The sequence below is a fragment of the Palaemon carinicauda genome, chromosome 25, assembly GCF_036898095.1.
Source record: "Palaemon carinicauda isolate YSFRI2023 chromosome 25, ASM3689809v2, whole genome shotgun sequence".
Taxonomy (NCBI): Eukaryota; Metazoa; Arthropoda; class Malacostraca; order Decapoda; family Palaemonidae; genus Palaemon; species Palaemon carinicauda.
In genome coordinates, this window is record NC_090749.1 from 79,011,904 (window position 1) to 79,083,992 (window position 72,089).

General features: G+C 44.1%; 1 long non-coding RNA gene across 1 annotated transcript; it reads left to right on the forward strand.

The window, feature by feature from the left end:
* The first annotated feature begins 1,547 nt into the window (after positions 1-1,547).
* On the forward strand, positions 1,548-59,049 carry LOC137619242 (uncharacterized). Its single transcript, XR_011039870.1, has 3 exons — positions 1,548-1,662; positions 2,023-2,069; positions 57,085-59,049. It is a non-coding gene; the product is annotated as an uncharacterized lncRNA (long non-coding RNA).
* The last annotated feature ends 13,040 nt before the right edge of the window (positions 59,050-72,089 follow it).

The window sequence follows — 72,089 nt, forward strand, 5'->3', positions numbered from 1 at the left end:
GACGTTTCATCGCTCCTTATTTTGGGGCGTGGAGGATGTCGGGAATTTCGACCTGATCAATCAAAATTCCCGCCATTTGACTCCGCCTACGACTACGTCAAATTGGAGGGAGAGGAGAAAACTCGCGGGCGAATGAATGTAGTTCAAGACGGGAATGTTTAGAACCAAAAAGAGAAACCGCCTGGTAGGAAGGAGCTGAGACTAATGAAATCAATTACCAGTAATTTAAGATTAGGAAAAATAACGTCATTCTATTGTAACATGATAAAAAAATCCAATCTAGAAATTTAGGTTCAGGACAAATCGCGCCAAAAAAGTGACGTCGGAAGTTGCAAGGCTTGCTCGCCCTCTTTGATCCGACGTCCCCAATCAGAGTAAGTCCCATCTAATTGTTCTCTCTCCCCACCCCTAGTGTACCCAGGTCGGTTTCCGTGTAGGTCTTGATAGAGTTGTTGTAAAGTTTTTATCTGTTAATATTTTTGTCGATCCTTGTGCCAGGGGATCAGTGTTATTGTGTAAAGCACGTCTAAGGGTCTCGATAAGGGTTTTATCGAGATAACTTTATAAATGTTCAATTAATTTTGTTGATATCTTGAGTCCGAAGTGGACATAGTTTTTTTTCGGTTACATGTTCTTGTATGTCAAGTAAAGGTTCATGTTTCTTTCGTATTAGATTATTATTTTTATAATAAAACCATTTAAAATATAGCCATATTCTTTTTACTCCCCGATGGTTTTGTGAAGTTTGTCCCTAAGACATTGTGATTTGCCCAGTACATCGGGCTATTTTGTATAAACCGGTGAAATTTCGCCACAATACTAATCCTTACTAATCAAAGCAAGTTTTTTTTTTTTTTTTTTTTCCTCTTTGCAATTACCGGACACATAGTTCCGGAGATCAATGCTCAGGTACAGGTTCTAGTCAACCTCAGCTCTCAATATATTAGTAGTTCTTGCAAATCAATCAATGAAAAGAATCAAAGGATACGGGGAGGGGGGATTTTCCTTTAATTTCTGAATTAATGATAACGTTTTTAGTTTTCATCGATTATTCTTTAAGTGTTTTCGTTCCAGTTGCGAACTCCTTACAGCGCAGGAAGAGAAAAGTTTCTTATAGAATTAGCTAATTTACTAGTCGAGTTTTATTTATAATTAAGAGATAATGTTTTAATTTGAATAAAAAAATAGTTTTATATAATAAATAAAATATTTAAGCATTTATGATCTTTAAATATATGCAAAATCTTTGAAAAAGGTAGCTGGAATAAATATACGGCCAGACCAGACACCTCCAAATGTTTGTTGAAAAAATGTCTGTGTTGTTGTTGCGAACTCCTTTGAGTGCAGGAAGAGAAAAGTTTCTTATAGAAGTATTTGATTTACTAGTCTAGTTTTATTTATCATCAAAATAAAAAGTTTTTATTTGAATATCAAGATTATAAGTTATAATAAATAAGATATTTAAGTATTTTTTTTCATTTGATTAGATGAGTAATCTCTGGAAAAAAAATAGAGAAAATAAGTATACAGTTAGACCAAACGCCTCCAAATGTTTGTTGAAAAAATGTCTGTGTTGTTGTTGAGCCGATCGACGAGGTTACGATAGCAAATCACCAGCCCAACGTTGTCACCGAAATTTACTTCACGAGGCTCATAATCAATGTAAGTATTCAATCGGCCTTTTATCTGTTACAATAATGATAGGGATTTCTATAGGAGTTTGTAGAGGTGTCTTTCAGCCCACAACGCTTCCCCGTCGATGGTAGCTCAACTCTCTCACACCATCGTACACTTGCATGACTTGAACTTATAAGTATGCTCGTCTTATGTAGATCTAAAATATTGTTTAACCATGGAATGCTATATAGGCTCAGCCTATTCGTAACTATACTCAGAACCCGTAACCTAGATTGCTGTAGGCTAAATTACCTGGCTCTTCAACCACCTCCTCCCTTAACTTTGCTTACCAATGTTAGGTTCCATTATTTAAGGAAAACTATTCAAAATATCTTTTCTTTACAGACAAACAAAGCATTTCTAGGAGAGAATACTTGTAGGACAGTCAATTGGTAAGTACAAGAATATGTAAATAGAAATGCCGAAAGTCATATTAACATGGGTCAAAACAATATATATATATATATATATATATATATATATATATATATATATATATATATATATATATATATATATATATATATATATATATATACCTAAGCTCTGATCACATCACTAAATGACACACTGATGTAGGTACATTTAGCACAGGGGCCATCCTATGTGTACAGATATGTCTTCGATAGATGGAGTGGTTGCTCGAGCAAGCCTATGTCCGCCAATCTACAAAACCTCCAGATTTTCTAACCATAAACACTATCTATCAAAATATTTAGATGCTTCAATGAGAAATTGGATTTGGGTGCTTTTTGCTTTGATCTGGATTATAAAATCCTTAATTTGAATGGCAAATCGTGATGACAATGTTAAATGTTGATGACTTGAAGCATTGACATGTAAATATTTACGACAGTTGTTTAGAGCAGAATGAGGTTAACTTCTTACTTTAGAAAGAACTGTTGTGCGCAAATATTGTTCATCTAAGAGATAAATGCATGCTTAGGTATTTCAGTTTATATTTACCTATGCACCGCTCAGAGTTACTGTGATATTTGCTGATTAAGAAGAAGCCACCCTTGGTCAGGTTAAGTAAGGTTAGGGCTTAATTTGGATTAAAATAGTTTTGTAACTGATCAGAACTAGCAGATGAGTTTGACTATAGTCTTTTTGTATCAGAGAATTTGGTCATATCATAGCAGTTTTTTATTTTTTTGGTGAAAATGTGTGATATTTTTTTCTATTGTTTTTTTCTGTTGTTCTTTGTTTTCTGTAAATTGTATTAAGATATTCAATTAGTTAAGTAAATGTTCATCAAAGTATGTTTCTGTTCTATTTGCAGGGTGCAAATATTTCCTCTCCATAATACAATTGTGTAACATACATAGGGCTTATGTCACTTATAGGAACATAGTAATTTAATTAGTTATTAGTTTCCATCTTTTGCACTTACTAATTTGGACATGAAAGAAAGCAATAAAAAGGATTAAGAAATATGTGATAAATATCTTGTATATATATGTATATATACTCTATAAATAAATATATATATATATATATATATATATATATATATATATATATATATATATATATATATATATATATATATATATATATATATATATATATATATATGTGTGTGTATATACAGTATATATATATGTATGTATATATATATATATATATATATATATATATATTTTTCAATATTAAACTTACCCGATAATCATGTAGCTGTCAACTCCGTTGCCCGACAGAATTCTATGGAGGGATACGCCAGCTATCACAATACTAGAAGGGGGTGTACTAACCAGCGCCACCTGTGGCCAGGTACTCAAGTACTTCTTGTTGACACCTCCTCAATTATTCCTCTGTCGTGCTTCCGGCAAGACGTTCTGGGATACGCTTATGTTCTTGGAGTATTTTCACGACTTTGGTGAAGTATTTCTCTTTGATTTCGGCTGTCGCTTTACTGGAAACTTCTATATTAGCTTAGTTAGCTTTTGGAATTAATTTGATTAATTATGGTGACGAAGAGAGTATGAACTCTCTTTCACCTTTAAATGGCCGACCCTTCCCTTAGACGGAAGTGTTGGTGTCTAAGAGAGTATAGACTCTCTTTCTTAATTTTGCTTAACAAAAGTTATAGATTTATTTTATATCTCTCCGCCTCTTATAGGCCTCTTCGATTAACTTCCTTTTTTTTATAAACTTATTTAAATTAATTTTTATATTTGTTTATATTCGACCTTCCTAATAGTAGGCGGTCTTTTCTTGGTACCGAAGTTAATTAACATTGAGCCCGTCATTTCGGTTTTACCTGTTAACATATTATGCTATTTTAATGTCTTTGAAAGAAAAGTTGAACTAACGTTTTGTTTTGTCTCTGCAGTTGTTGACGTTCAGAACGTTCAACTTGCACTCTATCGTTACGATAGAGAGAGAATTTTCACGGTTTCACATTGCAGTAAGAGTAACCGTGTCTAGCGTTTTGTTCATTCTTTCTTAACTTCATGGTTTTAATCCTAATAAAGGAACTTTTCATTTTGGGAAATATTTCAGTTTTTTCCTTTAACAATAATATGTTTTAACGATATATATGATTGGGCTCTTCTCTCACGTTCTAAGTCAAGAGAGAGAGAGAGAGAGAGAGAGAGATAGAGACGGAGGGAGAAAGAGGATAAACATTTCATTCAAGCCTGCCAGGCGTACGAGTAACGTTATCGTTTTTGCTCTTCTCCCTAGTCTCTTTAGGGGAAGAAAGTAAACGTTTCTAGAGTGATCTAGTGTTTAGTCTCTTTCCAGCCACTGAATTATTTATCTTTCATTAGATTTTTCTGTTACATTGTAATTCTGTTTTCGCAATTACTAACTTTTGAGAAAGGATAGAATTGCGTGTTTCAGGTACAAACCACTTAAAGTTTCGAGTTCAGTGAAATAAGTGCAAACAGAAAATCAAAGTGATAAGTGATTAGCGCAAAGTGTGTCAGTGTGCGTGAGGGTACTTCTGTGCGCGCCAGTCGTTCTCCCAGTCCGGGACCTCTTGCAAGCTCCCAAGCCCAGGGGAGAAGCAATGTCGAAGGACAAAAGGGTTCAGCAGGCCTTGATCGGCGCACAGAAGTATCCTCGGTGGTTGTGGGCGTGTCTTACCGAGACCGTCACTCCCACCCGCAGACGATTGAGCCCTTATTTTGCTCGTCTGCAGAAGAAATTTAGGGGAGAAAACGCTGGTCTCAGGTCTCAAGACCTCTTAAACATAAAGTCCAGACCTATGCCAGACGTACGAAGTTAGAGTTCAACAACCCGGATGCAGTCATTGGGTTAGCTCTGACTCTCCTCAGTCATCAGTTGAATGCACTCCGCCTAAGAGGAGTAAGGTTCTGCCGCAACAGATCTCTGCTGTTAAGCCTTTACCTCAGCAGACCTTAGTGTCTGCCGACCCCAAGTTGACTCTACTGCAGTCCATGCAGTCACAACTTTCGGTCTTGATGCGTGAGTGTCGGGCTGAGAGTGTTGCGCCTCCGCCTCCGCCTACACTCCCTCCGCCTGCGCTCGCTCCGCCTGATCGCAGTACCACCTGCCAGGCGTACGATGTTGAGCCACGTTCTGAGTTGGCTGTTCCCAGTGGTGCTCAGCCTCCGCCTTCTTTAAGGCAACCTTTACAATGGGATCAGGAGGATTATACCTCTCTTCCTCCGCCTCCACTTGCTGCTCCACCAGTGATGCAACACTCGGTTGAGGTACAACAACCTCTCCCGTCCTTGAGTCAGTCTCCTCAGCTCTCGCTGCAGCGAGCTCAACCCTCCACAAGGCAAGCACCACTACACCTTAGCCTTGCGCCTCAGGAGCCTCAGCTTGCGAGACATTTACCTTGTTCTGCGCAGCCTCTACCTCATCGCGCTCCGCTCACACCACAGGAACAGGAACTTGCTACTCCGCTTCCGCCAACCGCTCAGCAAGCGCAACCCTTGGGTTCAGCCACTCATGCCAGGAGTCAGCCTCCTCCACCCATGCGCCTACCTTCTGCTACTTCCTTTGATCAGCCTTTGCAGACTGAGCCTCAGGTTTTCCCTCAACAGAGTCTTGAAGAGGAAACCACAACTATTGTTGTTCCAGCTCGTTCTGACTCTGCTGTTCAGCATACCTTACCTCCATTTTCAAACCTTATGATAATGGAGGTTATTTGTATTACTTATAAAAATATATTTGTATTCCTTGCAATATATTTTTAACAATATCGCAGAATATGGCAAAAAATATGAATCATGAGTTATGAATGTAAGGTAAATATTATGTTGATATTTAAACCCATGCAAGCATGCATCAAGCACTCTAGCACTGGTCATGGAATTTCTGAGAAATGTTAAACGCCATGCACACGCTCTGCTTACCTTACAGCATGCTCTACTTACAGCATGCTCTGCTTACAGCATGCTCTGCATACTACATGCTCTGCATACAGCATGCTCTGCATTCAGCATGCTCTGCATACAACATGCTCTACATACAGCATGCTCTGCATACAGCATGCTCTGCATACAACATGCTCTGCATACAACATGCTCTGCATACAGCATGCTCTGCATTCAGCATGCTCTGCATACAACATGCTCTGTATACAGCATGCTCTGCATTCAGCATGCTCTGCATACAACATGCTCTACATTCAGCATGCTCTGCATACAGCATACTCTGCATACAACATGCTCTGCATACCTTACCGCATGCTTCTCAGTCACACATCTTTGGTTGTTGCCAACTCACTAGACTGTCAAGCAGTTTCATAACGTTGCCTTCTAGTCTGCTGCTTTTGCACCAGTGAACCCTCACTGAGAGAACTTAGCTTTTCTAGGATATGGTCCCTGTAGATGAGAAAGTTCTTTTCTCCCTCCTTCTGATATTCCCTTGAGGACTCTGTCATTTGGAGGGAGCCTGTAGCTGCATAGCCTCCTATGGACTTTTATTTAAGCGTAACATGCTTCCAGGGAAGGTAATGGTTCCACTTCAGTCGCTAATCCCGTCTGTTACCACACCTGCTCCCATAGACCTTGAGCTGTGTTGCAAGACATGCAGTCCAAGCTTAGTCCTTGTTAGAGGATTTTTTTGTTTACGGAGTCAATGTGTCACGGGGAAGACGTTCAACAACCAACAGAAGTGACAATTGTGACGCAGTGCGGCAACCTCAGCAACCCGATAAGGAGTTGTCTGTACGACCCAGACAGTCTAGACAGATTCGGGTTGTCACTGTACTTCCTCGCTTGCCCATGATTGACAGTTCACAGACTGTGCAGCAGTACCATGATCTTGTGTCCGGCTCCGTCAGACGACTGGCTTTTAAGAGCTCCCACAAGTCGTCGCTGTCTGGAGATTTTCTAATGGACTATGGATCTGACCAAGGAACTGGGCCTCCTGGTCAATTTTGAGGAGTCTCAGCTCGTTCCATCCCAGACCATTGTCTCCTTGGGTATGGATCTTCAGAGTCGAGCTTTTCGGACTTTTCCGTCGGCCCCAAGGATCTTCCAAGCCCTAGAATGCATCCAGAGCATGCTGAGAAGGAACCGATGCTCAGTCAGGTAGTGGATGAGTCTAACAGGGACACTTTCATCGCTGGCCCTGTTCATCGTGTTAGGGAGACTCCACCTCCCCCCCCTTCAGTATCATCTAGCTGCTCACTGGATAAAGGACATGACGCTAGAGACGGTCTCAGTTCCTGTTTCCGAAGAGAGGAGGTCTTCTCTCGCGTGGTGTAAGAACAGCTTTCTTCTCAAGGAAGTCTACCTTTGGCTGTTCAGAAACACGACCGCCGTCTCCTCTCGGACGCATCAGACACGGGCTGGGGTGCGACTTTGGATGGACAAGAATGCTCGGGAACATGGAATCAGAAGCAAAGGACACTTCACATCAATTGCAAGGAGTTGTTGGCGGTTATTCTGGCCTTGATAAACTTCAAGTTCCTCCAGCTTAACAAAGTGGTGGAGGTGGACTCTGACAACACCACAGCCCTGGCTTACATCTTCAAGCAGGGAGGGACTCTTTCGTGGAAGTTGTTCTAGATCGCAAGGGACCTACTCATCTGGTCTAAAGATCGAAAGCTAACTGGTAACGAGGTTCATTCAGGGCGGTATGAATGTCATGGCAGATCACCTCAGACGGAAGGGTCAGGTCATCCCCACAGAGTGGACCCTTCTCAAGAATGTTTGCAACAGACTTTGGGCCCTGTGGGGTCATCCAACCATAGATCTGTTCACTACCTCGATAACCTAGAGACTCCTGTTGTATTGTTCTCCGATTCCAGACCCAGCAGCAGTTCACGTGGATGCTTTTCTGCTGGATTGGTTCCATCTCGACCTGTATGCATTCCCGCCGTTCAAGATTGTCAACAGGGTACTTCAGAAGCTCTCCTCTCACAAAGGGACACGGCTGACGTTGGTTGGCTCCGCTCTGGTCCGCGAGAGAATGGTTCTTAGAGATACTGCAATGGCTGGTCGACATTCCCAGGACTCTTCCTCTAGGAGTGAACCTTCTAAGTCTAGCTCACGTAAAGAAGGTACACCCAATCCTCCACGCTCTTCGTCTGACTGCCTTCAGACTTTCGAAAGACTCTCAAGAGCTAGGGGCTTTTCGAGGGAGGCAGCCAGAGCGATTGCCAAAGCAAGGAGAACATCCACTCTCAGAATCTATCAGTCTCAAGGGGAAGTCTTCCGTAGCTGGTACAAGACCAATGCAGTTTTCCTCAACCAGTACCACTGTAACCCAGATTGCTGACTTCCTGTTATATCTAAGGAAAGTAAGATCCCTTTCAGCTCCTACGATCAAGGGTTATAGAAGTATGTTGGCAGCGGTTTTCCGCCACAGAGGCTTGGATCTTTCCACCAACAAAGATCTACAGGATCTCCCTAGGTCTTTTGAGACCTCAAAGGAACGTCGGTTGTCCACTCCAGGCTGGAATCTAGACGTGGTCCTAAGGTTCCTTATGTCATCAAGATTTGAACCTCTCCAATCAGCCTCTTTTTAGGACCTCACATTAAAAACTCTTTTCCTCGTGTGCTTGACAACAGCTAAAAGAGTAAGTGAGATCCACGCCTTCAGCAGGATCATTGTTTTCACATCTGAAACGGCTACATGTTCCTTGCAGCTCGGTTTTTGCTAAACGAGCTTCCTTCACGTCCTTGGCCTAAGTCGTTCGAGATCCCAAGCCTGTCCAACTTGGTGGGGAATGATCTGAAGAGAGTAATTTGCCCAGTTAGAGCTCTTAGGTACTATCTAAAAAGGTCTTAACCTTTACAAGGACAATCAGAAGCCTTATAGTGTGCTATCAAGAAACCTTCTTTTCCAAGTTCTAAGAACTCAGTTTCTTACTATTCAGGCTTCTGATTAGAGAAACACATTCTCATCTGAAGGAAGAAGACCTTGCTTTGCTGAAGGTAAGGACACATGAAGTGGGAGCTGTGGCTACTTCAGTGGCCTTCAAACAGAACCATTCTCTGCAGAGTGTTATGGATGCAACCTATTGGAGAAGCAAGTCAGTGTTCGCATCATTCTATCTCAAAGATGTCCAGTCTCTCTACGAGTACTGCTACACCCTGGGACCATTCGTGGCAACGAATGCAGTAGTAGGCGAGGGCTCAGCCACTACATTCCCATAATCCCATAACCTTTTAACCTTTCTCTTGAATACTTTTTATGGGTTGTACGGTCGGCTAAGAAGCCTTCCACATCCTTGTTGATTTGGCGGGTGGTCAATTCTTTCTTGAGAAGCGCCGAGGTTAAAGGTTGTGATGAGGTCCTTTAGTATGGGTTGCAGCCCTGTATACTTTAGCACCTTTGAGTTGATTCAGCCTCCCAAGAGGAACGCTGCGCTCAGTAAGGAAGACGATCTTATTAAAGGCAGAGTAACGGTTCAAGTCGACTTCCTTACCAGGTACTTATTATTTCATTGTTATTGTGGATAACTGATTATATGAAATACGGGATACTTAGCTATCCTTTAGTCTTGTACACTGGTTTTTCACCCACCCCCCTGGGTGTGAATCAGCTACATGATTATCGGGTAAGTTTAATATTGAAAAATGTTATTTTTATTAGTAAAATAAATTTTTGAATATACTTACCCGATAATCATGATTTAATCGACCCTCCCTTCCTCCCCATAGAGAACCAGTGGACCGAGGAATAATTGAGGTGTCAACAAGAAGTACTTGAGTACCTGGCCACAGGTGGCGCTGGTTAGTACACCCCCTTCTAGTATTGTGATAGCTGGCGTATCCCTCCATAGAATTCTGTCGGGCAACGGAGTTGACAGCTACATGATTATCGGGTAAGTATATTCAAAAATTTATTTTACTAATAAAAATAACATATTTGGGCTCAGGCCATGTCGTCGTGATGGAAGTTCCTTTAGGGTAGCTTCCTAGGGTATATTTGATTACGGTGATATTACCAGAGAATTTTACCTTATGGTATCCAGAATTCTAACTCCTGGAGCGAATATCCCTTAATAATTCTTAACAGGATATCGCATAACATCAGAGGACGTATTCTTGACACGCCACATAGCTATCTTCACCCCGAATAGCGTTAACGCTTCGAGGGGGAAAAGTGGCAAGAAAACGAAAAACGAAAACAAGAGGAGAGCCGTTATTAAGGTACCTCTCCTTCTAATTTCGAGTGTGTATATGACGTCATCGACGGCGCCATCTTTATTCCTTATTGCTTAGCTCTACTACTCGGTGTTTCCCTTGTGATTTTCTCGTAATTTTGGATTATATTCAACATTATGATGCTTTCTCCAGCCTCCTCTTCCTCTGAAAAGTTGAGTATTATCTTTACTGTGTATAAATGTAAGCTCTTGTTTTTTTAAATCAAAAGTGATATTAACATAAACAAGTGCTATTGGCTACTGGAAGCGTCCTGGACGCTGTCGCTCGCTATGCATGAGTCATTTAGTTAGCCAGAGCGATGTTCCCGGTCATTATGCTTTAATAAATCTAGCTATTTAGCTTTCCTACTGGAAATTCTTTATATGATGCCATTAGTAAATTTCAGTATTAGAATAGTACTTACCTGGCAGTTATATATATATAGCTGAGTCTCCGACTCCGGCAGAATTTAATCGAAAATTGCGGCAACCGCTTTGTGGTGGTTGTGTGGTTAGATGGTTAACAACCCTTACAGAGTGGTACTGGGAATCATTCCCGTTTCCTGTTCCTCAGATTATCTCTGCCGGCCGGATCGACAACATCGCTGGTCCGCCATTTAGAGTTTTTTCGGATCGCTTTCCCTTCATCGCCTTTTTGGACTTCGTTTTTGGTGAAGTACACTGTGTTGGGATTTGGCAATCATGTTTGTTTTTGTTTTTTGTCTTTTTTCCTTTCTTATCACGAGCGAAAAAATTCATTTTCGTATTTGTGCGAATGATATTTGCAAGGTGAGGTTACCGAAAGTGTTGGTTGACCCTCACACTATCTGTATGGGTTGCAGGGGGTTTGAATGTGCTCTAGATGATAGGTGCAAGGAATGCGAGGTTTTAAATTATTATAATTGGTTAGCTATGAAGCACTATGTGCGCAAACTTGAAGTTGATATAGTTAGGAGAGCTAAATCAAAGTCAAAGTCTGCTAGTGAGCCTAGCTTAGATTTATCTATTGACCCTTTAATTGTAACCTCTTTGGAAGTTATTCCTTCCCCGAATGAAGTAACTCCTGCCCCTTCTACAGGATCTGTGCCTACGGATGACCCTGGTTTTGCTAAATTAGCTGCTGAATTAGAGGCCATTAAAGCACAATTGGAGGTCTTTAAAGGTAAGGGTGTAAGTGAAATTAGTGCTTGTGAAAGTGCAGTGGAGGTGGCGGCTGATCGAATCTGTCATACCCCTAGACCTCTACCAAGCTCCCAGGACCAAGGGAGAAGGTACGTCAAAAGCCGAAAGGGGATGAGAGGTGCTTATTCTTGGTCAGTCGTCGCCTCAGACAGTCCTGTTGCGACCTCCCTGGCTGCTCTTGACCGCCGTAGAAAAGGCGTGTCGGATACGTTTGTGTCTTCGCCTGATCCTTCTCCCAGACGTAATTGGCGTTACGAATCAAGACCAATGAAGAGAGGGTGGAACCGGGATGTACAGTCTCGCTCTCCCTCTCCCGGTTCGAGTAGCCGAGATGCTGATCCTTCGGAAGACGATTTTGATGTTGTTCCTGTTAAGAGGGCGAAACAGAGAGTCCTTAGCCCAGTTAATCCTGCTAAACTCCCTGCTTCTTCTGCCAGCGCTCCCAGTCAAGCCGTACGACAACTGCCTTCTTCGGCACCGCGAGAGCCAGCGGAGGTTGCTAAAGCTTTCATGGTTGTTATGCAGGAACAACTTTCATCGTTAGTTCAAGCTTTCAGCCACCCTTCACAGTCCGTCAGACGTAAGGATGTCTCTTTACCTGTTAAGAGATCTTCTTCTAAGAGAGAACATAGTATCTCTCCCAAGAAACCTCTGCGCACTTCGTCGGCTGTACGACAACGCACACCCTCTTCATTGGCACGCTGCCAGGAATTTCTTTCCCCCCTCTTTCGGCGCCAGGACAATACTGCCTCTCGTTCTCGGCGCCAGGACGATTCCGTTTCTCATTTGAAACTCCAGGACGTTACCGCCTCGTTTCTTAGGAAACAGGACGAATGCAGTCTGCATTTTCAGGACGAAGGCAGCCTGCATCTTCAGGACGATTCCGTTTCTCGTCATCGTGACGATACCGCTTCTCGTCATCGTGACGATACCGCTTCTCGTCATCGTGACGATACCGCTTCTCGTCATCGTGACGATACCGCTTCTCGTCATCGTGACGATACCTCTTCTCGTCATCATGACGATACCACTTCTCGCCGACTGGATGTTAGCGGCGCTCGGCGCCAGGATTCAAACAGCTCTCGGTGCCAGATTGCTTGCCGCCCAACTCTTCAAGATGTTATCCTTGAGCAGGACCTCGAAGATATTTCGGAAGAGGAAGAAAAACCTGCCGACTCTTCTAGTGATTATAAGGTTCTTTCTCGCTCTCTTTTGGAACTTTATGGGGGGAATTTCAACCTTCGGCCCCTCGTTCTCCTCAGTCTCAATTTACCAGGAAGAAAGCTACTAAGTCTTCGGCCTTCATCAAAATGAAACTTTCAATTTCGGCCAGGAAAGCTCTCGCTAAGGTGGATGATTGAATGAAGGAACTGAGACAGGCTGTCAAGACCACCTTTTCTTTTCCACCATCTCGGCTCGCTTCCAAGGCCGGTATGTGGTATGAGACAGGGGAACCTTTGGGGTTAGGAGTGCCTGCCTCCTCCCAAGGTGACTTCTCTGCTCTTGTGGACTCTGCAAGAAGGCATGCTTTAAACTCTGCCAAGGTGATGTGGTCCATGTCGGAGCTTGATCACCTCGTCAAGGGAATTATCAGGGTTTTTCGAGGTTTTCAGCTTCCTGGACTGGTCTCTCGGGACTCTGGCCAGGAAGTCTGAACTCCTGGAGGGCACGAAGGACCTGACGAGTATCATGTCTTGCATGGACAAAGCTCTAAGGGATGATGGAGCGAATGAATTGGCTTCCCTTTTCTCAGCAGGGGTCTCAAAAAAGAGGGCCCTTTTGTGCTCCTTCACCTCTAGATCTGTGACTGTTGCCCAGAAGTCGGAGCTGCTTTACGCCCTTTTTTCGCGTCATCTCTTTCCTGAAGCTCTGGTCAGAGATATCTCCCTTTCTTTGGCACAGAAGGCTACTCAGGACCTTTTGTCTCGGTCTGCTAGGAAGACCGTACCTGTTGCTCCTGCTCCTCTGAAGAAGGAAGAGAAGAAGTTTCAACAGCCCTTTCAGGGCAGGACCTCCTCGAGAGCAGATTTTAGGGGGAGAAGACAAGAGTCAGGGCCAAGGACCAGCAGAAGTGCCCCGGTCCAAAAAATGAGAAGGAAGTCCTCCAGGCACCAGTAGGGGCAAGACTGTCTCGTTTTTGGCAGTCTTGGAAAAGGAGAGGGGCGGACACCTGGTCCCTCTCGGTCGTCAAGGAAGGTTACAAGATCCCCTTTTTAAAGAAACCACCTCTCTCAGACACTCCCCTAGCCTTAGTGGCTCAGTACACCGACGCGGGGAAACGAGAGGCTCTTCTGGAGCTAGTTGACCAGATGTTGGTCAAGGGAGCAATAGAGCCGGTTCAAGACCTCGCCTCCCCAGGCTTTTACAATCTCCTGTTTCTGGTTCCTAAGAACTCGGGTGGATGGAGACCAGTCCTAGATGTCAGCTCTCTGAACGCCTTCTCTGAACGCCTTCGTGGAGAAAACAAAGTTCTCCTTGGAGACGACTCAGTCAGTGCTGGCTGCAGTTCGTCCAGGCGACTGGATGGTATCTCTCAACCTGCAGGACGCTTATTTTCACGTCCCCATTCATCCGTCTTCGAGGAGATATCTGAGATTTGTGTTCCAGGGCAAGTGCTTCCAATTCAGGGCACTTAGCTTTGGTCTCAGCACAGCTCCCCAAGTTTTCACCAGACTAATGGCGAATGTGGCAGGCTGGTTACACCAGGAGGGAATAAGGGTATCCTTCTATCTAGACGACTGGCTGATCCGATCACAGTCGAAAGAAAAATGTCTGGAGGACCTAATGAAGACGTATACGATGACTCAGGACCTGGGACTCGTCGTCAACTGGGGGAAGTCTCAGACTGAGCCGAATCAGACTATTCTCTATTTGGGGATAGTTCTGAATTCAGTTCTTTTTCAGGCTTCTCCCTCCCAGGAGAGGCAGACCAGGTGCCTGGACAAAGTCAAAGACTTTTTAAGGAAGCAGGAATGCTCAGCGAAGGAGTGGATGAGTCTGCTGGGAATTCTATCCTCCCTGGAGCAGTTTGTCCTGTTGGGGAGACTGCACCTAAGGCCTCTGCAACACTTCCTCGCAAAGGTTTGGAACAGAAAGATCCAGGAGGACTTTTTCTTTTCCCATTCCGACAAAGATCAAGGATCTTTTGATGTGGTGGCTGGACCCAGATCTGTTGGGAAAAGGGATCTCCTTGTTCAAGAATAAGCCCGACCTAGTGTTATTCTCAGACGCGTCCGAGTCAGGCTGGGGAGCAACACTAGGGAGCAAAGAGGTCTCAGGTATTTGGGAAGGGAGTCAGATCAGTTGGCATATCAACAGGAAGGAATTGATGGCCATTTTGCTAGGGCTAAAGGCCTTCAAAACCTCGGCGTCAGGAAAGACTGTGGAGATCAATTCCGACAACACCACAGCTCTCGCGTACATAAGGAAGCAAGGGGGAACGAGATTCAGCTGTTGACAAGGTTTGTTCAAGGGCAGAGAAACATCAGGGCAGACATGCTCAGCAGGAGGGGACAAGTCCTTCCCACAGAGTGGACTCTCAACCCGCATGTCTGTCGAAGCCTCTGGAAGTTGTGGGGCAGACCTGTAATAGACCTTTTTGCCTCCAGTCTAAGCAAGAGGATCCCCAACTACTGCTCCCTAGTCCCGGACGAGGAAGCTGTTGCAGTGGACGCCTTCTTGATGGATTGGAAAGGGCTGGACATGTATGCCTTTCCCCCGTTCAAGATCATCAATCTGGTTGTCAGGAAATTTGCTCTCCTCGATTTGGGACGAATGATCCTAGTGGCTCCATTCTGGCCTGCGAGGGAATGGTTCACCGAAGTGGTAGGCTTGCTGATGGACGTTCCAAGAAGACTCCCGGCAAGTCCAGATCTTCTCAGACAACCCCACTTTGAGAGATTTCATCAAAACCCCCTCGCTCTCAATCTGATTGCCTTCAGACTGTCGAGAAGCTCGTTAGATCTCTAGGCTTTTCGGCACAAGCGGCGAAAGCTATTGCCAGAGCAAGGAGGATCTCTTCACAAACGGTCTACCAGTCAAAGTGGGAGACCTTTAGAGCTTGGTGCAGGAGGCACAAGGTTTCCTCGTCCTCTACCTCTCTAAGCCAGATTGCAGACTTTGTTTTGTACCACAGGCAGGATGCTAAGTTGGCTGTATCTACCATTAAAGGATACAGGAGCATGCTCTCAAGCGTCTTTAGGCATAGAGGCTTAGAGTTATCTCAGAATAAGGACTTGCAGGACCTCATTAGGTCTATTGAGACAACGAAGCAGGTGCAGTTAAGACCCCCTTCTTGGAACCTGGATGTGGTGTTTAAGTTTTTGTGCTCCAGGAAGTTTGAGCCTGTCTCGCAAGCCTCTCTGAGAGATGTGACTAAGAAAACCCTCTTCCTTTTGACTCTTAGCGACTGCCAGGAGGATCAGCAAGGTCCAGGCAATCGAGAAGTGTGTAGGCTTCACCCAAAATGGAGCTGTTTGTGCCTTAAGGTTCGACTTTCTCGCCAAGAATGAGAACCCTTCGAAACCCTGGCCCAGGACTTTTGAAGTCCCTAACCTCACGAATCTAGTGGGTCAGTAACAGGAAAGCCTCCTCTGCCCAGTGAAGGCTCTTAAGGCTTATTTGGCCCACACTAAGAACATGAGGGGTGCTTCCAAATCCTTATGGTGCTCGGTGAAGGATCCTTAAAAGCCCCTGTCAAAGAACGCTTTGTCCTTTTCCTGAGGGAAACTATTAGGGAAGCTCACCTCTTTTGTGAGGAAGAAAACTTCGCCCTGTTGAAAGTACGGGCTCACGAAGTAAGAGCCATTGCTACCTCACTGGCATACCGGAAAAATATGTCAGTCAGTCAGATCATGGTCGCAACGTTCTGGAGGAGCAACTCTGTCTTCGCTTCTCATTACCTCAGAAAGGTAAGAGTGGACTATGACAAGTGTTATACCTTGGACCCATACGTAGCTGTGGCTTCTGTATTAGGCAAAGGAGTTACTACCCCCACTCAACCTTAGTTTGTGTACTTGTATATGGGTTTGTGTTTTTTATGGTTGTCTGAGGTCCTCGTCTTGTGTTACGGTTCCCTCAGTCCAGATAGATAGCTTATATCTATTTCTGCAAGATTAGATGGTTAGTTTTAGTAAGGTTGCAATTCTTTTTTTATTTTATGGGGCGAAGGTAGTTTCTGAAGTCTAGTCAAGTTGTTGGTCCTACCCCTTTGACAGACTCGATTGAGTTGTTTGCAGCATAGCAGGTCTACTCCTGTCTGACCACTCCTAAGGGAAAGCCACTTTAGAGGCAGTTACCTTTGAAGTCAGCTACCTTAGCAGGTAAGGAATCAAGGTGTTTTTTCTCCTACAACTCTTTTGTTGTTTCCCCAACTATGTTTTTCTGTCTGTTTCCCTCCTCCAAATGTGTGAATCAGCTATATATATATAACTGTCAGGTAAGTACTATTCATAAAAATTGAGTTTTTATGATAAAACAAAGTTTTATGAATACTTACCTGGCAGTTATATATATATTTTAAAGCCCACCCACCTCCCCTCAGGAGACAGGTTGGGCAAAGATAATCTGAGGAACAGAAAATGGGAATGATTCCAAGTACCACCCTGTAAGGGTTGTTAACCATCTAACCACACAACCACCACAAGGCGGTTGCCGCGATTTTCGATTAAATTCTGCCGGAGTCGGAGACTCAGCTATATATATATAACTGCCAGGTAAGTATTCATAAAACTTTGTTTTATCATAGAAACTCCATTTTTGGCGATTTAGATAACCGATCCTGGCTTACGCTAGGCTTAGTAGCCTAGGCGTGTGGGTTTATTACTTTCATGCATGATATAATAGATTTCCGAGTGTAATAACTTTATTGAAGCTATAGGCATAATTTATACATGTACGATATTGTTGAATATTCCTCTTCCAAGATTGTATACGAGAGAGTTTTGGTGATTTAGGTAATCGATTCTCACCGCGCCTAGGCTAGTAGCCTATGGGGCTTTAGTATACTTTCGCACACTTCCCCGGTTGTTCTTTTCTCCTCTGGAGGTCTAAGATCAATCCCTTTTCCCTCTGAGTTAAGCCTAGGCTTAACCCTAGTGGTTTTAACTGGATAGTATTCGGGTAAAACTATACTAAGGTGTTTCTGTCCTGGTCCTGTAACCAGAGTGACTGGTTTTTCGGCTCGGTCAGAACACAGAGTATTCAGTCTGGGGTCTGTGACTTCCTGGCTTAGAGAATAAGATTCCTTTGCTAGGTTAGGTGCAGACATAGGAGGCTTAGCCTCCCTAGACCACATCTGAAGGTTTCTGTACGAGATGATTCCTTCTATCTGTGGTCTAGCAGACTTGTCCTGTGTTGCTATTCTCGGGCTGGAGAATGAAACTTTCCATTGCCTAGCTAAATAACAGCACCAAACTTCGTTCTTGTATTAAGGGAGGTGGCAAGTGCTGCCAACCTCTCTCCTTATTAGACGACCCTAGGCTAGGATGAGCTTTCTTGGCCACTGGGGTAAGTCTCATACTAGAATGAAGTTTGTAGGACCCTTTTCCCCTCCCCCTCTGTCCTTTGGTGATGGCCTAGCCATTACAAACTATTGGCCATCATTCTACATCTGTACCTAGTGTAGGTTAGGATTTGGGACTGGCCCAGTCTTCTGCCGGCCGGCAGAAGCCTACTCTCTGTCGAGTGAACTTCAGACCTCCCTTGGTCTACCATCCATATCTGCTGGTAGAGCCCGGCATGCTGTGGATGGAATGAAGCCTGAATGTTACATTCTCCCCTTCCATATGTTCACTCTTTCTGGATGGAAGGCAGTAAGGCAGTGCTGCCTTACAACCTTTCATACATGCTGTTTCTCTTGTTAGTGTATTGTACCTCCTAACCCAGCTGCCGGCTTAGTGGCCGGCAGCTGGGTGGGTGGAAGTTCTCTGGTTCTTGAATAACTGCTGGCCAGCACAGGTATCGCCTGCCATGGCCGGCCGGCAACGGCAGCACACCATAAGATCTGCCGGCTACTACGATTAGTGGCCGGCAGCCGGGGTGTAGCCGGGTGCCGACATATTTTCAGCTGCCGGCCGGCACTCAGAAACCAGCGATGTACCGCCCAGTATTTCAAAGGTAGTATATCTTTGAACTATACCCAGGTACTTGCCGGCCGGCAATGATATACAGTAGCCAGTATTTTTGCAGTACAGTATAGTACATGTTGCATCAAGAAAACTACAGTATAGATTATACTGTAGCACTAAGATTTTTCCAACATACTTTGTGTTGTCTTGTACAGCTTTTTGGTGAGACCGTACAGTATAAAGGAAGTGAGTTCTTTCTTTATTAAAATTAATATCCCTTTTATTAAAACTTTTATATTCTGGTGTGAGCTACACCTAATTTTCCTTATAGGAAAATATTCTGAAGGTTTTTGTAGAATGAGAATTAACCTTAGTTTTAATATCTTGGGAGGTTACAGCAATTGGCTGAGCAGGAAATACAAGTATGTGTCTTTCCTTCTTTCCTTTCTAGCTTAACTGTCGTAAGCTATGTATATTAATAATAAGATTAATCTAGTGATATGTTTTCACTTGATACTCATAGATTCTCTTCTCTTTACAGGAGGACCATCCGAAGTGCGGGAGCATGTTTTGCAAAGTCCGCAGTAAGAACTTCTGCGGACATGAGTTGTGCTGGAGGCACGCACCCTGCACAGTCTCCAAAGGTGATCGCCGGCATTGGGACCCTCAGGTATGTACTGTTTGTTCTAACCTGATTACCGAGGCATTTGACACCCCTAAGTCGGCGGAGTCAAGGGATGCAGCTAGGGAAAAGTTGCGAACCTGGGTGAGAGGTTTTCAAAAGAACACTGCCGGGCCCTATCTTCCAAGTGAGAAGATGAGGGCCTACCTTTTTCCTAAGGCATCTGCGGATGCAGTTATTCCTCAGCCTCATGCAGAGATCCCAGTTGTTCAGATTCCGGTAGATTTGGAAGTCTCGGATGCCCTACAAGACATCCAACTGGACGATAGAATGTCTGAAGTGTCGGAGTACACTGAAAAAGACCTTCTTGCGGAAGGTCAGGAAGAGGAGCAGACCCAGGCTCCTGAAACTGAGGAGGAAGAGATCGACGAGGTGTCGGTTTCATCGGTTCCGGCCCCAGAACCAGTTCCCTCAACATCGTCTGCTATCCCAGATGAACTGGGAAGGACTCTTTCTTCTGTTGCTGAAATGATTCAACAAATGCAAAAGAAGAACGATGAAAAGGAAGCTGCGATGAAGCTGGAGATGCGCAGATTCGCAGCATCACGTGGGCCCCAGAAGAAGCTCAACGTGAAGGATCTTCCTTTGTGCTTGGATGCCAATCCTTGGCGGTATGCCGAACACATGCCAATGACAACCAGGAATATTGTCATGTCAGAGAAGTTGGGTTCAGTCCCCTTCGAAGAAGTGGAATTTTGGCCCAACAAGGAGTCTTACCCGGACTGCTATGTCCGTCTTAGGAAGGAGCCAGCCTCAAAGGAGGAGACTGAGCCGAAAGAGGTCATAGTCTTTGACCATAGTAAGGCACAGGCTTTAATATTCAGCTCAAAGAAAGAGAGGGGCTTCTCGAACTCAAAAGTACCTGCGTTGAGTAAGAAGCACCCCTCCTCTGTGACTTCTCTAACTAGAGCCTTTCCCTTTATGGAGAAGGGATATAAGGCAGCCTTGAAGGCGGTTGAGGCAGGGAAACCATGTCCCACTTTGGAAGAGTGCAAGCCGTTGTCTCTGACCTTACCTATGGACCAAAAAGACTGGAAGGACGTCCACCTTACCTTCTCAGTCGGGAAGTTGGAAGCAGATATTGCCGGACATCAGTTTGGTGAAGACCTTCCAAAGCTGTCAGATTTTCTCTTGCGTAGGGAGCAAGAGACAAAAGGAAAGGCTTGCTGCATTGATGTCCTTACAGACTACTCTGGAAACTATGGCAAGTGACCCCAAGATCCAAGAAATGTTCATGTGCTGGCCGCAGTAGCAAAAGACCTATCCAGTTTTATTAAAGCTAGGAGAGCTTGTAGGGAGTTTGTGTTTGCCTCAGCTGCGGTGAGGCACGAACCTAGAAAACTGATTTCCTCCAGTATTTGGAGTAAGGACCTCTTCCCAAGTGAAGTGGTCAAAGAAGTAGTAGACAAGGCCGCCACGGAGAATAGGAACCTTCTCCAGAAGTGGGGCCTATCTCTTAAGAGAAAGTCTTCCCCAGATGAGGGTCCCCAACCTAAGAGGAAGACGAAGAAGCCTAGGCTATCCTCTCGGCCGGCTAAGCCTTATAGACAGCAACAGCAGCAACTCTCTGTGACTGCGGTGCCTCAGATGGTGGCACAGCCTCCAACCACGTACCAGTTGGTACCTCAGGCAGTAGCAACACAGTCGCCTGCATTCAACCCAGCCTTCGAAAGGCAGTCAATGACCTTTCGTCCAAAAACTAGAGGAGCAGCCAGAGGTTCCTCTAGACGCCCTTCAAGAGGAAGGGGATTCAGAGGAGGACGCAGTCAAGGAGGCAAGGCCTCAGGTCCATAACAAAAGTGAGATACTCCCGGTAGAAGGGAGACTATATCTTTTTCGGGATCGTTGGGCCTTCGATCCCTGGGCCCACAGCCTAATCAAGAATGGACTGGGTTGGAGCTGGAACAGCACTCCACCTCCGTTCCCACAATTCTTCCAACACTCTACCCCTGTCCTGGAAGAATATGTTCGAGAACTCTTGGAGAAAAGAGTAATTAGGAGAGTAAAGTCCATCAAGTTCCAAGGAAGGCTGTTTTGTGTTCCGAAGAAGGACTCAGAAAAACTCACGTCATTCTGGACTTGTCGCCATTCATCAAGTTCATAGTGAACTACAAGTTCAGGATGTTGACACTTCAACACATTAGGACCCTATTGCCCAAACGGGCTTCCACCGTCTCGATAGATTTGTCAGACGCTTATTGGCACGTTCCAATCAATCGTCACCTCTCCTCCTACCTAGGGTTCAAGCTACAATGAAGACTTTATCCCTTCAGAGACGTGCCCTTTTGGCTAAACATAGCCCCAAGGATTTTCACAAAGCTTGCGAACGCAGCCGTTCATCAATTACGCCTAAAAGGTGTCCAAGTAGTGGCCTACCTGGACGATTGGCTGGTGTGGGCAGCATCCAGGACGGAATGCATGCAAGCTTCCAAGAAAGTGATCCAGTTCCTGGAACATCTAGGATTCAAGATCAGTATCAAAAAGTCTCAACTATCTCCAGCTCAAAAGTTTCAGTGGTTGGGAATCCACTGGGATTTACAGTCACATCAACTTTCCATCCCTCTAAAGAAGAGGAAAGAGATAGCAGGATCTGGCAAGAGACTGTTGGAATCCAAACAGATATCAAGACGCGAACAAGAGAGAGTGCTGGGCTCTCTACAGTTTGCTTCAGTGACAGATCCAGTGCTCAGAGCACAGCTAAAGGATGCAACAGGAGTTTGGAGAAGATATGCATCAAACGCTCGAAGAGATCTGAAGAGACCATTACCGACTCGATTGCGAACCCTTCTCAAGCCGTGGTCCAAAGCCAAGCAACTGAAGAAATCGATACTTCTTCAACCACCTCCCCCTTCAATTACCAACCATACAGATGCTTCAAAGGAAGGATGGGGAGGTCACTCTCACCAAAAGAAAGTCCAAGGAGCTTGGTCCAGTCTATTCAAGGCATTTCGCATGAACTTTCTAGAAGCCATGGCAGTACTTCTTACACCGAAGAAGTTATCTCCTCGCCACTCGACCCACATAAGATTGGTCCTAGACAGCGAGGTGATAGTGAAATGCTTGAATCGCCAAGGGTCGAGATCATCTCAAATCAACCAAGTGATGTTAACCATCCTCTGTCTGGCGGAAAAGAAGAGATGGCACTTGTCAGCAGTTCACCTTCAAGGGTTCCGCAACATGACGGTGGACGCTCTATCCAGGTTCACACCGGTAGAGTCAGAATGGTCCCTAGACGTAGGATCGTTCTCCTTCATCTTGAGTCAAGTCCCGGGACTGCAGATAGACCTCTTTGCGACGAGCGACAACAAGAAGATACTGTACATCATTACGTGGCCCCCATACGAGGATCCTCTAGCGGAAGCAGTGGACGCAATGTCCCTCGACTGGAACAGATGGTCCAGGATTTACCTGTTCCCTCCGCCCAAAGACTGAAGTTTGTGCCGCTGCCGGATCCAGTTCTGACTCAGCGAGTGCAGAAGTCGACTGTCTTCGCTTCATCACAGAAAACCCGGAACCTGCATCTCATGATTTTCTCTCCTTAGCGGTGAGGAAAAGATTCGGGATCTCAAGAGACAGTATAGACTTTTTGGAGGAATGTAAGTCCAAATCTACCAGAGGACAATATGAGTCGTCATGGAAGAAGTGGGTGTCCTTTGTCAAGGCGAAGAAACCAAAAGAAATCTCGACAGACTTTTGTTTATCGTTCTTCATCCACCTTCATGAACAAGGTTTAGCAGCCAACACAATATCGACATGCAAGTCTGCCTTGACAAGACCTATACTATATGCCTTCCAGGTCGACTTTTCTAACAAAATCCCGAAGACCTGTGCTGGACTCAGACCATCAGCGCCTCCGAGATAAGGTTCTCCACTTTGCTTCGAGAATGAACAACGATGAGTGCGCTTTAAAGGATTTGACCCAAAAAGTTATATTTCTGTTTGCACTCGCTTCAGGGGCCAGAGTTAGTGAAATAGTGGTCCTTTCGAGAGAGGATGATCATATTCAGTTCTTGGAAGGGGGAGAACTGAATCTTTTTCCGGACCCAACGTTTCTTGCCAAGAACGAGCTACCCACCAAAAGGTGGGGTCCCTGGAGAATCTGCCCACTGAAGGAAGATGTCTCTCTGTGTCCAGTAGAGTGCCTAAAGGTCTATCTTCGTAGAACTTCAGACTTTAGGGGAGAAACCTCAGGTTCAAATTTATCTCTGAAGCAACTAAGGGCGAAGCTCACCTATTTTATTTGCAGAGCTTATCCAAACAGTACACCCGCAGGTCATGGTCGTTGAAAAATTGCCTCTTCCCTAAATTTCTTCAATAATATGAATATTGAACACCTTCGCTCATACACTGGCTGGAAGTCATCCAGAGTATTTTTTAGGCATTACGCGAAGTTGGTGGAGGAACTTAAGAGGTCTGTGGTGGCAGAAGGTAGTGTCCTTAAACCTGTTGCTTAGATCTGCGAGGAACAGTGAAATTAATTGGGACGGTTAATTCAAGGGTTTGTGTGTGGTCCCGGACTCGTACTACAGACTAAGTGAAAGGCCACTAAGGTGTCCTTATGAACTGTTCCATAGACAAAGGTGAAGTAAGCATAATGCATAACACATGTGCCAGGAGTTTTTTATGCTAGTGTGAATGAACAGTATTACAGATATTAACAAAATTATTAACAATTTGGTTGTTAAGTGGCATGTATATGTTTCCTTTTCAGATGAAAGAATATTTTCTGATATTACTGTTACCTTTATGCTTCAATGTATTTCATCCACATTTTATAAATTTCTATAAATGTTGATTGACCTATATATTTATTATTCATCAATAAACTAGTTCTTAATGAACTTTGCGTCTTATTCGCCCACGGTCATTTCACAAAAATGTACTGAGCATTGCAATGAAAGCTATGGATAATTTTAATATAGAAAATCTTATAAGATTGTTCCTTAGTATAGACAAACATTCATTGGTTTAACCAATCCTCATGTAGGATAGACTATTGTACTCTGAAAGCGATGATTATTGATATGCAATATTTGTTCCTAAACAGATACAAACCTTTATCTGGTGCACAAATCAGAATAGGCATACCGGGGAGGTGTCAGTATTTCATACCGACATTGGTGAATCTTATACAAACTTTGCTTTATAAGGTATCGGGTGAGACCGCTATACCGGCTTGTCTGTTAGTCATCCATAGGTAATATGTACTCCTCGAGACTTTTTCCAGAGTCTAGTATGACTCTTCCCTTTAGGGGGCAGGAAGCACAAACATAGTTTATGCTTAGAAGTAATGATGTATGACGGTAACATCATAGGTCACTAGGTCTATGTACAGTAGACTAGGAAAAGTTTTCTTGAGGATATGGCACGAAATGAGAATCCACAGATACAGTAATGCTCTGGTAAACTTCCATCACAACGACATGGCCTGAGTCCAAAAAACGGATTTTGAGCGAAGCGAAATATCTATTTCTGGGTCGACCTGTGGCGGCCGGTGAAAAGGGTCCTTCTTTACACTTTTCTGATATAAACCTTCCAAATATACCAGAGAAAGATAAAAGCATGGAATGCAGAGGTTACTACCCTCGCGCGAGCACCTTGTGGGTGTCGTGTATAAAGCAGGGGCGCGTGAAAGCCACTATTCACAGGCTGTCTTCCATTTAGCTAATTCCTTCGTCAGAAGGGATGGGCCGATACAGAGGCACCAGCTACGCTACCAGAACCACGCCACCGATGCCCGACGCGAGCGCCATCTGAACAACATCCTTCTGTTTTGGACTTGCTAGCTTGATCTTAGATTTTTGTGTTCTCGGTGTTTTCACGTTTCGTGGATTAATTTCATCATGGCCGAAGCTCCAACTTCACCCACACCAATGTTAAGTACCATAGTTTGTTTTGACAGCTTTTTGCAGTACCGGGCAGTTGTTTTCTTCCCAGTATAGTGTTGTTTTTATTTCGACTGGCTTGGCCTTCCGCGGTGTCGGCAGCCATTATTGTTTTAATTTGTCTCGCTGGGAACTCATGTTAGTCGTGCCCATTTGGTACTCTGTCTGTTAGGTTCTTGGTTAAGTCACTGGCCTTACGCCTTTTTGAACCATTATTATTATTATTATTTCCTATGGTACTTTTTGCTAGCAAGTCCAGTCTCGAACAAGAATAGCGTTCTGGCTTTATTATAGTTTAGTACCTGCCCTGAGAGGCGTTCGTCAGTGGACTATATCCTTTTAAAATTTGTTAAAGCAGACATTATTCTTCGTTCGTAGCCTTGTATTAGACGTTACAATTTTATTATTATACTTATATCATATTATAGTGTGCTTAATTAGGTTCTTTATAGTGTAACCACGAGAGCGAGAGTATGGAGTTCTCGTTTTCTGTCGCTCAGTCACGAGTTACCCTTTCTCTCGTTTTCTTTCTTAACCTCGAGTATGAGAGGTGGATTTCCCGTTTTCTGTTTTATACGATCACGGGTTCTCCTTCCCCCCTCTCCCTCTACGGGTATATGATATCTTACGATTTATTTTATTGTGGTTACTGTTAATATAGCTAGCGTTATTAATAGGTCCTGTTCGTGTGTGAGTCATTGTTTTGGGCCATCCTTAAGACACCCCCTGTTCCCCTTGTAGTTCCGTCCTCTCCCCGTTACGGCTTGGGAGTAGGATCTGAACATTCATCCACTCCGCCGTGAGTTCTACTCCGCCATGAGGGATACAGTACTCATTGAGATTGGAATCATAGTTATATATCATTTGGAGTGCAACCCTCTGGCAAGGCCTCATCCCCCCGGTGGTCCCTTGCACCCAGTCTCCGGCCACGGCCATATCCACACAAAATATTCATTATTAATCACAACTTATTTATTCCGGACCTTTCACTGGAGATCACCAATACGCTTAGCAATGATGTTAGCCTTAGCTTTTAGCTACTGCTTGTGTTTTATAATTTATTTGATTACGGGCCTGTCACTGAATCCTCGACCCTGTCGAAGGTTCCGCAGATTGCATTAATTTATTCTATTCTTATTTTAATAATATTTATAGTGATACGGACCCATTTTAGATTGCTCCGGCACACTCCGGTGCAGAAAACATTTTATATTTAAAATATTTTATATGGAGCTCCGGCTCTCAGTCATTGAACTATCCTATGCACACATACTTCATTCTATCTAGGCTCTGTTAGTAGATCTTAATCCCTTACCTGAGTCTCAAGGAACATCCAGACTTATGTCTCCTTTCTTTTACAGAAGGTCCGCTGCGCTGCCAAGGGCTGCCCCGCCTCTTTCAACGATCCCGTTGGACATGACCTCTGCCGATCGCATGCGCATTGCGCTATCTCCTTTATTCGGGAGCCGGGACAAGCCCCATATATGGTGTGGTTCCCGGAATCGTGCACGCTCTGTTACGAGTTGTCCTCCTTACTCCTGAACGATGACGTAAGTTGGTTTTCGTTTTGTTCCTTTTATCCTTTGGAGATGATTTAATTTGTTCCTTAATTATGTATACATTGCTTATTTCAGAGAACGATCCTTCTCATTCTTCACTAATCCCCTCAACTCTTTCAGGCCGATGATGAATCTCTTCGGTCGGCAAGAGCTGCTCTTCGTCCTTGGGTGTCGGGCTTCGGCAGGAATGCTCCGTCTGGCGCACCCTATCTCCTCGACGGAGACATGTCGTCCAGACTTATGTCTCCTTTCTTTTACAGAAGGTCCGCTGCGCTGCCAAGGGCTGCCCCGCCTCTTTCAACGATCCCGTTGGACATGACCTCTGCCGATCGCATGCGCATTGCGCTATCTCCTTTATTCGGGAGCCGGGACAAGCCCCATATATGGTGTGGTTCCCGGAATCGTGCACGCTCTGTTACGAGTTGTCCTCCTTACTCCTGAACGATGACGTAAGTTGGTTTTCGTTTTGTTCCTTTTATCCTTTGGAGATGATTTAATTTGTTCCTTAATTATGTATACATTGCTTATTTCGGAGAACGATCCTTCTCCTTCTTCACTAATCCCCTCAACTCTTTCAGTCCGATGATGAATCTCTTCGGTCGGCAAGAGCTGCTCTTCGTCCTTGGGTGTCGGGCTTCGGCAGGAATGCTCCGTCTGGCGCACCCTATCTCCTCGACGGAGACATGGCCTCCCGACTCTTCCCAGGCTCTACCACTGCAGCAGTCACTCCGGAGGTGGCTGCCCCTTTAATTGAAGTGGTCAGAGCAACCATTTCCACGGAAGACGAATCTCTTTTACCGGTGGACGTGTCAGATCTGGATCTAGACATTGAGCCCATGGACGAGCAGGTAGGTGGTGTCGAGTTGGTGGAAACCTTTTTATCTCTTACTCCTTCTTCTACCTCTTCCTTTCTCGGCTTTGATAAGCCTACGGCTTCTCCTCGGGATCCCTCCGTCCCCGTACGACCCAAGGTGAAGCCACTACGTACCTATAAGTCTTCAGCTTTGCCAGTGTTTACGTCACCGGTCCCCGGACCCTCGACTGCTCCTGATGTTCCTATTGCTTCCCATAAAACCGTGACTTCTAAGAAGTCGAAGTCCGCCAAGTTCAAGGCTTCGTCGGCGGGTGGTTCTCAGGTACCCTCCTTCCCCGTCGACCTGATCAGGGATATAGTCAAGGAGCAAATTCAGCAACATTCTGGGGCTATGACGAAGCTAAAAGATATGGTGGCTAATCTGATCCGCTGCGGAACTCAGATTCCTCCACCTTCAGCCCCAGATGCGTCGAAGTTACCCCCCTTCGATAAAAACAACCCTTGGAGGTTTGCCTTGCATGCTCCGTACTTAGATGGTGCCCTAACTCTAGATGGCATAGGCACCCGCCCTCTAGAGGACCTAGAATTCTTCCCCCCGGGGCTAGAATTCCCATTCAACGGCTTAGTCCGCCTAAAGGAGCATGCCTTGGTTAGAATGGACAAGGTACCGAAGGAAACGGTGATATTTCCAAAAGAACAGGCCCAAGCTATCTGGGCCAGGACTCTATCAGAATGAGGGTGTACTAACTCCAAGCTCACCCCACACAAAGGTGCCTACACTATTTTTACAACGGCATCGTCCATTACCTTGCCACTCATAGATAAAGTGACAGAGCTGACAATACAGGCCGTCAAGGAAGGCTCTACCATGCCGACTCTCAAAGAGACGGACCCCACTTCACTGCTCATTCCGAGTACCTCTGCCACCTGGGATGACGCATCTTCTACCTTCACGGTGGGGAAGCTAGACCCAGACTGCGCCTCTACTCTTTTTTTCTGAGAAGCTCCCCAGATTAACAGAGAGTCTTCTCAAGACCGAGTTTGAGGCACGTAATAGGTTATCTAGGTCCCTCCACTCCATCACCTCCATAGAGTCCCTAGCCTCTGTTTACCCGACGGAAACTTTGTTCAGGGTTTTCACAAAGAACCTGCTTCTGTCCTACCAAGTTGACCTCCACGACTTCTGGTCGGCTCGGGTTAGCTGCAGGAAATACGTTCTGTCTGAGGCTTCTATCAGACATGAACCGAACAGGTTGATAGCGTCCTCCTGCTGGGGTAAGAACCTATTCCCTCAGGACGAAGTTAATAAAGTTTTTCAGGACGCTGCGAGGGCAAACCAAAATTTGCAAGTAAGGTGGGGCCTCACGACCAAAAGGAAGATCGAATCCCACAAACAAACTTTCTTCAAGAAAAAGCAGAGATTTACCCCTTACAATACGAACCGGGGTCACTACCACCAATCGTCAGTCCCCCACACGTCAACTCAGTCTTCCTCTGCTTCGACTTCTCAGCAACCGGCTCCCCCTCAACAGGTGGTCTACCTCACTGCTCCCCTAGGTACACAACCCAACCCCACTTGGATGTCCTCTCCTGCATACAACCCTAGCTACAAATCCTCCGGTTCCTTTCGTGGACACCAGAGAGGAAGCTACAGAGGTAGAGGACAGTTCCGCCAGCAAGGCGGGCCTAGAGCAAGGGGTGCTCGTGGAGGGAAGGGACCTAGATTCACTCCCTTGCAATGATGTGTTCCCGGTAGGGGGGGAGACTTTATCACTTTCGAGACCATTGGACCTTCAGTCCATGGGCTCACAGCATAATATCCAAAGGCTTGGGTTGGAAATGGTCACAGGGATCTCCACCTCCACCAGTGACCTTCTTCCAGAGACCCACTCCCATCCTGAAAGAGTACACCACAGAGTTACTCAAGAAGAAAGCAATCAAACGGGTTCAATCACTGAAATTCCAAGGCCACCTGTTTACAGTTCCAAAGAAAGACTCGTCAGTGTTGAGAGTAGTTCTGGACTTGTCAAAACTAAACTCTTACATTCTCTGCGACAAGTTCCGTATGCTGACTATCTCTCAGGTACGGACCTTACTTCCCCGTGGGGCCGTCACCACCTCTATCGATCTTACCGACGCCTATTATCATGTGCCAGTAGCTCGAAACTTCTCTCCTTACCTAGGCTTCCGTCTAGGCAAGAAAGCTTTTGCGTTCAAAGTCATGCCCTTCGGTCTCAGCATTGCTCCCAGGATATTCACGAAACTGGGAGAGACAGTGCTCGAGCAACTCAGGAACCAAGGGATACAGATCATCACCTATCTGGATGATTGGCTCATTTGGGCTCGGTCGAACCGGGAACGCAACAGAGCTACGACGAAGGTAATTCAATTTCTCGCCAAACTGGGATTCCAAGTCAATCTCCAAAAGTCTCGCCTACAACCATCAAGCCACTTCGAATGGTTAGGCATCTGGTGAGACCTTTCAAAGCACAGGCTCTCCCTTCCTCCCAAAAAGGTAAGGGAGATAGCTTCCAAGATCAGGAACTTTCTCAAACACAAACAGGTGTCCAGAAGAGCTTTAGAAAGAATCCTCGGCCTTCTCCAATTTGCCTCAGTAACCGATCTCCTATTAAAGGCCAAACTCAAAGACATCAATCGAGTTTGGAGAAAGAGAGCTACAATACCTTTAAGAGACAAGATCTCGAAGATCCCCTCTGTCTTGAAAATGAGACTACGCCCATGGTCTGAAGCGAGGAACCTCTCCAAATCGGTTCCTCTGCAATTTCCCACTCCACAAGTGACACTTCATACAGACGCGTCTCTGAGTGGCTGGGGGGTTACTCCCAACATCAGATGTTTCAGGGCTCTTGGTCAACCGCCATGAAACAGTTCCATGTCAATGTTCTCGAAGCCATGGCAGTGTTCTTGACCCTGAAGAGAATCTCTCCTCCGAGGTCGCCCCTCATCAGAGTAGTCTCAGACAGCACAGCCGTAGTACACTGCATCAACAGAGGAGGATCCAAGTAACCCAACCTGAATCAGATCCTAGTCACTATCTTCGCCTTGGCAGCAGACAAGAACTGGTTCCTGTCAGCAACTCACCTAGCAGGAGTCCAGAATGTGATAGCGGACTCACTATCCAGGACGAAACCACTGGAATCAGAATGGTCCCTAGACATAAATTCCTTCCGGTGGATACTCAGGCTGGTTCCGGGCCTCCATGTAGATCTATTCGCGACTCAACTGAATCACAAACTTCCCTGTTATGTGACCCCAAACCTGGACCCTCAGGCTTATGCCATGGACGCATTAACCCTAGATTGGAACCATTGGAAGAAGATTTACCTATTCCCTCCAGTGAATCTTCTAATGAAAGTTTTACACAAACTATGCTCCTTCCAAGGGGCAGTGGCTTTAGTAGCACCTCACTGGCCAAAAAGCAGTTGGTTTCCTCTCCTCCTCGAGTTGAAACTCCGTCTCTTCCGGATCCCATTCCCCAAACTGACCCAAGTAGTCCAAACTCGGATTGTGTCAGATTCCTCAAGGATAGCCAAAACCCTAACTTTGTGGACTTCATGAAGTTTGCAGCTCGTAAAGATGCGAACATCGACCCGGATAATGTCCTCTTTATAGAATCAGACAAAAGGGACTCTACGATTCATCAATATGATTCGGCCGTTAAGAAACTAGCAGTTTTAAATATTTAACTTAGCCGGTGAATATATAGCTGCAACTCTGTTGCTCGACAGACAAAAAACTGTACAAAAAAACTCGCCAGCGATCGCTATACAGGTTGCGGGTGTGCCCATCAGCGCCAACTGTCGGCCAGATACCAAACTCCATGTAAACAAAGACTCAATTTTCTCTCTGTCGACGTGTCGACAAGACGTACTTTACTCGCTGTTGAAACCTGGAGTTTTTCCCATCATCTTTGGTGAAGTACTATATTCTGGTTTGAGCTTTCGCAGTGCAGGTGTTTTATCTTCATCTTAAATCTTGAACTCGTTATGGATAGATTTAATTTTTGGTGACAAAGAGAGTATGGACTTTCTTTGACTTTTAAATGGCCGACCCTTCCCTTAGACGGAAGTGTGTTTAGGCTTTTAGTAATTATCTTATCACGTTATAAATTAATTATAGATTTTCCTCTATATATTTTATATCTCACCGCCTTTATTAGGCCTCTTCGATTAACTTTCCATTTATAATAAACATAAAAAATAAATTTTAATGTTTTGTTTATATGCGACCTTTCCTGAGAGTAGGCGGTCCTAACTTGGAAACCGAAGTTAATCAACGTTGAGCCCTTTCAATCGTAAATAGCTTTTATAGAGCTAATGATTTAAAACTTTTTAAATGAAATATTTTATGAAAGAATTTCTTTGAATAGTCTTCGTACTGTTTTCAAAGATGAACTAACGTTTAGTTTATTTATGCTACGCAGTTTGCGCTCTATCGTTACGATAGAGAGAGAGTGTATCACGGTTTCTCTTTGCAGAAAGAGTAAATCGATTCTGACGTTTTGTTCATTCTTCTTTTAAAGCTTAAAGGTTTTAAATTCTATTTTAAAGGAACTTTTTAATTGAAAAACCTTTCAGTTTTTTCCTTTGGTCAAATAACATGTTTTTTTGACGAAACATAATTGGGCTCTTCTCTTAGGTGCGAAATCAAGAGAGAAAGAGATAGAGACGGAGGGAGAGAGAGGAGAGAAAACGTTCCGTTCAAGCGGGTAACGTTGTTCTCGAGTTACTCTCGTCCCTAGTCTCTGTACGGGGAGAATGGATAAAACGTTTTTAGTTTTATTCTTGTCCCCAGGCAATGTACGATGAGAGATTGAAAACGTAGTTTTGAATGTACTAGTGTTTATTCTCTTCCCCAATCACTGAATTTTTTTTTTTATCTTAAAAGATGTTTACTGTTTTTTTGCTTGTATTAATGTGCTTGCATTATACGACTGATTTCGCATTTACTACCTTGTGATGAGGGTAGAAGTGCGTGCTTCAGGTAGAAATCAGTAAAAGTTTCGATTTCAGTGAAATAAGTGCAAAACAGAAAATCGTAGTGATAAAGTGATATTGCGCAAAGTGTTACAGTGTTGCGTCCGAGGGTTCGTCTGTTCGTGCCTGTCGTTCACCTAGTCCAGGACCTCTTGCAAGCTCCCAAGCCCAGAGGAGAAGTAATGTCGTACGACTTATGGGTTCGAGAGGCCTTGATCAGCGAACAGACGTTTCCCTCTATGGTACCGGGTGTATCTTACCAAGATCTCCCCTACCATAAGGCGAGAGAGACGTTTTTCTCCTCGTCATCCGAAGGCTTTTCGCATAAGAAACCTGTAACAAGGTTTCGAGGCCCTTAAGCGAAAGTCAGTCCTTTCAGGACAGGTCCATCGTCCTGGTTGCAGCCATTAGGACAGCTCTGACCCTATGCAGTCATCGGAAAACTGCTCGCCGCCTAACAAAAGCGTAACACAGACTCCGAGAGTCTTTTTTGTTGGCAAAGTGTTGCGGTCACAGACGTTACCCTCGTCTCTTACCGCAACCATTTCCGTTGATCCTTAATGGGTTGTACGGCAAGACATGCAGAATATGCTTGCCTCCCTTATGGAAGACTATTCTGCCGATTAGTCCGTTGAGTCTAGCCGTTTATCTCATCGATATCCTGGCTTTCAGCCAACCTAACGTTCCTTTGTGCATCCTGTTGACGTTGGCGTAGCTAAGTCACGTCAGTCAGGTTGTTTAGAACCACACTCGATGCGGTCTCGTGTGGATTTTCAGCCACATTTGGACGTTAGGCCACTTGCTGATACTCCTGTTGACGTTCAGGACGTTCACTAACAATCGGAGTTGACTTGTTTTGACGTTGTGCGTCAACCTCCGCATTCTAGAGTTGTTTTGACTGCTCAGTCTAGGCAGTCAAAGCAGTCTCGAGTGGACGCTGTGCGTCCTCACGCACCTGTTGTTGTTGACAGTTCACAGACTGTCAAGCAGTTACATGACGTTGCGTCCTAGTCCGCTACTAATGCACCAGTGCGTGTGGACTCTGCTTGTAAAGCATTGCCACCACGGTAGGTCTCTCCCTTGCTTGAGACTCAGATTTTATAGGACAAGGTTCCTTTAGATGAGGAAGTTGCTGTTCCCCCTCCTACTGATATTCCCTTGAGGACTCTGTCAGACGGAGAGGAGCCTAAAGCTGCTTAGCCCTCTATGGACTTTAATTAAATCATGCTGATTTTTAAGGATCTTTGTCCGGATCTTTTTGTAACTGCTGCTCCTCGTTCGCCTAACGTCAGAGCTTACACTAGGCCTAGCTACTTCGAAGCCGTTGTTTATAAGCTAGTGCTCTCTCGCTCTCCTAGAGAACTTTACGTCTGCTAGGCGACTGGTTTATCACCAGGAGGAGTTTGGGGGATACAGCCTTTGCTTTCCCTTCTTTTAAACTGGCTTATAGAGCGAGAGTCTGATATGACACGAGAGAAGTTCTCGGCTTGGGAGTTCCTGCCTCTGCCCAGATAGACTTCTCAAATCTCGTAGACTCTCCCTGGTGCCTGGCCAGGAGACGCTCCAAGTTTTTTACAGGTCAACTTCACAGCTGTTTTCGAGCCTTTGAAGTTTTGCTGTACAATTATGTCATGCATAAACAAGGCTTTCAGGGATGGAAAGCGGTACCGCCTCAGTCGCTAACCCCGTCTGTTGCCGCACCTGCTCCCGTAGACCCTAAATGGGCTTTGCTGCAAGACATGCAGTCCAAGCTTGCGTCCTTGATAGAGGACTTTAATGCGGAGAAGGTTGCTGCCGAACCTTCTGGCCAACAACCTTCCAACCGGTCGGTTGTGCGTCCTGTTGACGCTGGGGTAACCTTCTCGCGTCTACCAGTTGAGGTGGTTCCTCCACCGATGCGACCCAGTGTGGGTTGCCAGCCGCACGTTGACGTTAAGCGACTCTCGGAGGTGGTTGTTGACGTACAGGACGTTCAACAACCATCAGAGGTGACTTGTTTTGACGCGGTGCGTCAACCTCAGCAAATGGTGTTGACTGCACAACCCAGACGGTCTAGACAGTCTCGGGTGGACGCTGCGCTTCCTCGCGCACCCATGGTTGTTGACAGTTCACAGACTGTGCAGGAATTCCATGACGTTGCGTCCGGCTCCGTCACGCATGCACCAGTGCGACCGGACTCAGCGAGCCATACGTTGCCCACTCCGTTGCCGTTTCCTCATCAGTTTTCGGATGAGGAACTATCTGATGAGGACGTAGCTGAACAACAAGACGATCAGCCCCCAGAATAGATCAAGCCCTGCTATCCATCCAGAAGATGCTGAAGAAGGAACGCTGCTCAGTCTGGCTGTGGATGAGTCTGGTGGGGACGCTGTCATCCCTGGAACAGTTTGTATCACTAGGAAGACTACTCCTCCGTCCTCTTCAATACCATCTGGCTTTTCACTGGAAAAAGGACAAGACGCTAGAAGCGGTCTCGATCCCGATTTCCGGAAAGATAAAGTCTTGTCTGACTTGGTGGAAGGACAATATCAACCTAAGAGAGGGTCTTCCCCTGTCTGTTCAGACTCCCCACCACGTTCTCTTCTCGGACGCATCGGACTTGGGCTGGGGCGCGACACTGGACGGTCGGGAATGCTCAGGTCTGTGGAACTCGAGTCAGAGGAGCATGCATATCAACTGCAAGGAGCTGTTGGCAGTTCATCTGGCCTTGAAAAGCTTCGAGTATCTCCTTCGAGGCAAAGTGGTGGAAGTAAACTCGGACAACACCAGGGCTTGGCGTACATCTCCAAACAAGGAGGTACCCACTCACTGACGTTGTACGAGATCGCAGGGACCTGCTCATCTGGTCAAAAGGTCAAGACATCTCCCTAGTAACGAGGTTCATCCAAGGCGACTTGAACGTCATAGCAGATTGTCTCAGTCGGAAAGGGCGAGTAATTCCAACCGAATGGACCCTCCACAAGGATGTGTGCAAGAGACTTTGGGCCACTTGGGGTAAACCATCCATAGATCTCTTTGCAACCTCGCTGACCAAGAGGCTTCCAATCTATTGCTCTCCAGTCCCGGACCCAGCAGCAATGCATATAGATGCTTTCCTCCTAGATTGGTCACATCTGGATCTCTACGCATTCCCACCGTTCAAGATTGTCAACAAGGTACTGCAGAAGTTCGCCTCTCACGAAGGGACAAGGTTGACGTTAGTTGCTCCCCTCTGGCCCGCGAGAGAATGGTTCACCGAGATACTTCGATGGTTAGTAGACGTTCCCAGAAGTCTTCCTCTAAGGGTAGACCTTCTACGTCAGCCACACGTAAAGAAGGTACTCCAAAGCCTCCACGCTCTTCGTCTGACTGCCTTCAGACTATCGAAAGACTCTCGAGAGCTAGAGGCTTTTCGAAGGAGGCAGCCAGTGCGATTGCTAGAGCAAGGAGAGCGTCTACCATTAGAGTCTACCAATCGAAGTGGGAAGTCTTCCGAGACTGGTGCAAGTCAGTTTCTGTATCCTCGACCAGTACCTCTGTAGCTCAAATAGCTGATTTTCTCTTATACCTGAGAAAAGGACGATCCCTTTCAGCTCCCACTATCAAGGGCTACAGAAGCATGTTGGTATCGGTCTTCCGGCATAGAGGCTTAGATCTTTCCAACATAAAGATCTGCAAGACATCCTTAAGTCTTTTGAGACCACCAAGGAGCGTCGTTTGGCTACCCCTGGATGGAATTTAGACGTGGTACTAAGATTCCTCATGTCAGACAGGTTGGAGCCGTTACAATCAGCCTCCCTGAAAGATCTCACTCTTAAGACTTTTCCTGGTATGCTTAGCCTCGGCTAAAAGAGTCAGTGAGATTCATGCCTTCAGCAAGAACATAGGATTTTCGTCGGAAAAAGCCACTTGTTCGCTGCAACTTGGTTTTCTAGCCAAAAATGAGCTGCCTTCTCGGCCTTGGCCTAAATCTTTCGATATTCCCAGCTTTTCGGAGATTGTAGGCAATGAACTAGAAAGAGTCTTATGCCCTGTTAGAGCTCTTAAGTTCTATTTAAAGCGTACTAAACCTTTACGAGGCCAATCTGAAGCTTTATGGTGTTCAGTTAAGAAACCATCCTTGCCTATGTCAAAGAATGCTTGGTCAGTCTTTATCAGATTGTTAATACGAGAAGCTCATTCACATCTGAGTGAGGAAGACCGAACTTTGCTTAAGGTGAAGACGCATGAAGTTAGAGCTGTAGCAACTTCCGTGGCCTTTAAGCAAAATATATCTCTGCAAAGTATAATGGACGCAACCTATTGGAGAAGCAAGTCAGTGTTCGCGTCATTTTACTTGAAAGATGTCCAGTCTCTTTACGAGAACTGCTACAAACTGGGACCATTCGTAGCAGCGAGTGCAGTAGTGGGTGAGGGCTCAACCACTACAATTCCCTAATTCCATATCCTTTTAATCTGTCTCTTGAAATGTTGTTGTTTATGGGTTGTCCGGAAGGCTAAGAAGCCTTTCGCATCCTGGTTGATTTGGCGGGTGGTCAAAGTCATTTCTTGAGAGTGCCCAGATTAGGGGTTTGATGAGGTCCTGTTGTATGGGTTGCAGCCCTTGATACTTCAGCTCCTAGGGGTCTGTCAGCATCCTAAGAGGATCGCGAGGCTCCGTAAGGAAGACGTACTTATAAGGCAGAGTAATCGTCTAAGTCGACTTCCTTACCAGGTACCTATTTATTTTGTTTATGTTATTTTGATAACTTCTAAAATGAAATAAAAACTCTTAGCTCATAAGATGTAAACATATTTAACTGGTCTCTACCCACCACCCTGGGTGTGAATCAGCTATATATTCACCGGCTAAGTTAAATATTTAAAAATGATATTTTAATTATAAAATAAATTTTTGAATATACTTACCCGGTGAATATAAATTAAACGACCCTCCCTTCCTCCCCAACAGAGACGCAGTGGGATGAGGAGAAAATTGAGTCTTTGTTTACATGGAGTTTGGTATCTGGCCGACAGTTGGCGCTGATGGGCACACCCGCAACCTGTATAGCGATCGCTGGCGAGTTTTTTTGTACAGTTTTTTGTCTGTCGAGCAACAGAGTTGCAGCTATATATTCACCGGGTAAGTATATTCAAAAATTTATTTTATAAATAAAATATCATATTTCTTAAAGAATTCAGACCATACTTTTATGACTCCTAATTTAGCCATCTCCTTCTTTAGGTCCATATTTGACAAAGGCCTAGCAGCTAGCACTATAACCACCATCAAGTCAGCTTTGAAGAAGGTCTTCCTTGTTGGGTTTAACATTAACCTGGCAGATTCCTATTTCTCATCTATTCCAAAAGCATGTGCTAAGCTTCGACCTTCGGTTCATCCACAAAAGGTCTCTTGGTCTCTGAATGATGTCCTCAAACTTGCGTCAGACACGGACAACGAATCCTGCTCCTATATCACTCTTCTTAGGAAGACTTTATTTCTAACGGCTTTGGCCTCGGGTGCTAGAATCTCAGAACTAGCAGCTCTCTCACGAAACTCAGAAAACATAGATTTCCTCCCTTCAGGTGAAGTACTTCTTTCTCCAGACAGAGCTTTCCTAGCTAAAAATGAGGACCCACAAAATAGGTGGTCCCCTTGGAAGATTATTCTTCTTCTCCAAGATACTTCTCTATGTCCAGTCACTACTCTCAGGGCCTTTTTGGCTAGAACTGCCACCCGCTCGTCTGGCCCCTTGTTCATCAGAGAACAAGGAGGTACTATTTCCATTCAAGGCATTAGACAACAAATCCTATACGTACTTCATTAAACAAGCTAATCCGGGATCATTTCCCCATGCTCATGATATCCAGTCAGTAGCTACCTCCATCAATTATTTCTAAAATATGGATTTTGATGACCTTAAAAAGTACACGGGTTGGAAATCTCCTGTGGTTTTCAAACGCCACTATCTAAAGAACTTACAGGCCCTTAAATACCCAACGGTTGCAGCTGGGAGCCGTATCTCTCCCCAGTGATCTCTTAATTGAATATTCTTTTATTTATTTTTTTATTTACAATAAACGATATCGGTGTCAATGAACTCTGATGTCTGGATGCCAGAAAACCTCGAATAAATCAATCAGCAAACTAATAAGACGTTTTGCCAAAGGCGTTGAAATTTTTTAGGTATTATGGGAGTTATGGAAATTTGGTGATAATCAGTTGGACTTTAGCTACCACAAACACATTTGCATAGTGGAGTAACATTACCAATGCTAAAAGCTTCTCTTCTTGCTATCTTGCACAAAATAACAAATAATTTTGGAGCTGAGAAATCTGCAGTATTTATAAAAAACAAAGGAAAAATACCATTTGAGTGTTCACCTTCATAAGCATCAAGGTCCATCAAGAGAGCTTTAATTTCACGAGATCGAAAAGCTAAAGTAATTAATATAGCCTCAGGGAAACATTAATGAGGAAGTTCGAGTTTTCATCACTCTGCTTGCTGTCGAACACGTCTGCCAAAAGGGTTGCCGTTTCCTTTAGACAGTGGGTGATAGAGACATCTGGTTTAAGTAAAGGAGGAACTGTTGCATCTATACCATATAGTGCAGATTTAAGGGTAGTCCGCCACTTATGCCCCTGGGTTCTACCAGAAAGGGTGTCTTTCTTGGTTAAATTGTATTCTTTTTCAGTTAAAGTATGAACTCTCTGAGCAAGAGCTCTAAGCTGAGTATAGTTGTTCCAGGTTAAATCTGATCTGTTACCCTTCCAAAGATGATAGGCCTCCTGCTTCTCCAAATGAGCATGTCTACAATCATCCTTGAACCATGGTTTGTCCTATACTCGGAACCTTAGTACACGAGAAGGGATACGCCTATCAATTATGTTGACTAGATTCTCATTCAAGGGGACTACAGGATCAACACTACGTTACAATTGTAACCAAAAAGCCCAAAAGATAATGCAAAATCCCATTCCAGTCTGGTTGAGATTTCAAATCAATCTTACATGAGTAAGATACATCAGGGACAGGCTCAGTCTTCACCACTAATGAAATCGGGGCGTGATCAGATGTTCCAATTGGAGAACCAACCTTATTTATTATAACGTCAGGAAAATCAGTGTATACGAGGTCCAAGCAGTTACCAGACCTGTAAGTAGCTTCACATATGATTTGCTCACAGCTTGATTCAGAGGCAAAGTCTACAGTTCTTAAGCCATGGCGATCAGTAAGAGAAACAGAATTTAACCACTCCCTATGGTGAGCATTGAAATCACCAACAAAGACAAAAGAGGCCTTTCTAGCATCTTCTTGTAGCTTAGCCATAATGGTAAGAAGACAATTGAAGATAGAATCATCCATGTCAGGATTCCGGTAGATCGAACACAAATATACCTGCCACAGACTTTTGTTACCTGAATCTCATGACCACATTTACAGCAGGACTTATGAGAAGCAGGGTACTCAGTCCTAATATACACCGCCATTCCCCTGGCCCTAGGGATGGCATTGCGTCTCAACATTATTGAGAAACCAAAGTTTCTGAGCATGCAACTGTAAGGTCTTGATTATTTGCATGAAGACCACAAATATTGCAATACATTAGACAACATTGATGAAATCTAGGATGTACTGGTGCCGGCTTTTGCCCGATATATCCAGAGAGCATATGAATTAATGGTCATAAAATAGATACATCATACTTAACAACTAAATTAACAAAAACTATAACAAAAACAATCTGTTTTAAGGAAATATAAGTAACGTGATTGATCAAACCCATAGACTGTAGATGAAAAGTCGGAAAAACTGGTCAACATGGAGGAGCTAATACACCATGCAAGGCTAAATATCCTCCAGTATAGCCACTTAAACTGAAGGGAGGACAGTAAGGAAGGTTTTGAGAAGAAATAGAGTCAGAAAAGGAGAAGATAATCTCTTGATAAACCACCAGCCATTCATGGCCCTCCTTTTAAGTCTGCCCAACATACCATTTAGAAAAACAAGAGGAAGAAAAAAAGTAAGATAGAATAGTGCGCTAGTGTACTCTTAAGCAAGATAGCTGTAACCAAGACAGTGGAAGACCATGGTACAGAGGTTATGGCACTACCCAAGACTAGATAACAATGGTTTGATTTAGTAGTGTCCTTCTTCTAGAAGAGCTGCTTACCATAGCTAAAGAGTCTCTTCTACCCTTACCAAGAGGAAATTAGCCACTGAGCTTTCACAGAGCAATAATTAGGCCCTTGAAAAAAGAAGTGTTTGGTAATTTCAGTGTTGTTAGGTGTATGGGGAAAAACGAGGATGTGTAAAGAATTGGCCAGACTAATTAGTGTATGTATAGGCAAAGGGAAAATGAGCCATAACCAGAGACAGGGATCAATGCATTACTGTCTGGCCAGTCAATGGATCCAATAATACTCTTATGCCATCGATAACGAAAAAGTTCTTTAAATGTGTTTATCGTTTTTAATTTTTAATTTTTTTTTTTTTTAAATATAATCATTACAGTTTTGTAAGATTTATTTGATAGCTATTAATCTCAATTTGAAGCACATTCCTTTGATATTTAAATATTGGATAATTTAACTTGTAATAAAAGGGATTTTGACGAAGGAAAAATCTATTTCTGGGGAGAGACCTGTGACGCCCGGCGAAAAAGTCCTTCTTTGTACTTTTTCTGATATAAATCTTCCAAATATACCAGAGAAAATTAAAAGCATGGAATGCAGAGGTTACAACCCTCGCGCGAGCACCTTGTTGGTGTTGTATATCTAACAAGGGCGTTTGTAAAACACTATTCACAGGCTGTCTTCCATTTAGATAATCCCTTCATCAAAGGGGGAGGGCCGTGACAGGCCCTAGAGAATACAGTTGGGTTACCCTACCGACACCTACCACTCGCGCTCACCAGGTCATCCTTCTGCAAGAACATATGGCTTGGCAAGGAAAGGGTGGGTCCGTACAAAAATAATCGGGAAGGGTTTCGCCGGGCATCACAGGTCTCTCCCCAGAAATAGATTTTTCCTTCGTCAAAATCCCTTTTCTGGGTCGACCTGTGACGGCCGGCGAAAAAGTACCAGAGAATGCCTTCCAAGCCCAATAAATTAATAACATAATGAGGAGAATACAATCACCATGTACGACAATACTATGATATAATAAAGTAATCGTCCAATTACCAACCAGCCAAATGACATAGGGAACGTAAGGTTAAATAATAATGACGACAAGGAACCAACTGAGTGTCGAATCGCAAAAGGCATCAAACCTTACATGTCTAAGTATATCTAAACATTAAAGGAACGGTAACTACAATAACAGTTAAACCATAGGAATTAAACATGGCAAATATCATAGGGCTAACGAACTACCAAGGAGAGCGGCGACGTGGTGTGAGTGGCGGGTAGGTGGAGAAGAGAAGAGATGGAAGAAAGGAAGAAGAGGAGATTAATGGGGAGAGATAAGGCTCCCCTCTGCCATCGTCGGGTATTTAAGGGCCCGTAAGATCAATAGATATTGGCGTTTGACTACCATAGGGGATTTCCAACCCGTATATTTTTTAAAATCATCAAAGTCCCTGTTCTGGAAGTCATTGTTGGAGGCATCTACTGTCCGTATATCATGAGCCTGGGGAAATGATTCCGGATTAGTATGTTTAATGAAGTAGAGGATTTGTTGCCTGATACCGTGAATGGAAATAGTACCTCCTTGTTCCCTGATAACCAAGGGGCCAGACGAGCGGGTGGCAGTTCTAGCTAAAAAGGGGCTTGAGAGTGTGACTGTACATGGAGAAAAATCCTGGGGATGAAGAATAATCTTCCGAGGGGAGCACCTATTTTGCGGATCCTCATTTTTTAGCTAGGGAAGCTTTGTCTGGAAAAGGAGTACTTCGGCTGAAGGGAGGAAATCTATGTTTTCCGGGTTTCGTGAGAGAGCTGCTAGTTCTGATGTTCCATCACCTGAGGCCATAGCCGTTAGAAATAAAGTCTTCCTAAGAAGAGTGATATAAGAGCAGGATTCATTGTCCGTGTCCATCGCAAGTTTGAGAACACCGTTCAGAGACCAAGAGTCCTTTTGTGGCCGAACCGAAGGTCGAAGCCTAGCACATGTTTTTGGGGTTGATGAGAAATAGGAATCAGCTAGGTTAATGTTGAACCCAACAAGGAAGATCTTCTTCAAAGCTGACTTGATGGTGGTTAAAGTGCTAACTGTTAGGCCTTTGTCAAATAGGAATCTCAAGAAAGAGATGGCTAAATGCGGGGACATACGAGTATGGTCTGCACTCTTAGGGGACCTACTAGTTGTTAACGGCCGAATCATATTGGCGAATTGTCGAGTCCCTTTTGTCCCATTCGATGAAGAGATCGTTTCCGGTTCAATGTTCGCATCTCTACGAGCTGCCAACTTCCTGTAGTCCACAAAGTTAGAGTTTTGGCTATCCTTGAGTAATCTGACACAGTGAGTTTGGATACTCGGGTCAGTTTGAGGAACGGGATCCGGATGGGACCGAGTTTCAACTCGAGGAGGAGAGGAAACCAACTGTTCTTGGCCAGTGAGGTGGTACTAAAGCCACTGCCCCCCGGAAGGAGCGTAGTTTGTGTAAAAGTTTTTAGAAGATTCCCTGGGGGAGATAGGGAAATCTTCTTCTAATGGTTCCAATCCCGGGGTAATGCGTCCATGGCATAAGCCCGAGGTTCCAGGGTTGGGGTCACATAACAAGGAAGTTAGTGATTCATCTGAGTTGCGAATAGATCTACCTGGAGGCCTGGAACGAGCCTGAGTATCCACCGGAATGAAATTATGTCTAGAGACCATTCTGACTCCAGTGGATCCGTCCTGGATAGTGAGTCCGCTCTCACATTCTGGCCTCCCGCTAGGTGAGGTGCTGACAGGAACCAGTTCTCTTCTGTTGCCCAGGCGAAGATAGTGACCAGGATCTGATTCAGGTTGGGTGACTTGGATCCTCCCCTGTTGACGTAGTGTACTGCGTCTGTGCTGTCTGACACTACTCTGATGTGGGTCGACCTCGGAGGAGAGTCTCTCTTCAGGGTCAAGAACACTGCCATGGCTTTGAGAACAATGATATGGGACTGTTTCATGGAGAGTGACCAAGAACCTGAAACATCTGATGTTCGGAGTAATCCCCCCCATCCACTTAGAGACGCGGCTGTATGGAATGTCACTTGTGGAGGTGGGAATTGTAGAGGAACCGATTTGGAGAGGTCCTTCGGTTCGGACCATGGGCGTAGTCTCATTTTCAAGACAGAGGGGATCTTCGAGACCATGTCTCTTATAGGTACTGTAGCTCTTTCTCCAAACTCGATTGATGTCTTTGAGTTTGGCTTTTATTAAGAGATCTGTTACTGAAGTGAATTGGAAAAGTCCGAGGATACTTTCTAAGGCTCTTCGGACACCTGTTTGTGTTTGAGAATCTTTTTTTTTTTTTTTTTTTTTTTTTTTTTTTTTTTTTTTTTTTTTTTTTTTTTTTTTTGAAACTATTCTTCTTACCTTTTGGAAGGGAGAGACAACGTGTGCTTCGAAAGGTCCCACTGAATGGCTAACCATTCTAAGCGGACTGATGGTTGCAGGCGAGATTTTTTGGAGATTGACCCGAAATCACAGGTTGTTGAGAAATTGAAGTAATTCCTTCGTAGCTCTGTTGCCTTCTATGACCGGCCGGGCCCAAATGAGCCAACCGGCCAGATAAGCAATGATCTGTATCTCTTGGTTCCTGAGTTGTTCTAACACTCTCTCTCCCAGTTTCGTGAATATCCTGGGATCAATGTTGAGGCCAAAGGGCATGTCTTGAACACAAAGGCTTTCCTGCTTAGGCGGAAACCCAGATAAGAAGAGAAGTTTCGAGCTATAGGCGCAAGATAATAGTTGTCGGTAAGATCGACAGAGGTGGTGACGGTCCTACGGGGAAGTAAGGTCCGTACCTGAGAGATAGTCAACATCCGGAACTTGTCGCAGAGAATGTAAGAGTTTAGCTTGACAAGTCCAGGTCCACTCTCAATGCCGACAAGCCTTTCTTGGGAATTGTGAACAGGTGGCTTTGGAACTTCAGTGATCGATCCCGTTTGATTGCTTCTTCTTGAGTAACCCTGTGGTGTACTCTTTCAGGATGGGAGTGGATTTCTGGGAGAAGGTCACTGGTGGAGGAGGAGGACCTTGTGGCCATTTTCACCTCAAACCTTTAGAGATTATGCTATGAGCCCACAGACCGAAGGTCCAATGGTCTCGAAAGTGGTAAAGTCTACCCCCTACCGGGACCACCGCGTTGTGAGGGGGTGAATCTAGGTACTTTCCTTCTCCGAGCCCCCTTTTTTCTAGGTCCGTCTCGATGGCGAGACTGTCTTCTACTCCTGTAGCTTCCTCTCTGGTGTCCACGAGAGGAGCCTGAGGGTTCGGATCTAGGGCTGTATGCAGGTAAAACATCCCAACGGGGTTGGGCTGTGTACCTGGGGAATCAGTGAGGTAGACCACCTGATGAGGGGGATTTGGATGCATAGACGTCGAATCAGAGGAAGGCTGTGATGACGAGTGGGTAACCGACTATCGATTCCTGTCTGATAGAGGCCTCAGACAGAACGTATTTCCCACAACTAACCCGATCAGACCATCAAACGTGTAGGTCGAATTGGAAGGGCAGATCTTGGAATTATCGTACCCCCCAGACTGACAACATCCTGGTCCAGACAGATCGCGCCTGCCCTTTAGGAAATAATACTGTTACCTTCGGTACCTTGTCTAACCTAACCATGGCAATCTCTTTCAATCGAATGAATCCGTTGAACGGGAATTCTAGTACCTGGGAGTAAAATCTAGGTCCCCCAGAGGGAGGACGTCTATGCCATCCAGATTTATGGTACCATCTATATATGGAACATGTAAGGCAAATCTCTATGCGTTGTTTTTATCGAAGGAGGTTACTTCGATATGCCTGGGGCTGTAGGGGGAAACTTCCGAGTTCCTGAACGGATCCGACTCACTACCATACTTTTGAGCTCCGTCATAGCCCCTTGGTTTTCCCTAGAATGTGTTGCTTTTAGCAGTCACGGTTTATGCAGGGTAACATGAACATCAGGATCCATTAAGGGTCCTAGGTCGGTGACGTAGGTAATTGCAAAGCTGAAGGCTCAAAACTCATCCCCACCTACCTGCCCGTCCATGGGGTCGTCGTCCAACCTTAGAGAGGACACTCTGAGGAGATAGGGACCTCTAGATGGAGCATTTCTTCCCAACCTTGATACCCAAGGGCGGAGAGCCTCTCTTGCAGGCCAGAGAGATTCATCATCATCCTGACGGGAACCATGTAGGCGAACCTTCTGTAACAGAAAGGGGACATAAGTCTGGATGTTCCTTGAACTTTGGTTAGTGATCCTATTCACAGGCTGGGATCAGCTGTATAACTCATAAAAATCAATTTTAAAGAAAAGTCATTTAATGTACTATCTTTTGGGGTATAGTTCGACACTTGTATTCATGAAATGTGACACTGTTGGCGCATCCGCCACAGGTTGGCCACCCCTGACTCAGACGTTCAGAACCGGGTCTAACATTATTTACTGGCTATTAGTATTCTATTGATTCATCTGTTCACTGACCAGAGTTTCAAGGAACAGTAGATAGCCTCTCATGGCATGGTTAGTCTCGACCCGGCCCTTCATTAGAAGGGGCCAACGTTCGGTTCCCAGTACTGAGTGGAAACTTATTTCTATTTAAACATTATGTTGTATGGATATTTATTCATATTTAGGCATAGTTAGAATTGAATATGCATAAATATAGGCATAATCAATTTATTTCTATTTGAACACGATGTTGTATGAATATTTATTCATATTTAGGTATAGTTAGAATTGAATATGCACAAATATAGGCACAATCAATTTATTTCTATTTGAACACTATGTTGTATGGATATTTATTCATATTTAGGCATAGTTAGAATTGAAAATGCATAAATATAGGCATAATCAATTTATTTCTATTTGAACACGATGTTGTATGGATATTTATCCATATTTATGCATAGTTAAATTAAATATATGCATAAATATAGGCATAGTTATGTTCATATATTTTTATTAGGACTTTCAAGAACAACTAATGAATATTACCAACGCAAATTCAAAGTGTCATTAAAGTAAGTACAGTTTACTTTGTATTCATGTTAAATCCTTTCCTTTACAGCAAAACAAGAGATTGGCCACCCGTGGTCTGAGTGATCTCTGTCTGTACCGGAGCTCCGGTAACAATCCCCGGTACAAAGGTCCGTCATAGTGACAACGTGAACACCAGAGGAAAACTAAAATTAACCTCAATGCTGATCGCCTGTACGATATCCGGTTAAGCCGGAGATTCGATGAAAAGGATCGTAATAACGATATTGTGATTATTCATGAAAAAGGGTTCATACCCTGATTCTGATCGTCTGATTGATCTTTGTTTGTAACGGAGAACTAGTGACAAAGGTCCGTCATCGTGAAAATGTGATCCTCAGCGGTACGATAACATTCTCTAATACTGAATGTTTGTGTTATCTCCAGTGAAGCCGGAGATTCGATGAAAAAGGGACCGTAATAATGAAACTGTGAAGTCTTCATCGGTATCACATTGTTAACTCCGGTTCTGGCCGTCTGCTTGATCTCTGTTTGTACCGGAGATCCGGTAGCAAAGGCCCGTCACCGTGATATCGTGATCGTTCCCGGTACGATAACATTAACCTCAATGAATGATTGTGTTATCTCCCGTGAAGCCGGCCGTAACGGTGTAATTATGATCAAACATGACAAAGGTTCGTGTGTAAAAGGCTTCAGCCGGAGTCCGAGTGCCGGATTTCACCGTTGCACTCCAAAAATCTGCTCCTGTACGTTAACTAGTTCTCACCCAATGAGTATCCATATAGCGGAGCATAACTCAAGGCGGAGCTAAGCATAACTCAAGGCGGAGCTAAGGGTGTCGGTATAATACGACCCCAATTAATGACTCATACACTAACGTACCTATTAATAGTGTTAGCTATATTAACAGTAACCACATAAAAAAAAAGTTTATAATATTAAACGTACTATCATCAACTCTGATACTAAGAGGAGGCCTGAATAACTCGTGATCGTATAAAAACGGAGAACGGGAAATTCACCTCTCTTACTCGAGCTAACAAAGAAAACGAGAGAAAGGATAACTCATATCTGTAGAACAGGGAACGAGCAGTCTCTGTTTTCGCTCTCAAGGTTACATAATAAAAAACTAACATCACACAATAAAACAAGAAAATTAATAAAATTGATTGCTTTTCATAACCAAGAACGAAGAATAACGACAACGTAACAAATAAACAAGGATATAGTCTAAATCGAAGCCTCTGAGGCGAGTACAAACTAACAGACTAAATCGCTAAACTTTAATTCGCTATTCTTTAAATCGCTATTCTTCGTAGGTCCAAATTGGACTTGCAAGCAAATAAATACCATAGTAAAAATTAATGATAACACAAAAAGGCCATAAAACGTAAGTGATATAACCTAGATGACAGAGTACCAGATGGGCAAAAATAACTAGAATATTTACCGAAGCGAACATAACCCAAAATGGCTGCCGATACCTCGGCAGGACAATCGCTTCCAAAACTAAAAACCACCATATTGGAAACAGAACAAATGCCCGGTACTGTCAAAAGCTGCCAAAATAAACTATGGTACTTAACATTGGTAAGGGTGAAGTAGCAACGTCAGTCATGTTGAAATAACGAGAAACTTCGAAAAAACACTGTGCCCAAAAAACTCAACTTGTATGCAAGTTCCAAATCAGAAGGATGACCTGGTGAGCGCGAGTGGTAGGTGTCGGTAGGGTAACCCAACTGTATTCTCTAGGGCCTGTCACGGCCCTCCCCCTTTGATGAAGGGATTATCTAAATGGAAGACAGCCTGTGAATAGTGTTTTACAAACGCCCTTGTTAGATATACGACACCAACAAGGTGCTCGCGCGAGGGTTGTAACCTCTGCATTCCATGTTTTTAATTTTCTCTGGTATATTTGGAAGATTTATATCAGAAAAAGTACAAAGAAGGACTTTTTCGCCGGCTGTCACAGGTCGACCCAGAAATGAGAAAATATTAGTATTATGATAAAATCGCGAAACTCATGATGCGGCCGTCGTCCTTTGGCAGCATTCCCCTAGCATTTTGTGGGTTAATAAGGTGATTTAGAACATCTCCACATTGCATAGGATTTTGCCTCTGACCTTCAGTTTAGTGATGCCAGGGCAATTTATCCTAAAATTGGGTTTTCTGGGCTTGAATCTGTGCCGGCCAGTGAATAAGCTCCTATTAGCACTTATTCTTAGGTAATTTACTGCTAAATATACCAGAGAAAAAATGTAAAGGAGTGCTAGGTTGACTAGCTCGCTCACCTATTGGTGTCGGTATAGAATTGGGCGTATAATCCAGAGGTCCCGCACCATTTAGATTCATCCACGACAAATACCCCCAATAGAGGAGAGCCGTTCAACCTCACTCGGCACCACCAACTCTGCATCCGCTCAGAACCCAACTCCTTTTTAGCACGCCTGTGTGGTAACCCGCTAGTTTGTGCTCTCGTGTTTTTGCCTTATTTTCCTTATGATTATGGCTTCTACATCGGTTTCCCAGGAGACACCGTCTAAGTTAAGTACCAAGCTATGTTTTGCTGTGTTTTGAGCAATCTAGATCGTTTAATATTTAAGTTATAAGAGTTTATTCTCTTCGATCATCTCGGTCTTGCTCGATTCCGCTTACGGTTGGTACTCCTGTTTCGAGAGTTTTTAGTTTCACTCGCGGTGTTACTAAGTGTATTATTTTTATTATTAGTTTAATTTTTATATGTTTTATAGTGGATATTCATTATTTAGCGTTTAGAGCCCTTGTGGCTCATATTTAGGGCCGATATCAGATTACGTATCGTAGGTGGCTTGCCGGCCTTCGGCCATCAGGTTGTTGTCCTTCGGGATTTATTCATTATTTCGCATGCCTTGCCCTAATTTTTTATGTGTATATTTTTATATTTTTCAACGCTATTACTTTTATAATGAATATTTGTGCTTATTACTCCGTATGATCTGTTTTGGTAGTGTTTGGGGATCGTCAGTTGGTAGCCCTGCTGCTCCGTGTCACGTGATCCTCCCCCATGCTCCCCCTTTCGCTAGGTGGGTGGCTAGGCTTCTCTCCCCCCTCCCTTAGGGGACCATTGCCTTCCCTTCCTACAGAGGGGGTAGTTCAGTGTTTTGGACTATGTCCTCTCTCCGGGTGTCCCGGTGGTTTGGTCTCTGTCTAGACTGGTTGGCCACCGGTCAACAGAGTAGGAATCCCGGTGCACCCTATTTTATAAATGTTCACCTATCATACTTTTATTATGTTATACGAAAACCTCCGGGTTCTGTTGGTGGTTCTTATCTACGGTTCTGCCCCCTTATTTTATAACATTTACTATGATTATATATGACAGATCACTACCCCGGAGTTCCTATATGTATTAGTTTATGGATGTAATTTTATATCCCGGTCCGGGGCTTAACCTCGCTCCGGGAAGTCAGACACCATGTGTGTTAATTCTTTGTTGCATCCTTCTTTATGATCCCGGCTCGTCCGGAATGAATAGTTATACTCTAGTCTTAAGTTAGACTTATGTTTAGGCCCGGGTCCTCCGGACCCGCCCCTACTTAAGAGTATTATAGTTAAGCTCTAGTCTTAAGTTAGACTTATGTTTAGGCCCGGGTCCTCCGGACCCGCCCCTACTTAAGAGAATTACAGTTTCTCATATACTATTCTTATTACAGATGGTTCATTGCCAGACGACGGCCTGTGCGGCAGTTCTTCACCAGCCTTGTGGCCATACGGTGTGTAGGTCTCACGCTCTCTGCGGAGTACAATTGGAAGATATCGTAGTCTGGCATCCTGATAATTGTATGGTCTGTATTGACCTCATTACCACCCTTGGATCTGATTCAGTGAGTCCCGTTGCCTATGTTGACTTTTCTAATTATTCTTACTACACTATTTAGTAAGATTTCTATGGTCTTTAAAGGACCTCCTGGACTTTTCCTTTCTTTAATTCCCAATATTATTTCAGGCATCCCCGGAGCAGAAGACTGCGGCTCGGGCCACCCTGAAAGTGTGGGTTGGGGGATTTGCCCGAAATGTGAAATCAAAACAGCCTTACGTCCTCTCTGAAGACTACTGTGCAATGATTTACCCTAATGCTAAGTCTTCAGCCGCTGTGGCTAGAGCTGTTGCGGCACCCATCATTGCCGACATTGATGCCACTATTGCTGGATTCATCGATCAGGATCAAGATCAAGATACGTCTGATGCCCCCGGAGATCTGGAAGACAATGTTGCCTCCTTGAACTTGGATGTGGAACCCATGTTGTTGGATGATCCGGATGCAGGTAGGGTGGTAAGTGAGGCAGGTGTTACCGGCGCTGAGATTCCTATCCCCAGCCCCGCTCTTTCTTCTTCATCTGATCTCTCTTCTTTTCATGGTTTTTCTGGGGACCGCGATTCGTCTCACCGATCACACCCGGTTCCCCCCAAAGATAAATCTAAATCTAGGACTTTGCCAAAAGCTCGTAAGCCCCACAAGGCTTCCCATGGTTCTAAAACGAAAATAAACCCATCATCTAAGGCTTCCGGCTCCTCCTCTAAGTCTCACGACCCGGGAGTACAATCCGCCACTTCTGCTCCTAACCCGGGCCTTTCCGAATCAGCCATGCTTCGCATTGTGTCGGAGATGCAAGCTAAGATTGTGTCAGAAATGCAGGCCAAGATGGACACGATGTTTTCTAACATTGGTCAGAGACTTGGGGCATTAGAGCATGGTGCTCCGGAGCAAGTTCAGAGCTCTCTCATCCCGGATGCCTCTAAGCTTCCTCCGTTTACCAAGAATAACCCTTGGCGCATGGCTCTTCATTCCCCGTTCTCAGACGGGATGTTAACGTTGGAAGGTCTTGGTACTCGTCCACTAGAGGACTTTGAATTCTTTCCTCCTGGTCTCGCATTTCCGTTTCATGGTTATGCCAGGCTTACCGAGGAAGCTCTGGTTCGGCTGGATAAGGTCCCTAAAGAGACCGTCATTTTCCCAAAAGAACAAGCCCAATCTGTTTGGGCTAGGTTTTTAAATGACATAGGTTGCACCAATACCATGTTGACGCCTCATAAAAGTTCTTTTACAATGTTCCTAATGGACAAGAATACCGTGACTCCATGCGTCACTAAGATTGCAGAGCTTGCCTTTCAATACGCTCTGGAGGAGAAGCCCTTGCCTCCCATCCGAGAGGTAGATCCGATCTCCCTCCTTCTTCCTTCTGATAATGAGTGTTGGGACAATGTCCATACCACCTTTACTTCCGGCAAGCTGACAGCGGACTGTGCGTCAGTAATTTTTAGTGAACGGCTTCCCCGTCTCCCGGAATCCCTTATTAAACAGGAGTATGATTCCCGCCTACGTGTTGGTCGAACCTTGAACTTGGCCACTTCTATGGAGTCGATAGCCTTAACTTATGATACTGAGAGTATCTTTAAGTCTCTCAATAAGGCTACTTTGCAGTCTTTGTACTTTGACTTATATGACTTTGCTCTTGCTAAACGTAGGTGCCGCAAACACGTCCTGGCTGAGGCGACTATTAGGCACGAACCGAATAAACTTATCCGGTCCTCTTGTTGGGGTCCAAATCTTTTCCCTGAGGAGCTTGTGGAGGAAGTCTTGACAGAAGCTACAAGAGTTAATCAGAGCCTTAAAGCCCGTTGGGGTTTGACTCCTAAGCGGAAATATGATCCCGCAAGTTACCAAGCCCGTGGTAGGAAGAAGCTCCGCCCGTATACCTCCACTCAGTTCCGGCAACAGCAATGTAGCTCGTCCGGTTTCCGGCAGCCTCTCCCACCATCTCCTGCTGTTCCTGCACAGCCTTCCACCTCTCAGGCTCCTTCCTCGGACGACTACGTCACCGTTCTGTTCCCTAAGAGCCAGCTTCCCGGTGCCTCCACCACCTCTCCAGCCTTTAACCAATCTTATGAAGCTCAAGGCTCTTCCCAGGGTTATAACAGAGGTAGAGGCTACCACCGTGGTTCATACCAGAACAAAGGTAGGGGTAGATTCTTTCGCAAAGGAAAGAACTTCCGAGGCGGACGTGGAGGCAACTCCTCAAGCCAATACTGAGGTGCAGCGGGTAGGGGGGAGGCTTTATGCCTTCCGCAACAAATGGAGGTTCAGTCCCTGGGCTTTCAGTATTATCTCCAAGGGACTGGGGTGGAGTTGGATTCAAGGACCTCCTCCACCGAACAGATTTCATCAGCATTCCACTCCGGACCTAGTCGAGTTTGTCCAGGACCTGTTACAAAAGAACGCCATACAAGAAACGAAACACCTGAAGTTTCAGGGTCGGCTGTTCAGTGTCCCGAAGAAGGATTCGGACAAGAGAAGAGTGATTCTAGACCTATCCCTTCTCAACTTGTCCATTCAATGCGACAAGTTTCGAATGCTTACCGTCTCGCAGGTGCGGACCTTACTTCCCCGTGGGGCCGTCACCACCTCTATCGATCTTACAGACGCATATTATCACGTTCCGATAGCGAGACACTTCCGTCCGTATCTAGGCTTCCGCCTAGGAAACAAAAATTACTCCTTCAAGGTGATGCCTTTCGGGCTCAACATCGCCCCAAGGATCTTCACAAAGTTAGCAGAAGTTGCTGTTCAGGAACTCAGAAATCAAGGGATTCAAGTTGTAGCCTATCTGGACGACTGGCTCATTTGGTCAGACACCTCCCAAAATTGCCTAAAAGCCACTCACAAAGTTATCCAATACCTTCAATCTCTAGGCTTTCAGATCAACTTCAAGAAGTCCCGTCTTCTTCCGAAATCAAAGTTCCAATGGCTCGGCCTGCAATGGGATCTTATATCTCACACTCTGTGTCTTCCCAAACCCAAGAGGTTAGAGATTGCAATGAACACCAAACGCTTTCTCAAAGACAAAGTGAGTTCCAGACGGCTCCAAGAGAGGATCCTAGGGTCCCTTCAATTTGCTTCAGTGACGGATCTACTTCTGAAAGCGAAGTTGAAAGATATCAATCGTGTCTGGCGTTCGAGGGCGAATCGGAAGCTCCGGGACAGGAAAGTCCGCCTTCCTCCCATTCTCCGGGAAAGACTTCTACCTTGGACAAAGGCCAGCAATCTGTCAAAGTCAGTTCCCCTTCGATTTCCGCCTCCGAAGTTAATCATTCACACGGACGCATCCCTATCAGGTTGGGGAGGCTATTCTCAGCACAGGAAAGTTCAAGGTCTTTGGTCTCCCTTATTCCGCCAATTTCACATCAATGTGCTGGAGGCCATGGCAGTTCTACTAACCCTGAAACATCTCTCTCCATCCAAGAGACAACACCTTCGTCTGGTTCTCGACAGCGAAGTGGTGGTCCGCTGCCTCAACAGAGGCGGATCAAAATCAGGGCCTCTGAACCATGTTCTAGTAGCCGTATTCTCCCTAGCAGCCTCGAACCGTTGGCATCTTTCAGCTGTCCACCTGGCGGGAGTCCGGAACATAGTTGCAGACGCCCTGTCCCGGACCTCCCCTCTAGAGTCGGAATGGTCACTCGATCAAAAGTCATTCCAGTGGATTCTCTCTCGGGTTCCGGGTCTCCAAGTAGACCTCTTCGCCACGGAGTCCAACCACAAATTGAGAGTATATGTGGCTTCCAATCTAGACCCTCAGGCCTACGCCACAGACGCCATGTCACAGAATTGGGACAACTGGGAAAGGATTTATCTCTTTCCCCCGGTGAATCTTTTACTGAAAGTCCTAGACAAACTGAGATCCTTCAAGGGACGAGTAGCCTTGGTCGCACCCAACTGGCCCAAGAGCAATTGGTACCCTCTCCTGCGAGAGTTGAGACTACATCCTCACCCGATACCCAATCCGGTTCTGTCTCAGATAGTACAAACACGCGTTGTGTACGCTTTCTCAAACATTCAGAGCGCCCTAACTTTATGGACTTCATGAAGTTTGCGGCCATGCATGGTGCCAATATCGATCCTCAAAACACCCTGTTCCTAGAATCAGATAAACGGGATTCCACCATCCGCCAATATGATTCTGCAGTTAAAAAGTTGGCTAAATTTCTGATAGACTCAGACGTACACTGTATGAACTTGAACCTTACAGTCACTTTCTTTAGAACTTTGTTAGAATCAGGTCTGGCAGCCAATACTATCACCACTATTAAATCTGCTTTGAAAAAGATCTTCCTAGTGGGTTTTAACATAGACTTAACCGACTCTTTGTTAGCTTCAATTCCGAAAGCCTGTGCCAGACTGAAACCGGTTACTCGTCCTACCCCGGTTACCTGGTTCCTTAATGATGTGCTCAAATTGGCGTCTGATACCATTAACAGTTCTTGTGATTATATTCCCCTTCTCAGGAAAACACTTTTCCTTGTGAGTTTGGCTTCCGGGGCAAGAATTTCTGAACTGGCAGCTTTTTCAAGAGACCCGGGTCATATTGAGTTCCTTCCTTCGGGAGAGGTCCTTCTTTCACCTAACAAATTCTTTTTAGCTAAGAACGAAGACCCTCAGAACAGATGGTCCTCCTGGAAAATTGTTCCCCTCACGCAAGATCCGTCTCTGTGCCCTGTTACTGCTCTTAAGTCTTATTTATCCCGGACCTCCTCTAACTCCTCCGGGCCTCTATTCGTTAGAGAACAAGGCGGTACCATTACCATTAAAGGGATCAGGCAACAAATTTTGTATTTTATTAAACAAGCTAACCCTGACTCTTTTCCTCTTGCACATGATATTAGAGCAGTTGCTACCTCGGTGAACTTTTTTCACCACATGAATTTTACGGATCTTTCTAGGTACACAGGGTGGAAGTCACCGTCAGTGTTCAAGAAACACTATCTTAAACATTTGGAAGCCCTTAAATTTCCTACGGTAGCTGCAGGGAGCGTAGTTACCCCCAGGTAACTCACATGTTAATTCCTTGTCATTTTATCTCTCCCCCTTACCTGCCTCATTTATACCCTATTTGTATTCGTTAGTTTCGCACCTGGTTACTATTCCTATATTTGTTAATTTTATGACTCCTGAGTATTTGTATATATCATCACTCACGGCATTATTATACCTTACCTTTTTTGTCAATTGTTCTACCAAGTGGATTTATGTTCTTTTTAAGGTACCTTTATAGTTGTTTTTGGCACTCAACTCTGATTAAAGTAACTTGTGTTTCCCTTGTGTTTATGTTTTTTCCTTTATTTTTCAAGTTTGGTGACATTTCTCTTGTATATATTCACTGGCCGGCACAGGTTCAAGCCCAGAAAAGGGATTTTGACGTAGGAAAAATCTATTTCTGGGCGAGGGACCTGTGCCGCCCAGTGAACCCTCCCAGCTCCTCTCCCTTGGAGTCCCCAAACTTTGGGTGCTAAGGAGTTGGGTTCTGAGCGGATGCAGAGTTGGTGGTGCCGAGTGAGGTTGAACGGCTCTCCTCTATTGGGGGTATTTGTCGTGGATGAATCTAAATGGTGCGGGACCTCTGGATTATACGCCCAATTCTATACCGACACCAATAGGTGAGCGAGCTAGTCAACCTAGCACTCCTTTACATTTTTTCTCTGGTATATTTAGCAGTAAATTACCTAAGAATAAGTGCTAATAGGAGCTTATTCACTGGGCGGCACAGGTCCCTCGCCCAGAAATAGATTTTTCCTACGTCAAAATCCTTTTTTTCAAATTCTATCTCCTCCCTTGATGATTAATTTTAAGACCCGAAATTACTACCCTATGTAGACCTTATGTAGACCGATCAAATGAAGTTTTTTTTTTTCTAAAAGCAATTTTTTTGCTTGTTAGGAATTTTTTCACTATAGTAAAAAATAAACCCTAAAAATCCGGGAAAAATTATGAAAAGAAAATGAGACAAAATTGAAAAAAAGGGCAACATTTGATTGTTTTATAATGTCTTTTTAAGTTATAAACTAAGGGAGAAAATGGAACTTGAATGTCAATAAGTATAGATATGCAAATAAGATCCTTAGCTTATTTGCTTGCAGGACACTTTGTCCTATGTGATGATTGCTGCCGTTCACTGGTGATATTGAAAGTAATTATATAATGGCACCGAAGATTAGATATACGGTTTTTGGAGAAGGAAACTCGTGTAATTATTTATGAATACTTTTCAAAACAATTTTTATCATCTTTTTATCCTGCTAATTTACAATTGTTCTACTTAAATTGTAATTTTACAGTTTTATTATGCTGCTGCTGTTATTACAATTAATTTCATCTTTGCCCTCAATATTATTTATCAAATGAGGTAATTATTCATTTCTGTTTCGTCCCCAGAGAAAATGTTGGTGCCTTAAGTGATTAGAACCCCAGTTCCATGGCACGATAAAAGATAGTCTCTTCTGTTATATTCATTATCTGGGCAAAGTTTTTTTTTTTTTAAACTGGTCTGTGATTTATGCCACAGGTTTTCTGATGATAAACTTTTTTTTTTTTTAATTGCTTTCCTTCTGAGGATACCTTTCAGTGTAGACAGGAATTTATGTAAAACAATACACTCAAGTTTTCATATCTAATAAGGTTTTGTTTTTTATAATTTGTGACCTGTTAAAAACACTTATTTTCTCTTTTATTTTCAGATTACAGTATTCCAACAAGATATCAAGCTCTTTGGATCCCTTCTGTAAAAAGTCAAGTTTTGGTGCATATTGATTGTTCTTAATGATAAATGCAACTGCGTTTCTTCAAGATTACAACAAATGCAGTAGACTTGTAAAAAAAATAGTCTTGTGAAAGACTCAATGGACATTTATTTGTTTTAAGAATGGTGAGAGCTTCTGTTATGGATAATTAAACTCACAGAAATAATAGCTGTGTTCCAAAAACCTTCTACTGTACTTATTAATTGTTGATTTATGATTTTTACTGTGACTGGATCAAATTATATAATTTGGGTGACTTATCATAATAAGAATATAAGTGTTGGAATTAGAAAAGGAAAACAAATTGTTATCAAAACATCAATATCTACCAACATAACTAAGAGAGATTCCACTCTTTAACTTTTCAAATCATATCTGAAGATCAAAGGTCAGTTATCCTTAGATTTTCAAAGAACTGTTTAAATGTCAAGAAATCAAGGTTAAACTAGATTTTCTGAAATCTATAGAATTTTTGCAGGATATTTGTATGAGTCATTGGTAAAGGTGGAGGAAGAAAGACTTGTGTTAGAGAGCAAGTTAAGGATGTGCCACAAAGAGCTTTTATATGTGTGGGACATCATAAGAGAAGTAAGTTGCTCATTGTGATAATAATGAAATAGAGGAACTTTTCTCCAAGGAAACTAAAATGTTCAGGAATAAGAAACAATTCTCTTGTGAGGAATGCCAGAGTACATTTACAAACTTGAGCCATTTAAAAACTCACATGAGAACTCACACGAGAAAAAAACCATTTTCTTGCCCTGAATGTCCAAGTTGTTTTTCCATGTCAAGTAGTCTTAAGGTTCACATGAGAACTCACACGGGTGAAAAGCCGTTTTCTTGTCCTAAATGTTCCAGTTGTTTTTCCACGTCAAGTGGTCTTAAGGTTCACATGAGAACTCACACGGGTGAAAAGCCATTTTCTTGTCCTAAATGTCCTAGTAGTTTTTCCACATTAAGTATTCTTAGGGTTCACATGAGAACTCATACAGGAGAAAAACCTTTTTCTTGCCCTGAATGTTCAAGCTGTTTTTCCGCGTCAGGTAATCTTAAGAGTCATATGAGAACTCACACTGGTGAAAAAACATTTTCTTGCCCTAAATGTCCCAGTTTTTTTTCTTTGCCAGGTTCCCTCAAAAAGCACATGCTGTCGCATGAGAATAGAAAGCTGGTCATTTGTTCAGGATGTGAAAGTAGGTTAGCTAAGGTAATCTACTACAAACCCCCCATAAAAAGAAGGAATACGATTCATTTCCCACGGCTGACCAATCTCAAAGTGATGGAAAGAATACGTAATAAACTTAGTGAACCCCTAATGCAGAAAGTTAACTGAGCTCATAGGTAATGCTAGTTCTCCTAGCTCTCATGGTTCTGAGTTTCAATCCTTGCAAGGGCACCCGCCACTCATTGACATACTACTGCTAGAGAGTTATGGGGTCCTTTGACTGGCCAGACAGTACTACATTATATCCTTCTCTCTGGTTACAGTCTAATTTCCCTTTGCCTACACACACACACCAAATAGTCTGGCCTATTCTTTATATATTCTCTCTCCCCTGTCCTCATAGACCTAACAATACTGAATTTACCAAACAATTCTTCTTCACCCAAGGGGTTACTGCACTGTAATTGTGCAGTGGCCACTTTCCTCTTAGTAAGGGTAGAAGGGACTCTTTAGCTTTGGTCAGCAGGTCGTCTAGGAGGGCACTCCAAAATCAAACCATTTTTCTCTAGTCTTGCATAGTGCCATAGTCTCTGTACCATGGTCTTCCACTGTCTTGGGTTAGTTCTTTTGCTTGAGGGTACACTGATGCACACTGTTCTAACTTATTCTTTTCTTCTTGATTTTTTAAATTTTCAATATTTAACTTAGCCGGTGATTATATAGCTGCAACTCTGTTGCCCGACAGACAACTCTACGGTAAAAACTCGCCAGCGATCGCTACACAGGTTGCGGGTGTGCCCAACAGCGCCATCTGTCGTCCAGATACCCAGTACTCAATGTAAACAAAGACTCAATTTTCTCTCTGTCGAGCTATCGACAAGACGTACTTACTCGCTGTTGCTAAACTGGAGTTTTTTCACAACAAATTTTTTTTTTTTTGTAGGCAAAGTGTTGCGGTCACAGACGTTACCCTCGTCTCTTACCACAACCATTTCCGTTGATCCTTAATGGGTTGTATGGCAAGACATGCAGTATATGCTTGCCTCCCTTATGGAAGACTATTCTGCCGATTAGTCCGTTGAGTCTAGCCGTTTATCTCATCGATATCCTGGCTTTCAGCCAACCTAACGTTCCTTTGTGCTTACTGTTGACGTTGGCGTAGCTTAGTCACGTCAGTCAGGTTGTTTAGAACCACACTCGATGCGGTCTCGTGTGGTTTTTCAGCCGCATTTGGACGTTAGGCCACTTGCTGATGCTCCTGTTGACGTTCAAGACGTTCACTAACAATCAGAGTTGACTTGTTTTGACGTGCGTCAACCTCCGCATTCTAGAGTTGTTTTGACTGCTCAGTCTAGGCAGTCAAAGCAGTCTCGAGTGGACGCTGTGCGTCCTCACGCACCTGTTGTGGTTGACAGTTCAGTTGTTGACAGTTCACAGACTGTCAAGCAGTTACATGACGTTGCGTTCTGGTCCGCTACTAATGCACCAGTGAGTGTGGACTCTGCTTGTAAAGCATTGCCACCACGGTAGGTCTCTCCCTTGCTTGAGACTCAGCTTTTATCGGACAAGGTTCCTGTAGATGAGGAAGTTGCTGCTCCCCCTCCTACTGATATTCCCTTGAGGACTCTGTCAGATGGAGAGGAGCCTAAAGCTGCTTAGCCTCCTATGGACTTTAATTAAATCATTATGATTTTTTTTAAGGATCTTTGTCCGGATCTTTTTGTAACTGCTGCTCCTCGTTCGCCTAAACGTCAGAGCTTACACTAGGCCTAGCTACTTCGAAGCCGTTGTTTTTAAGCTAGTGCTCTCTCGCTCTCCTAGAGAGCTTTACGTTGGCTAGGCGACTGGTTTTTCACCAGGAGGAGTTTGGGGGATTCAGCCTTTGCTTTCCCTTCTTTTAAACTGGTTTATAGAGCGAGAGTCTGATATGACACGAGAGAAGATCTCGGCTTGGGAGTTCATGCCTCTGCCCAGATAGACTTCTCAATTCTCGTAGACTCTCCCTGGCGCCTGGCCAGGAGACGCTCCAAGTTGTTTACAGGTCAACTTCACAGCTGTTTTCGAGCCTTTGAAGTTTTGCTGTACAATTATGTCACACATAACAAGGCTTTCAGGGATGGTAAACGGTACCGCCTCAGTCGCTAACCCCGTCTGTTGCCACACCTGCTTCAGTAGACCCTAAATGGGCTTTGCTGCAAGACATGCAGTCCAAGCTTGCGTCCTTGATAGAGGACTTTAATGCGGAGAAGGTTGCTACCGAACCTTCTGGCCAACAACCTTCCAACCGGTCGGTTGTGTGCCCTGTTGACGCTGAGGTAACCTACTCGCGTCTGCCAGTTGAGGTGGTTCCTCCACCGATGCGACCCAGTGTGGGTTGCCAGCCGCACGTTGTCGTTAAGCGACGCTCGGAGGTGGTTGTTGACGTTCAGGACGTTCAACAACCAGCAGAGGTGACTTGTTTTGACGCAGTGCGTCAACCTCAGCAACCCGGTAGGGTGTTGACTGCACAACCCAGACGGTCTAGACAGTCTCGGGTTGACGCTGTGCTTCCTCGCGCACCCATGGTTGTTGACAGTTCACAGACTGTGCAGAAGTTCCATGATATTGTGTCCGGCTCCGTCACGCATGCACCAGTGCGACCGGACTCAGCGAGCCAGACGTTGCCCACTCCGTTGCCGTTTCCTCATCAGTTTTCGGATGAGGAACCCTCTGATGAGGACGTTGCTGAACAACAAGACGATCAGCCCCCAGAATAGATCAAGCCCTGCTATCCATCCAGAAGATGCTGAAGAAGGAACTCTGCTCAGTCAGGCTGTGGATGAGTCTGGTAGGGACGCTGTCATCCGTGGAACAATTTGTGTCACTAGGAAGACTACACCTCCGTCCTCTTCAATACCATCTAGCTTTTCACTGGAAAAAGGACAAGACGCTAGAAGCGGTCTCGATCCCGGTTTCCGAAAAGATAAAGTCTTGTCTGACTTGGTGGAAGGACAATATCAACCTAAGAGAGGGTCTTCCCCTGGCTGTTCAGACTCCCAACCACGTTCTCTTCTCGGACGCATCGGACGTGGGCTGGGGCGCAACACTAGACGGTCGGGAATGCTCAGGACTGTGGAACTCGAGTCAGAGGAGCATGCATATCAACTGCAAGGAGCTGTTGGCAGTACATCTGGCCTTGAAAAGTTTCAAGTCTCTCCTTCGAGGCAAAGTGGTGGAAGTTAACTCGGACATCACCACGGCCTTGGCGTACATCTCCAAACAAGGAGGTACCCACTCACTGACGTTGTACGAGATCACAAGAGACCTGCTCATCTGGTCAAAAGGTCAAGACAACTCCCTAGTAACGAGGTTCATCCAAGGCGACTTGAACGTCATAGCAGATTGTCTCAGTCGGAAAGGGCAAGTAATTCCAACCGAATGGACCCTCCACAAGGATGTGTGCAAGAGACTTTGGGCCACTTGGGGTAAAACCATCCATAGATCTCTTTGCAACCTCGCTGACCAAGAGGCTTCCAATCTATTGCTCTCCAGTCCCGGACCCAGCAGCAATACATATAGATGCTTTCCTCCTAGATTGGTCACATCTGGATCTCTACGCATTCCCACCGTTCAAGATTGTCAACAAGGTACTGCAGAAGTTCGCCTCTCACGAAGGGACAAGGTTGACGTTAGTTGCTTCCCTCTGGCCCGCGAGAGAATAGTTCACCGAGATACTTCGATGGTTAGTAGACGTTCCCAGTAGTCTTCCTCTAAGGGTAGACCTTCTACGTCAGCCACACGTAAAGAAGGTACTCCAAAGCCTCCACGCTCTTCGTCTGACTGCCTTCAGTCTATCGAAAGACTCTCGAGAGCTAGAGGCTTTTCGAAGGAAGCAGCCAGTGCGATTGCTAGAGCAAGGAGAGCTTCTTCCATTAGAGTCTACCAATCGAAGTGGGAAGTCTTCCGAGACTGGTGCAAGTCAGTTTCTGTATCCTCGACCAGTACCTCTGTAGCTCAAATAGCTGTTTTTCTCTTATACCTGAGAAAAGGACGATCCCTTTCAGCTCCCACTATCAAGGGCTACAGAAGCATGTTGGCATCGGTCTTCCGGCATAGAGGCTTAGATCTTTCCAAACATAAAGATCTGCAAGACCTCCTTAAGTCTTTTGAGACCACCAAGGAGCGTCGTTTGGCTACCCCTGGATGGAATTTAGACGTGGTACTAAGATTCTTCTTATCAGACAGGTTGGAGCCGTTACAATCAGCCTCCCTGAAAGATCTCACTCTTAAGACTCTTTTCCTGGTATGCTTAGCCTCGGCTAAAAGAGTCAGTGAGATTCATGCCTTCAGCAAGAACATAGGATTTTCGTCAGAAAAAGCCACTTGTTCGCTACAACTTGGTTTTCTAGCCAAAAATGAGCTGCCTTCTCGGCCTTGGCCTAAATCTTTCGATATCCCCAGCTTATCGGAGATCGTAGGCAATGAACTAGAAAGAGTCTTATGCCCTGTTAGAGCTCTTAAGTTCTATTTAAAGCGTACTAAACCTTTACAAGGCCAATCTGAAGCTTTATGGTGTTCAGTTAAGAAACCATCCTTGCCTTTGTCAAGGAATACTTGGTCAGACTTTATCAGATTGTTAATACGAGAAGCTCATTCACATCTGAGTGAGGAAGACCGAACTTTGCTTAAGGTGAAGACGCACGAAGTTAGAGCTGTAACAACTTCCGTGGCCTTTAAGCAAAATATATCTCTGCAAAGTATAATGGACGCAACCTATTGGAGAAGCAAGTCAGTGTTCGCGTCATTTTACTTGAAAGATGTCCAGTCTCTTTACAAGAACTGCTACACACTTGGACCATTCGTAGCAGCGAGTGCAGTAGTGGGTGAGGGCTCAACCACTACAATTCCCTAATTCCATACCCTTTTAATCTTTCTCTTGAAATGTTTTTATTGTTGTTTTTTGGGTTGTCCGGAAGGCTAAGAAGCCTTTCGCATCCTGGTTGATTTGGCGGGTGGTCAAAGTCATTTCTTGAGAGCGCCTAGATTAGGGGTTTTGATGAGGTCCTGTTGTATGGGTTGCAACCCTTGATACTTCAGATCCTAGGGGTCGATCAGCATCCTAAGAGGATCGCGAGGCTCCGTAAGGAAGACGTACTTAAAAGGCAGAGAAATTGTTTAAGCCGACTTCCTTACCAGGTACCTATTTATTTTGTTTTTTTTATTTTGATAACTTCTAAAATGAAATAAAAACTCTTAGCTCATAAAAATGTAAACATATATTGCTGGTCTCTACCTACCCCCCTGGGTGTGAATCAGCTATATAATCACCGGCTAAGTTAAATATTGAAAAATGTTATTTTGATAATAAAATAAATTTTTGAATATACTTACCCGGTGATTATAAATTAAAGGACCCTCCCTTCCTCCCCAATAGAGACGCAGTGGGACGAGGAGAAAATTGAGTCTTTGTTTACATTGAGTACTGGGTATCTGGACGACAGATGGCGCTGTTGGGCACACCCGCAACCTGTGTAGCGATCGCTGGCGAGTTTTTACCGTAGAGTTGTCTGTCGGGCAACAGAGTTGCAGCTATATAATCACCGGGTAAGTATATTAAAAAATTTATTTTATTATCAAAATAACATGTTTTTATAGTTTTCATAGGAGATCTTTATTTTAATGTTATGCTTCTTAAAATATTTAATTCTTCCTTGTTTCCTTTCCCTGCTGGGCTATTTTCCCTGTTGGAGCCCCTGGGCTTATAGCATCCTGCTTTTCCAACAACATTTGTAGCTTAGCAAGTAATAATTACAATAATAATAATAATAATAATAATAATAATAATAATAATAATGTTGTAGTTTTTAACATTAGGTTTTATAAGATTAGCCTTCCCCATTGTTCTATTCTTTTAGTTATCAGATATTATTATTGGCAATATTGATTAGATTTCATCAATCGTAGGCCCATCCAAGTACTGACCAGATGAAATGCTCTCTGTTTTAAGTGATGGGTTTCTATCAATTGTAACCGATTCAAACATTGACCATATGTAATTGTGTATGTTTTTAGGGATCAAGTGGTAACTCATTCAAGTTCTGGCCACAGTCGGTTTTCAATATATTTAGTGATTAAGTTTTATCATAATTAACCCATCCAAGTTTTGACTGCCAATCGATATGAAAGAGTTTAACTGGTAGACCATTAATTTGTAATTTTAAGTTTCCTTTGAATTTATAGTATGGTTATATTAAAGCTAGACAATTATTTTGTAATTAGGCTTGCTCTGAATTAGTATCATGATTATCATAATAATATACCAATATTTTGTAAGTTTAGGCCTAGAGCAAATTAATGTAATTGTTATTTTAAAGCTAGACCAATTGTTTGTAATATAAAGCTTGCCTTTAAGTGAAATCCTGTAATGTAAATGTAAACCATTATTTTGTATTACTTTTTAAGCTTGCTTTTGAATATCATCATGTTTTAAAAAGAAAGGTAGACCATCATTTATCATTTCAAGTTTACTCTAAGATAATATCCGTGTTTATTTAAAGGTAGGCAAATATTTTGTAATTTTAAGTTTGTTTTGAAGGAATGGCATGGTTAATGTAAACTTAAACCATTATTGTGTAAGTCTATGCTTGCTTTAAATTAATGTCGTTGTTATTTCAAACGTAAACCATTATTCTATAATTTTAATCTTGCTTTGAATTGAAATACTGGTTAATTTAAAAGTAGACCATTATTTTCTAATTTTAGGCTTGTTTTGAATTAATATCCTAGTTATTTTAAATGTAGACCATTATTTTATAATCTAAAGCTTATTTTGAAATAATATCCATGTTATTTCAAAGATAAACCGTGATTTTTTAATTCTAATCTTGCTTTGAATAAGAATCCTGGTTAATAGGACAGAACCTATAACAGCTAGAATACTTCAAAAAGAGCAAGCAGGTTTCAGGAAGGGTAGAGGATGTGACTATCAAATGTTCATTCTACGACATATAGCTCAACAGATTAACAGTCTAAAATCATTTCCTCTATTATGCTTATGGATCTTGAGAAAGCATTTTGTAGTATTTCACATGGTATATTAAAAAATATACTGATGCACTATAGGATGTCTAGAAAGATTTTAAACATCATTATGGATATGCATTGTGGATCTTGCTGTAAGTTAATGATATTAAGTAAGCCTATACATTTAAAGTCAAAACTGGAGTACTGTTTATTATGGTGATTCATCATGTTATGAGCAAGGTAATACAAGGAATGAATAATGGCATTCAATGGAAAGGGGACCAGAGATTGTGTGATCTTAAATATGCAGATGTTTTAACTCTAATTGCCTCTACAAAGGTTGAAATGCAGGAAATGATTGATAGGTTAGTACGGGAGGCAAGAAAGGTTTGATTGGTTATCAATCAGAGAAAGACTAAGGTCCTGCAGATGCAGAGTGGTGATCTGATGAACTGCATTATTGGAGGCGTAATATCACCCAACTAAAACTTTCAAATATTCAGGAACCCTTATTACTAGCAATGGATCACTAGTTACAGAATTCAGTGAGAGAATAGGGAGGGCAGAACAAGCAATGGGTATGCTAAAAACAGCTTAGAGGTCAAACTGAATATCTGTTCTCAGCGAAATAAAAAAAAATATATTTTACTTGTAAGATTGATATTAACTTATGGGCACCAGTCGTGGTACAGTAATCTAACAACTGATGCAGAATTTCTTGCCTCCGGGAATAAAGCATAAAGAAGGATTTTAGGAATCAAATGGCAGCGGCATATAAAAAATGCAGCAATTAGTAGGGTGGCAGGGGTCACCAATTGGAATGATATAATTATATCATCAAGTTAGAGATGAATGGAGCATGTTTTAAGAAGGGAGAAGGGCACGAGATGACGTGGCTGATGACACATAAAGGAAGGGTCGATCTGAGAATTGGGTTCAGGTCAGAGAAGCAGCACAGGAAAGAGACATATGAATTCATTGAGGCCCCTTGCATCCCTTGGATGCCAGAGAATTAAGAAAGGTTTAACATAAACTTAGACCATTATTTTGTAATTTTAAGCTTGCTTTGAATTAATATCCTGGTTAATGTAGAGGCAGATCGTTATTTTGGAATTTTAAGGGTGGTGAATGTAGTTTATTGGGACAGGGCGATATCTTTCTTATTACTAGCCCAATCGTTTTTCCTTATGAGGAAGATGTGCTTTACTATGATTCGATTTCCATAATATTAAGTTATTTTATATTTTCTAAGTTCAGCCCAAGAATGGGGTCCGAGGGCTTGCCCCCGGCTAGGGGTTGTGACCTGGGAACTACTAGGTTTGGTTAGGTTGGGTGTGTGAGGTTTGTATGATAGCGACAGTGGTTGGGGGGTCACAGGGGTCCATTAGCTCCCCCGATAGTTCATTAGGAAGGCAAGGACATGGCTTGTAGGTCAGGTTAGGGGGGGAAAGGTCGGGTTAGTTGTTTTCTATTTTTCTCGGCGTGTCCCCATAAACTACAAAGGCTCCTTTTAACGTTTCTCAAATGATATCCTGTTTATTTTTAAGGTAGAACATTATTTCATATTTTTAAATATTTAACTTAGCCGGTGATTATATAGCTGCAACTCTGTTGCTCGACAGACAACTCTACGGAAAAACTCACCAGCGATCGCTACACAGGTTGCGGGTGTGCCCAACAGCGCCATCTGTCGACCAGATACCCAGCTCTCAATGTAAACAAAGACTCAATTTTCTCTCTGTCGAGGTGTCGACAAGACGTACTTTACTCGCTGTTGCTAAACTGGAGTTTTTCACATCTAATTGGTGAAGTACTATATTCTAGTTTTGAGCTTTCGCAATGCAGGTGTTTTATCTTCATCTTAAATCTTGAACTCGTTTTGGATAGATTTAATTATGGTGACAAAGAGAGTATGGACTTTCTTTCACTTTTAAATGGCCGACCCTTCCCTTAGACGGAAGTGTGTTTAGGCTTTTAGTAATTATCTTATCACGCTATATATTTTATATCTCTCCGCCTTTATTAGGCCTCTTCGATTAACTTTCCATTTATTATAAACATATAAAAATAAATTTTAATGTTTTGTTTATATGCGACCTTTCCTGAGAGTAGGCGGTCCTAACTTGGAAACCGAAGTTAATCAACGTTGAGCCCTTTATATCGTAATTAGCTTTTAAAGAGCTAAGGATTTAAAACTTTTTAAATGTAATATTTTATGAAAGAATTTCTTTGATAGTCTTCGTACTGTTTTCAAAGATGAACTAACGTTTAGTTTATTTATGCTACGCAGTTGTTGACGTTCAGGACGTTCACATGCGCTCTATCGTTACGATAGAGAGAGAGTGTATCACGGTTTCACTTTGCAGTAAGAGTAAATCGATTCTGATGTTTTGTTCATTCTTTCTTAGCTTAAATGTTTTAAATTCTATTTTAAAGGAACTTTTTAATTGAAAAACCTTTCAGTTTTTTCCTTTAGTCAAATAACATGTTTTTTTGACGAAATATAATTGGGCTCTTCTCTTAGGTGCGAAATCAAGAGAGAAAGAGAGAGAGAGATAGAGACGGAGGGAGAGAGAGGAGAGAAAACGTTCCGTTCAGGCGGGTAACGTTTTTCTCGAGTTACTCTCGTCCCTAGTCTCTGTACGGGGAGGAAGGATAAAACGTTTTTAGTTTTTTATTCTCGTCCCCAGGCTATGTGCGGTGAGAGATTGAAAACGTAGTTTATAGGAACTAGTGTTTAGTCTCTTTCCCAGCCACTGATTTTTTTTATCTTAAAATATGTTTTCTGTTTTTTGCTGGTATTAATGAGCTTGCATTATACGACTGATTTCGCAATTACTATCTTTTAATGAAGGGTAGAATTGCGTGTTTCAGGTAGAAATCAGTAAAAGTTTCGATTTCAGTGAAATAAGTGCAAAACAGAAAATCGAAGTGATAAAGTGATATGCGCAAAGTGTTACAGTGTTGCGTCCGAGGGTTCGTCTGTTCGTGCCTGTCGTTCACCTAGTCCGGGACCTCTTGCATGCTCCCAAGCCCAGGGGAGAAGTAATGTCAAACGACTTATGGGTTCGAGAGGCCTTGATCAACGAACAGACGTTTTCCCTCTATGGTATCGGGTATATCTTACCAAGATCTCCCCTACCATAAGACGAGAGAGACGTTGTTTCTCCTCGTCATCCGAAGGCTTTTCGCATAAGAAACCTGTCACAAGGTTTCGAAGCCCTTAAGCGAAAGTCAGTCCTTTCAGGACAGGTCCAGCGTCCTGGTTACAGCCATTAGGACAGCTCTGACCCTATGCAGTCATCGGATAACTGCTCGCCGCCTAACAAAAGCGTAACACAGACTCCTAGAGTCTTTTTTGTTGGCAAAGTGTTGCGGTCACAGACGTTACCCTCGTCTCTTACCACAACCATTTCCGTTGATCCTTAATGGGTTGTATGGCAAGACATGCAGTATATGCTTGCCTCCCTTATGGAAGACTATTCTGCCGATTAGTCCGTTGAGTCTAGCCGTTTATCTCATCGATATCCTGGCTTTCAGCCAACCTAACGTTCCTTTGTGCTTACTGTTGACGTTGGCGTAGCTAAGTCACGTCAGTCAGGTTGTTTAGAACCACACTCGATGCGGTCTCGTGTGGTTTTTCAGCCGCATTTGGACGTTAGGCCACTTGCTGATGCTCCTGTTGACGTTCAAGACGTTCACTAACATTCGGAGTTGACTTGTTTTGACGCTGTGCGTCAACCTCCGCATTCTAGAGTTGTTTTGACTGCTCAGTCTAGGCAGTCAAAGCAGTCTCGAGTGGACGCTGTGCGTCCTCACGCACCTGTTGTGGTTGACAGTTCAGTTGTTGACAGTTCACAGACTGTCAAGCAGTTACATGACGTTGCGTTCTGGTCCGCTACTAATGCACCAGTGAGTGTGGACTCTGCTTGTAAAGCATTGCCACCACGGTAGGTCTCTTCCTTGCTTGAGACTCAGATTTTATAGGACAAGGTTCCTGTAGATGAGGAAGTTGCTGTTCCCCCTCCTACTGATATTCCCTTGAGGACTCTGTCAGATGGAGAGGAGCCTAAAGCTGCTTAGCCCCCTATGGACTTTAATTAAATCATGATGATTTTTTTTAAGGATCTTTGTCCGGATCTTTTTGTAACTGGTGCTCCTCGTTCGCCTAAACGTCAGCGCTTACACTAGGCCTAGCTACTTCGAAGCCGTTGTTTTTAAGCTAGTGCTCTCTCGCTCTCCTAGAGAGCTTTACGTTGGCTAGGCGACTGGTTTTTCACCAGGAGGAGTTTGGGGGATACAGCCTTTGCTTTCCCTTCTTTTAAACTGGCTTATAGAGCGAGAGTCTGATATGACACGAGAGAAGTTCTCGGCTTGGGAGTTCATGCCTCTGCCCAGATAGACTTCTCAAATCTCGTAGACTCTCCCTGGCGCCTGGCCAGGAGACGCTCCAAGTTTTTTACAGGTCAACTTCACAGCTGTTTTCGAGCCTTTGAAGTTTTGCTGTACAATTATGTCATGCATAAACAAGGCTTTCAGGGATGGAAAGCGGTACCGCCTCAGTCGCTAACCCCGTCTATGGCCGCACCTGCTCCCGTAGACCCTAAATGGGCTTTGCTGCAAGACATGCAGTCCAAGCTTGCGTTCTTGATAGAGGACTTTAATGCGGAGAAGGTTGCTACCGAACCTTCTGGCCAACAACCTTCCAACCGGTCGGTTGTGCGCCCTGTTGACGCTGAGGTAACCTACTCGCGTCTGCCAGTTGAGGTGGTTCCTCCACCGATGCGACCCAGTGTGGGTTGCCAGCCGCACGTTGTCGTTAAGCGACGCTCGGAGGTGGTTGTTGACGTTCAGGACGTTCAACAACCAGCAGAGGTGACTTGTTTTGACGCAGTGCGTCAACCTCAGCAACCCGGTAGGGTGTTGACTGCACAACCCAGACGGTCTAGACAGTCTCGGGTTGACGCTGTGCTTCCTCGCGCACCCATGGTTGTTGACAGTTCACAGACTGTGCAGCAGTTCCATGATGTTGCGTCCGGCTCCGTCACGCATGCACCAGTGCGACCGGACTCAGCGAGCCAGACGTTGCCCACTCCGTTGCCGTTTCCTCATCAGTTTTCGGATGAGGAACCCTCTGATGAGGACGTTGCTGAACAACAAGACGATCAGCCCCCAGAATAGATCAAGCCCTGCTATCCATCCAGAAGATGCTGAAGAAGGAACGCTGCTCAGTCAGGCTGTGGATGAGTCTGGTAGGGACGCTGTCATCCGTGGAACAATTTGTGTCACTAGGAAGACTACACCTCCGTCCTCTTCATACCATCTAGCTTTTCACTGGAAAAAGGACAAGACGCTAGAAGCGGTCTCGATCCCGGTTTCCGAAAAGATAAAGTCTTGTCTGACTTGGTGGAAGGACAATATCAACCTAAGAGAGGGTCTTCCCCTGGCTGTTCAGACTCCCAACCACGTTCTCTTCTCGGACGCATCGGACGTGGGCTGGGGCGCGACACTAGACGGTTGGGAATGCTCAGGACTGTGGAACTCGAGTCAGAGGAGTATGCATATCAACTGCAAGGAGCTGTTGGCAGTACATCTGGCCTTGAAAAGCTTCAAGTCTCTCCTTCGAGGCAAAGTGGTGGAAGTTAACTCGGACAACACCACGGCCTTGGCGTACATCTCCAAACAAGGAGGTACCCACTCACTGACGTTGTACGAGATCGCAAGGGACCTGCTCATCTGGTCAAAAGGTCAAGACATCTCCCTAGTAACGAGGTTCATCCAAGGCGACTTGAACGTCATAGCAGATTATCTTAGTCGGAAAGGGCAAGTAATTCCAACCGAATGGACCCTCCACAAGGATGTGTGCAAGAGACTTTGGGCCACTTAGGGTAAACCATCCATAGATCTCTTTGCAACCTCGCTGACCAAGAGGCTTCCAATCTATTGCTCTCCAGTCCCGGACCCAGCAGCAATACATATAGATGCTTTCCTCCTAGATTGGTCACATCTGGATCTCTACGCATTCCCACCGTTCAAGATTGTCAACAAGGTACTGCAGAAGTTCGCCTCTCACGAAGGGACAAGGTTGACGTTAGTTGCTTCCCTCTGGCCCGCGAGAGAATGGTTCACCGAGATACTGCGATGGTTAGTAGACGTTCCCAGTAGTCTTCCTCTAAGGGTAGACCTTCTACGTCAGCCACACGTAAAGAAGGTACTCCAAAGCCTCCACGCTCTTCGTCAGACTGCCTTCAGACTATCGAAAGACTCTCGAGAGCTAGAGGCTTTTCGAAGGAAGCAGTCAGTGCGATTGCTAGAGCAAGGAGAGCGTCTTCCATTAGAGTCTACCAATCGAAGTGGGAAGTCTTCCGAGACTGGTGCAAGTCAGTTTCTGTATCCTCGACCAGTACCTCTGTAGCTCAAATAGCTGTTTTTCTCTTATACCTGAGAAAAGGACGATCCCTTTCAGCTCCCACTATCAAGGGCTACAGAAGCATGTTGGCATCGGTCTTCCGGCATAGAGGCTTAGATCTTTCCAAACATAAAGATCTGCAAGACCTCCTTAAGTCTTTTGAGACCACCAAGGAGCGTCGTTTGGCTACCCCTGGATGGAATTTAGACGTGGTACTAAGATTCTTCATGTCAGACAGATTGGAGCCGTTACAATCAGCCTCCCTGAAAGATCTCACTCTTAGACTCTTTTCCTGGTATGCTTAGCCTCGGCTAAAAGAGTCAGTGAGATTCATGCCTTCAGCAAGAACATCGGATTTTCGTCAGA